Source organism: Nuphar pumila, chromosome 1 (assembly GCF_984573655.1).
Source record: "Nuphar pumila chromosome 1, dmNupPumi1.hap1.1, whole genome shotgun sequence".
NCBI lineage: Eukaryota > Viridiplantae > Streptophyta > Magnoliopsida > Nymphaeales > Nymphaeaceae > Nuphar > Nuphar pumila.
In genome coordinates, this window is record NC_143249.1 from 31,638,821 (window position 1) to 31,710,909 (window position 72,089).

Consider the following 72,089-nt stretch of genomic DNA (forward strand, 5'->3'; position numbering starts at 1 on the left):
ACCCTTGGTATATTGTATAATTATATAAATATTTATTGGGCAATATAATTGTTTTATGTATAATTATATAAAATATAGCCTTGGGAGGAAAAGGTTGGACAAAAGTGATGAATAAACCCCATTAAGTTAAAAGTAAAGACTCCAACAAACTTATCTAGGAACAGAAAAGTATATTTGAATGTATTCTTATTAAGCTATAGTCCTTTAGAGTTCAAGCCTTAGTGGGGACTATCAAACCTAACACGAATTCTTAGAGAGTTAATCTCATGTCCTTATAACTAGTTGCTTGAAGCCAAGGCAGAATAAATGAGAAAAAACTCAGATAAGTCAAGTATCACTATATTATACTAACCTCAGAGGAGAAAAGTCTAAAGTATAGGAATATCAAGTACATGAATCTTGTTAGAAAGGTTTTAAAAAAAGAGAGAAGAGCAAAGAACTTTAACCTTAAGTGAGCAATCAATCATTATTGTTGCAAGCCAATCACTCTAGGATAACTTTTCCACAAAAGCATAAGTTACATTGCATATCATAAAAAACATACATCATACATCATGCATCATAGGATACAAGATTCTAGTCAAAAGAATCCTAAGACTGAGGTGTGTGCAGATAACTCTGTCATTCTGCATCCTGAGCCACTTATTTTAGTCATCCCCGACTTCCCTCGTTGGGTCTGGCTGCCTCACCTCTAATGGGTCCTCCTGAGTTAGGGTGTCTGCGGCATGTGTCACCATGCTATGATGTGTCTTCCCTCTAATAGTCTAGTATCTAGTTGTCCCAAAAGCATCGGAGGTGTATCCATGAGACTAAAAATGGTTTCAGCAACCCACTTGTCTCCAAAATTGTTCTGACCTCATTCGGCAAGACCCAAACAATATTGGCAACCCAGTTCTCATTTTCAAAACTTGTTTGACCTTGTCCGGCGAGACCCAAATGGTCACGACAACCCAGTTGTCTCTAAAATTAGTTCAACCTTGTTTGACGAGACCCAAACATTCTCGACAACCTAGTTTTCATTTCAAAACTGGTCTGACCTCGTTTGGCGAGACCCAAATGGTCTTGACAACCTAGTTGTTCCCATTTTGAAACTAGCCTGGCCTCATTCGACGGACCCAAACGATCTCGACAACCAAATGATTTTCAAAATTGTCCTAACCTTATTCAGCAAGACCCAAATGGTCTTGACAACCAGTTCCTGCATCCAAACAAGTCTAACCTTGTTCGGCGATACCCAAACGGTCAAACAACCCACTTCATATTTCAAAACTGGCCTGACCACTTTTGATGAGACCCAACAGTCTCGACAACCCAATTCCTGCATCAAATCTGCTCTGACCAAGTTTGACAAGACCCAAACGGTCTCGACAACCCAGTTGCTTTTAGATTGGTCTAACATTATTAAGCAAAAACCAATTTATTGGTTTAATCTCAGTCTAAAAAATCTGAAGATGTCTATTTCTTTGTCACAAATCGAACCACATTCAATTAATGATAAAGAGGGGCATCTATAGACACCCAATTTTTCATGATGGCTAAAGTATTAGCATTGTTGAAAAGTATTTTCGCAGGATCTAAGGTAGAAATCCCAAAACCTAGTCATTTCTAACCCTACTTTAGAAAAAAAAACCCAAAAAGTTAGGTATTATCTTTAGAATTTTTAAAAAACAACAAAATATTAAAAACACCCAGAATAAAACAATTTCTCCAATTTTCAAACTTTGCCTGTAACGCTCCAGATTTTTAGAACCAAAACTTGTCAAAACTTTTGACTTATTTTTTTTTTTAATGCAACAAAAAGATGATAGTTGGTCATCATTTTGAAAGCGCCGAGCGGATCATAATTATGTATCCAGCAACATACTCAAGCTTTAAGCAAATCCAAAATATTCTATTTTCAAGTCTTTAATACAAAATTGTACTGCTTAGTAAAGCAATACTATAATAAATATAGTCTATGAACAAGCATAAGTAACAGTCTAGTGGAACTCGTGATGTCGAAGTCGCTCTGCTCTGCACCTCGCACAACAAGTCAACTACCTAGATTCCCCAAAAATGAGGTCAGTACCATTCCGATCTGGTAGAAAAGCATTCCAGTTCCAAACAAGTATAATATATTAAAACACAATGGGCCACTCAAGGGCCGCAGTTTAAAAACATTAATTTCATATCGTAGTTCAAGTCTCTACAATTTAGCATGGTATCGTTCGTAGGTACCCCATGTACCGAAGCATGAGCTCCTCGAGCTCATCTTAACCATGCGAACACAACTTGGGTCTTTTACCCATTCAGTCTAATAGTGTACCGAGACAAGTGCCTTATATAAGGCGATAAATGAATAGCAGTAACGTACATTCATTCATTCATTCATTCATTCATTCATTCATTCATTCATTCATTTGTCAATGAACCTACAACTAATGCATTGTTTCGATAATTACTAGTTCATGCTCTGGTACATAAAGAAACCTACTTTGGCATCAGACAAAATATCTGAGTGTCTTTTATGCTATGTATTTTTGTGCCCAGATGCCTGAATAATCATGTCGAAAGAGGGGTGGCACTCTTGTCGGGAGAACCCAATGTTGTTTTAGATGCATCTTGATATTGTAGCAGTTGGGTCTATTGCTTAAGACCAATGGATATCCCGGCCTTCTAACCTTCAAGTGACGGGAGACCGCTGAACAATTTAGTCTAAAATAATATATATCACTCGAGTGGTACCACCATCGTCTCCATGATGAGCATAAGTCTTGAATGGGTTTGACGGTATAATTCTGATTATAGGAATGTCGAGTGCCTCTCAGCAAACTAATGCATCATGCACAAAGGGCAATATGAATCCAACCTAATTCAGTCAATTCTAAAGCACAAGTTTTTGCTTGTGTGCTCGATGACCATTATTATGTTTGTTTATATGTATAAAGACATCGCTCTTGGCGCCTTCAACCTTCACGAGCGCTTCACCCATTCGGATGGATAACTTACTTTGGCACAATGACACTTACGAGTACCTCTCCTAAAATGATAGATTACAAAAGTGTACATACGATGTGATCATCTTTGATCGATTGCTCGAGCATTTATTAGCTTTTATGAGCACCAGCCTGAAGAGGCGCAACAACTACTCTGACACAACAACGCTTATGAGTATCATGCCTATTTGAGGCAGATTAGACCAAGCCATCCAGGGAGGGGTCCCAAACAACATATGTTCATGCGAAGGCATAGTCATGTCATCTTTGCTCGAGCATCCTTAGCTTGTGCAAGCACTTTATCGATTGAGGCAAAAAATCTAGCATTATAATGCCTTAAACTAAACAAAAATCTTTTAAATTTGTTAGAGGAATGTGCACCATCGTGCATACAATGTCAAGCGTAGTAAGAGCAGACACATGAGTGGACACCGATGCAAGCACTCACAATGGCCTAGATGGCATGAACCAAGGATTGAAACCCGATTTTTGCATATGATGTCGAGCGTAGCAACACGCAGGTTGACACTGGTGGTATTAGCACTATGTCATCTACGAGTGTGTTCTCTTTGCACAAGGGGCTAGACAAGGGCACAAGTGAGCATACGTATGCATGCATGAAGTTAGAAAGAAATACGGGGGTAAACACACTGTACACAAAGCATGAATTTTAACACATTAATAATGATGCCTCCGGTGTACAATCCTACTTTGTTATTCGTAGATGAGGCTGAGTTTGCACATAAGGTTGCTCCTGAGTCATGGTCAGCACATACTCTCATTTAATACGGTCACGATAAGGCCGATGTACTAAAAGTAAAAAAGAGAAGGAAAGAGAGTGGTAGAGGTGGTGCCGACTCGCGACGTGCACCTTTACACACTTGGCTCATGAAAAGAGTGAGAAAAGGAGAGATATGCAAATAATGAGTCAAACCTAGCTTAGATCAGGGTAGGTTTGGGCCTAGTATTGGTTAGGAAAGCTCAGACCTAGGTTCAGTCTAGTCCAACTAAGTTAGAGAGAGAGCTAACCTGTCAAAGTCAAGTCAGTTCAACCCAAGTTGGCTCAATCTAGGTCAAGTAGGTTTGAGCTCACCCCCAAGGGGGGTCAGTCTAGGTCAAGTAGGTGTTGACCCAAGCAAGAAAAACAAGAAGGAAAGAAAAACAAGGAAGGGAGAGATGAGAGAGCAAAAAAAACCATCAATTTCAAAGGGGGTGCCCTCCTCAATTATAGGCTTCTTAAGTGGATCTTAGTTCTGAATATGGGTTGAATTTGATCCAGATCCAAACCCATAAAGCATAAATGTGATGTGACATGAGACTTATCTCAACACAAGACTTAAAAAAGAAGTAACAAAATGATATTTATGTCCTCACAAGATATTTTTGTGGAACCCGCAAAATATTTGTGGGGAACATATGGTTTCAGAGGCAAGCCAATATTTTTTAGATAAAACCAAAATTGGTGATAATCTTCATCTCAGCAAAACTACGGTGAAAAACAAATATTCATTACCTCACATTGAGGATCTATTTGATCAACTAAAGAATGCTAAAGTCTTCTCAAAGATCGACTTGAGATCCGGTTATCATCAGTTGAAAATCAAAGATGAAGACATCCCAAAGTCGGTCTTCCGCACTAGGTACGGCCACTATGAATTTGTCGTGATGCCTTTTGGACTCACGAATGCCTCTGTTGCCTTCATGAACTTGATGAATCAAGTCTTTAGGCCATACTTGGACACTTTTGTCATTGTTTTCATTGACGATATATTGATATACTCGGAGAGTGTGGATGAACATCGAGAGCATCTAAGGACCGTATTGGAGACTCTATGAGAACACCAATTGTATGCCAAATTTTCAAAGTGTGAGTTCTGGCTTGATCAAGTTATGTTCCTTGGACACATTATTTCCAAGGAGGGTGTTTCGGTGGACCCAACAAAGGTGGAGGTTGTAACTAATTGGGATCCACCAAGAAATGTTAGTGAGATCCAGAGTTTTCTTGGGTTGGCAGGATATTATAGACGATTTATTCAAAAATTCTCCAGAATCGCGATGCCAATGATGAAACTCTTAAGAAAAGGTGTGAAGTTCGATTGGAGTGAAAAGTGTGAGGAGAGTTTTCAAACCCTCAAGAGAAAACTGACTACAACCCTTGTGTTGGCATTACCCTCAGAAAGCGGTGGATTTATGATATACACTGACGCTTCAGGTACTGGATTGGGTTGCGTATTAATGCAACATGGCAAGGTCATAGTTTATGCGTCAAGGCAGTTGAAGACACATGAGAGGAATTATCTCACACATGACCTTGAGTTGGCAGCAGTAGTGTTCGCCCTTAAAGTATGGAGGCATTACCTATATGGAGAACAATTCAAAATATTCACAGACCACAAAAGTCTAAAATATTTGTTCTCACAAAAAGAATTAAATATGAGACAAAAGAGGTGGCTCGAATTCATAAAGGATTATGAGTTCACCCTTTCCTACCATCCAGGAAAAGCGAACGTTGTAGCAGATGCCCTCAGTCGAAAGTCGGGTAGTGGGTTGGCCAGTTTAATAAATATAGAATGAAAGTTTATAGAAGACTTTGCAGAATAGAGTTCATTTACAACAAGCTCCGACACAATAAAACTGAATAATCTCGCTATACAACAAGAATTTAAAGAGAAGGTGATAGTGAAGCAAAAGGAAGATCCTCAGTATGAGAAGATAGAGACACTGGATCAACAAGAAGATAATGAATTCAAGCGAAAAGAGGATGGAAGCATATGGATGCGGGAAAGACTATGGGTTCCCAGCGACCCGAAGTTGAGAGAAGAATTACTAGGAGAAGCTCACAAAAGCAAGTACACCATTCATTCGGGAAGTACAACTCCTATAAAACAGGGAAATTACAACAGTATATGTGATAAAGGTAAATGGCCTACGAAACAAAAAAATTACAACAGCATATGTGATAATGATATGATAAAGGTAAACAATATTATTTGTGCTAAGGTTAGCATAAATGTAGCAATAACCCACGATCATTTGACTCCCGATCTTTGAAGATAACGGCAGTTGCTAAAGCACAAATGTTGCAACTGCCCACGATCTTTGAGGATACGGATACGTATGAGTCTAACAAGCTTAACAATGTCAATCGCTATTATGTGCTCCTCCTCCTCCCGAAAGGAGGGTTATGAATCCATTTTGACAGGATAGCTATTTTTTGCATTTATTATGTGGGCTCTATCATATAGTTTTCATAGACATTTTTGTTTCACCCTTTGTAGAAAAGGAGCTCTATTTCCTATGAAAGAGAGCATCTTTCATAGAAAAGGGCATGAAAGAAATACCCCCTAAGAAATTTTAAGTAGGAAAGTGTCAACGACTTTTTAAAGAAACTTTTTAAAGGTTGAGTATGGCATAATTGATCACAAGGAATAATTATCCCTTGCTTAATTGTTATTTAATATTTTATGAATCATTTGCTTTCTTAATTGCCTTATTTGGAAAACTAGTTCAACAACCATTGACAGCACAAAATATAAAAAAAGCACCAAGTTGGATATTCATCCTAGAAATAAAGGTATGCCTTCTGCCACCCTATCTTTGTCCATCTCGGTCCCCTTGTTCACCTCTAGTAAGCAATGAAGTTTGTTGTGCCTATTTTCTCTCTGTTTCTAGCCATTGCCTTTTGCTTGTGTTTTGTGGATGGGGGGAGAGAATTAAGGGAAACCCAAGTGGATGTTGTTCATGTTGAGATTACCAACATGACTAGTACGAGCAACATGGCTAAAGATGGCAAGCAAATTCATCCTAATGAACTTCATTATGGTGGTGAAAAATGGTGGCCATGGCATCACCATGAGCACGAAGAATGCGAGGAAGAAGAGCATCACCATGAGTGCGAAGAATGTGAGGAAGAAGAAGAGCATCACCATGAGTGCGAAGAATGCGAGGAAGAAGAAGAGCATCACCATTGGTTTGATGAGGATGAACATGAGCGTGAGGATGAACATGGTTGGTTCCACCACCATGAGCTTGATGGCCATCAAGAGGATCTGCACAACCAAGTTCCTCCCAAGAAGGTGCCATAGGATCCTCTCCCCATGGAGAGCGTCCCAAAGTCTTGTATTTGCTTTTCTCTTTTTTAGGTGTTTAGGGTCGAGAAGCCACCGCTATGGTTGTAAATCCTATTATGGGCCGAGATGTGTCACATTGACTATGGACGTGACTCGGTGCGTCTGTAGTGTAAAACTCTACAAAATAGGTAGCCCATTTAGTACGTTGCTTTCATGCCTTCTTGGCTGAACTTTTTTTTTTAACCCCTTTTTGTTGGGCTCCGCTAGTCTGGTAGGAGCAGTTAGTGCACGTCACTTTGTATTGAGACGTTGCAAGTTCGAATCCCAATGGTATCATTGTATAACTGATAGGGGCCTGCCTAACCCCAGATTGCCTTTAAAATTGTTGTTGCTTTGGGATATTGTGCATGTTGTTACATCTTTGGTGCTTGTGTTCTTTGTAATAAAAAAGAATCTTTTTTTTCTGAAAGGCAAGCTGGAGTTAGTCTGACCCCTACCAGAACAACAGCCGCCCCAAGGGATTCGATCCTGGGCCTTCAGCTTGACACAGGACCCGGCTTACTACATGGGATACCACCTCAGTGGTGATATAAAAAGAATCTTTGTTTCAACTCTTTTTTTTTTACATCTGCGTCCTAAATGTGATTTTCCTGCTATTTATAGGAATTAGTTGTCATTAATTATTAGCAATACAATGAAATAGAAAATGTTTGTTAAAGATTGAATGAATTTTAAAAAGGTTTCAAGTTCAAAAGTACAAATGAAAAATATGGCATACAAAATGAGTTATAAAACAAGTCTGCAAACAGGGCATACGGGTTTAATTCAGTTTTAACTTTTTTAAATGAGGCCAAAAGATAATCATTTTTGTGAGAATTTTCACCCAAAATCAAGTTAGGGTGTAGGAATTATAGGATTCAAATCCAAGACTTAGTGTGATTCGAACCTGAAATCCAATAAAATTTGAATCCATATTTGTTTTTTCTCATGAAAAGTATGTTTAAATATAATTTTTCATGTCATTCTCAACATTTCCGTCTCAAAGGAACACATTTTTTTGATGATTTTTTTTAAAAGGGCCCTGTTTCATTTTTTTTTTCTTTTTGGGTTTTCAAGTTTTTTATTGAAAAAGATGTGCTTTAAATAGAGTTTTGCTAACTATGGTCTGGACATTTTTGTTTTGATTCTTAACATATATCAAGGCACACAGACTCTACATGGTTAAGAAGAGACTGATTGGTGTAGTCTTTCCAGAGCATCCAAAAAAGAAGCAGCAATTAAATTCTTTGGACCCTCAAGGCAAAATCTTCCTAACAAAGTAAAGACAAAGCTGTACAAAGGTTACAGCTACTAGCATTAGGTTAGCAGCAAAGAGCTTCTTCCCACCTATACATGCATTCTTAACGCAAGTTTCAACTAAAATTCTTCAAACTTCATATTTTTTAATCATGATTGTCATCTTCTTTAATATTCAGCTTTAATATATAACTGATCATTTAGAGATGGTTGAGCAAAGATCCAACTACACATTGATATATAAATCTTAGAGAAAGGATAAATGGGAAGAGTACCTAATCCAAGCTGTAACTCCCCAATACTACCTCCCCAACTTGTTCACTCAAAAATTTGGCCAACAAGCATGAGTTGAGATGACATAGGTGGCTGCTTATTTGACACAACCCAATGACATGACAGCATTGCCAGTGGGTTATGCATTCTATTTCTGTGGGGCCCATGGAATGCTGTCATGCGATCAAGGGTGTCAATGGGTCGGGTTTCCAGACCCTACCTGGACCAAATCCTATAGGGTTCAGGTTTGGTGACAAATAAGTAGACCCGAAGGTCCAATTACTACATGGACCCCGGATATAGTTTGTGAAATTTTAAAACAGACCTGGACTCCACTTGAGTTTCGATCCACAATTTTTCAATGTAAAAAATGATAAAAAAAATATTATTCTACCAGGTATGGTCCAGGTCTGATTCATGTAGTTTTTATTGGATCCGTTCAAAATCTCCGTGGCTACTGTGACCATGTTATGAATAGCCACTAAACTAGGTGAGCTGGGCAGCCATTTAGTTCTTTAGCAAACTTACAAGCCTCCGGGCCAGAATATATTGAGATAATCCACTGGAGGAGTCGACAAAAGCATAAAACTTGTTGATCAGTTCAGCAACGGCCCTGATCTTCCGATATCGAAATCTGATCACAAGAAGTAGGGATGGCAGTGGACCGGGGGAAAGCGGGGCCCCGCCCCGCCTCGCCCCGTTTGGACCGGGGATGGAGGGTATGAAACGGGGATGGAGGCGGGGACGAAGGTTAAAATCCATCCCTGTCCGGGGGTGGAGGCGGGGATGGACTGGCACGTTCCCCCGCCCCGCCCCATCCCCGTCCCGGCCCCGCCCCATCCCCGCCCCCAACCCTTTATATTTTTCTACATGTTTACTAACCCTAACTCCCTTCCCTAATTTCTTAACCCTGGAGCTGCCGAGCCGGGCCATCGCCTCTTCCCCTTCCCCATCCGCATTATCATTGGAGCCGGGCCGTCGTCGACCACCGTTTGCCGTCGTCGACCACCATTTGCCGACACGATCTCTCCCTCTTTCCATCTCTGACGCTGCCTTGTGCCAATGCCGTGAGCCTCCTCTGTGGTGCCATCTCCTCCCTCTTTTCTTTTTCCTTTCCCCGTCTGTAGCTTTGCATCGTCGGAGCAGCGTCGTCGCCGACAAACGGGGACGGGGCGGGGGTGGGGATTAGAATGTTGAGACGGGGCGGGGGTGGAGCTCCAAAGTCTCCCCCCGTCACAGGGGTGGACCGGGAATGAAGGTTACATTTTAGAGACGGGGCGGTAGTGGAGACCTTGTCCCCCGCCCCGCCCCGGTCCACTGCCATCCCTAACAAGAAGGCACTCTCCGGCTAAGAATCAACTTTCCTTTTTCACAAGTACTTTGAGGTTTGTTTGGGAGCTGGTCGTCAGAGTGAGTTTATTTGGGGAGCCATCAATTTCTGGAATCAGCAGCTACAACTAGTGTGTCTGTCGACGGGTTGGGTTTGACTGAGACCCTACTCGTACCAATGCAATAATGGGTCAATAATTTGTCTTTTGAGGAACTTGGCCCTGTTACTGATACTCGTGATCCTTCTGCACAGGCGCAATCCAATTCCAAACCATGTGTGAAAACTGATCAAGAGCCGGAGAAACTACTCATTGTCTCCAGTGAGAGTTCTTCCCTTTCAGAGGAGCTAACAGATTCAGAACAAGGATCCTCGGTTGAGAATGATGCAAGAGAACCAGACCCATCCACAAGCTCTGGCAAAGGGGACTCTTTAATGCAGATTTTGGATAAAATTGATTGAAATTTAGGACTGTAGTAAAAAGAAACACTTACGGGTTCTGGATGAATTGGTTGATTGTTCTCGTGTTAGTAACACGACGGTAGCCTCTAGGGATCATTTTGGAACAATGAACCGAAAGCAAAGGATGGAGCTTGCCAAGAACTACTCTTTTGTTGTAGAAACTGTCACTGATGAAAACTTGAAAAGGAAAAAGTGATGGATGGCACATTGGGAACATTGAAAAAACATCTGATTCGAATTTGAGAAGCCGAAAGCCAATGATATATGTGGATCGAAAGTTCACAAGCATAGTTCTCTCTGTCAGCCATAAGTTTTAACAGATGTTTTTTTGTCTTGGTGAGCTTTTCTCCTTGAACTATTATTCTTGCCATCTTGGTCCCTCTGTATTCAAGTTAGAACAGTGGTGGCAGGTGGAGTTTATCTGCCATCATTCCCGTCAATGGCAAGTTGTGCAAAGCAAAAGTGAGGGAATCTGAAAGATTATGAGAGGTTAATTTCATCGGTGTGGCAGAAATTGGTGATATTTTTAGACGGATTGTGGGGATACACATATTTCATGTCTGCTGTGTTGATGATAATTGCTGAAGATTAATTTTTTGGCACAATAGAAACGAGGGAGACTGACTCAACCTGATAATTGGACTTGTAACCATCATAAACTAATGCAAATTTTTGAAACTTGTCCTTGTTAGCGGCTACAAGTCTCTTGCTCAGAAAATATTCTATCCCTGCTACCTTTTTTCGGTAGTTTTAACTAATTTTTATTGCCATCCAAGGACAGGTAACTTTGAGCTTGTAGAATCAGTGTTGAATTCTTGAGTAGCTAAATTTACATATTGGCACCAATATTGTGTACTTAAGATGATTATAGTGTTTATTACCTGATGAAGCTTTATTTTGTGCAGATAACCAATCTGAGTGATCCTCTTTCTAATTTGATAGTGTTTCTAAAGGAAAAAAATAAATACCTCTTTAAAGCGGAAGCAATCGTTGATGTTCGTCTTGCTCAACGGATGTGTGCCCTCACTTGGAGAGAACAACGAATCCAAGTGCCCTACGATGCACTATCACCACGAAGATGGCTTCGCCTTCTTGTTCTTCTTCTTCTTCTTTTTTCTAAACGTGCACTCACTGTGCACAAGATGAACAGTGATTTGCAACAAAGATTTGCATATGGTTTTTATTGATTTGGAGAAGACATACGATAGAATACCTAGGGACATTCTCTGGTGGACAATGATGAAGAAAGGTGTTTCTCTCACGTACATTAGTATAATTAAGGATATGTATGAAGCAGTAGTAACCAATGTCCGCACTTGTGGAGGGGTGACAACCAATTTTCCTATAACGGTTGGGTTACATCAAGGATCTGTTTTAAGCCCTTTCCTATTTGCTATAGTGATGAATGAGCTTACGAGATCAATTCAATAAAATGTATCGTGGTGTATGTTGTTTGCTGATGATATTGTTTTGATTGATGAGTCTAGAGTTGGGGTTAATGCTAAGTTAGAATTATGGAGACAGACATTTGAAGCAAGAGGTTTTATGTTGAGTAAGAGTAAGACAAAATACATGGAATGTCGGTTTAGTAAGCAACGAAGTAGTGATGGGAGTGTAGTGAAGCTTGGTGAGCAAGAAATACCGGTGGATGATTGTTTCAAATATTTAGGATCTATCATTCAAAAGTATGAAGAAATTGATGAAGATGTAAATCATAGGATAAAGGTTGGGTGGATGAAATGGAAAAGTGCAACTGGAGTGTTGTGCGATCATAGAATGCCATTGCGGTTGAAGGGAAAGTTTTATAGGACGACTATTAGGCCCACTTTACTATATGGTATGGAATGTTGGGCTGCCAAGAGACATCATATTCAAAAAATGAGTGTAGCTGAGATGCGTATGCTGAGATGGATGTGTGCAAATACAATAAAAGATAAGATTCGGAACGAGAAGATACGTAAGAAGGTAGGCATTGCACCCATTGAAAATAAGATGAGAGAGAATCGTTTACGGTGGTTTGGACATATTCGGCGAAGGCCTAATGATGCTCCAGCTAGAAGGATGGAGAAATGAGAAAATATATTAGTTAAAAGAGGTCGGGGTAGGCCTAGGAAGACATGGATGGAGGTGATAGGAAAGGATATGAATGCTTTGAACCTCACTAAGGACATGGCATTGGATAGAAATGATTGGAGGAGAAGGATTCATGTGGAAGACCCAAAATGATTTTCTTTTTTGGTTCATATCGCCGACCCCAATTGTTTTGGGATGAGGGCGTAGTTGTAGTTGTTGTTGTTGTTGTTGTTGTTGTTGTTGTTGCACTCACTGTGCACAAGATCTCTCTATGTGTGTTTCACTGTGCAGACTTTTCTCTCTCACTATCTCTCTCTCCTCCGCGCAAATGAGGAATCAATTGGAGAAGATGGGGAGGTGGGCGGTTTCCAAACCGCCCCCTCCTCAAATGGTGGGCCAGATCTGGACCTCGCCCATTATGGGCGAACTCGGTACCCAACCCAACATTCTCCCACTCGCACATGATGGGAAGAGATCTTAAAAAAAAGAACACCATATGTGTTCAAATGGTGAATAACATCAAGTATTCATATGGGCAAATAGATCATGCAACCCGTGAGCTTAGGGAATAAAGGCATATTATGTACCGGTTAGTGTAACATAATAGCCTAAACCTGTAAAAATAAGATGACACAAGGTATACCTGCACAAGTCATGTAAGAAGCTCATTGTGTCCTAGATCAAATACATTTTCATATTCTAGCATACTGAATCCCTCTGCACATATTTATAGTGCCAAGTTATGCCAAACAAGGTTTTCTATTATGTCACATGTTTAATCATAAACCCAACATCCTCAGAATGTGGTAAAATAAGCTAGTTTTTAACATATGCATAATCTGAAAATGTCAAATGATCTTCCTTTCCAATACTTATTCTTTGAATCAAGATAAGTTATTTTCTCAGACATGTTCTTTTAGACCGGATCAGACATAGCCTTAAGCAACATGCTAAAGTAGCAACACTCATCTTTCTCCTTAAAATAAGGTCAAAAGTCAATAAAGACACCAAAGTATGTGTATATATATATATATATATATATATATATATATATATATATATATATATATATATATATATATCAAGGACTCACACAATGAAGAAGCATGGATCATTCTTCATTTGCTTTTGTGGTCGACTTATAGTTATGGTGCGACATACGTGGTGTGACTCACGCATTATGGCAAGACTATCTCACTCTAGTGAGTGTATGCATACACCATAAATTCTTTTGTCGTACAGATCTATACTAGTTCAGTTCATCTCCGAGAAACTAACTTGAGTCTTTCAGGATGCACATTCTCATACAATGCATATCCAAGTCCTCAGATCTAGTCAACCAGGTTACCCTTGACATTTAGATAGCAAGGTCGATCTCTCCATATAGTTAAATATACACGAGACCTCATCCTAACTCAGTTAGGGCGATGTATCTCATATACGTATATATGGCCGATATCATAACTCATTGTACTCCCACTCTTTTGAGTTATTAACACATGATATCTCCAAAATCCGACATGCTTATTAATTTAGCAAACCTGAATTTTGTTACATCTCATCTCATCTTGCTCACAAGCAGCGTCTGAGACGATAAATCTGTGTGAAGAGATTTATCTCAAACCTGGTAGCATACTCATATAGATGTGCAACATGCTATATAATAATCATAAAAAGAAATATGAATAACATTAGCATATTAAATCTTACAAATACCTATAGATTTTACATGCTTAACATAAGAATCCCTATTAATCGGCTTAGTAAAGGGATCTGCCACCATATCTAGGGTATTAGCATATGCCAAAGAAACCTTATCTCTAGATACAATATCACACATATACTTGCATCTCGTGTCAATATGTTTGGTTCTACAGTGAAACTTGGAATCTTTGGTAAACACAATTGGTGCTTGATTATCACAGAATAAAGTCACTGGCAATTTTACATCAGAAGTGACTCCCAAATGTTTGATTAATCTCCTTAACTAAACGCATTGCTGCATTGCCAACGAGCCTGCAATAAATTCAACTTTCATTATGGACAAGGCTACACACGTTTGCTTCTTGTTACACCAAGATATAGCACCATTGTTCATCAAGAACACATAGCCAGATGTAGACTTACGCTCATCAGGGTCCCCACCCCAATCTGCGTTCGTATAACCTACTACACGCATGTTACCAACATGGTAGCAAAGAACTGAATCTGATGCGCCTTTATGATATTGCATAATCCTCTTGACAACCTTCCAATGCGCTTGTTCTGAATTAGTTTGATATCTACTCACCAACCCTACTGCATAACATATGTTAGGTTATGTGCACATCATTAGGTACATTAGACTGTCTACTGCACTGGAGTAAGGGACTTTGGACATAGCTTATATTTCTTTTGACTCTTTTGGACACACCTTAAAACTTAAATCATTCTATTTTATAATAGGAGTATCTATGGGTTTATAATCTTGCATATGAAATTGTTTTAAGACCTTCTTTATATACGACTCTTGTGAAAAAGAAAGAAGTCTTTTTAAACGATCTCTTTAATCTCTATGCCCAGCATAAAGCATGCTTCACTCATGTCTTTCATTTCAAAATGAATAGACAACCATTCTTTAATGGTTTTCAGAAACTCTAAATGATTACTAACCAATAAAATATTATCCATATATAGAGTTAGAATTATAAATTTTTTATCTTGACGCTTAAGATAAACACAGTGGTCCTTATTAATCATAGCAAAGTCATTGCTCATGATGGTCTCATGAAACCTTAAATACCACTGTCTGGATGACTGCTTCAATCCATAAATGGATCATTTGAGCTTGTATACTTTGAGCTCAAATTCAGTAGTAACAAACCCCTCGAGTTGTTCCATATATATTTCTTCATCCAATTTTTCATTTAGGAATACAATCTTAACATTCATTTGATGTAATTCTAAATTCATATGTGACACTATGGCTAACAAAAGGCGAATAGAGGTCAATTTAACCACAGAAGAGAATATCTCCTCATAGTCTATCCCTACCATATGTGTGTATCCTTTATCAACCAAATGTGTTTTGTATCGCTCGATAGATCCATCGACATTTCTCTTAATATTGAGAACCCATTTGCTCCCAATAGGTTTTCTTCCTTTTGAAATATTAACAAGATCTTAGACCTTATTAGATGCCATAGATTTCATGTCCTCTTCCATTGCCTTGCGCCATTCATCCCTTTTAGAACAAGATAGAGCATCTCTAACACTCTTAGGTACATTATCATCTTGGGGCATGCACAAAGGCTTTTCCTTTGATTTGGAATCTCCGACGAGGAATTCTTTTTCTTGAACTCTTTCGAGTTGTCAGATCTCCATCAAAGTTGATATCTACTTTAGTGTTACTCTCACTATCCAATAGTGGTATAAACACATCTTCTTGTGTCTCTAAAACATGATGATCAATCTCTTTAAACTGATCTGAATTATCCAATTCATAGAATTGGAAATTACGCTCTATCTCTCCTCTTTTAGAACATTTACTCTTAATAAATGTGGCATCTCTCGAATCTATTTCAGAAATACTCCCATATGTATTCTCTCCTAAGAATGCATATCCTTTTGAATGTTCACAGTATCGTATAAAGATACACTTCTTTCTCTTAGGACCTAATTTTTCATGTTGATAGGAAAGATCATGGACATATGCAACAGACCCCCAGGGTCTAAGATAAGCCAAATCTGGCTTTCTGTCTGTCCATAATTCGTAGGGAGTTGAAGAAATAAATTTAGTTGGTACACGATTTAGGCTGCAGTCAACAAACAATCACCCCAAAAAGAAATAGGTAAATTTGTCTGCGTCGTCATGGATCTGACCATCTCTAAGAGGGTCCTATTCCTCCTTTCTGCAATACCATTTTGTTGTGGAGTTCGAGGAGTAGTCAATTGTCTATCTCTCTTTATTATCACATAATTCCTTGAATTGTTCAGATAGATATTCACGTTCATGGTCTGTTCTCAAAGCCTTGATCTTATGATCAAGTTGATTCTCTACCATGTTCATAAATGATCTAAAATAATTCAATGCTTCATATTTATATGAAATTAAATACACATGGCTAAATCGTGTATAATCATCAATGAAAGTAATGAAATAAGAGGCTTCATGCCTTGTTGCTACATTTATTGATCCACATATATCGAAATGAATTAATTGAAGAGGATAAGTGCCTAACTGCCTTTTCAAAAGGCAATCGAGTTGCTTTTCTAGCGAGACAATATTCACATATAGGCATTTCAATCTTCGCATAGGATCCCAAAAGACCCGCTCGTGCGAACATATCTATTCTCTTTTGCCCTATATGTCCAAGTCGAGCATGCCATATAGATACATCCATATTCATATTACTAGCAATTGAAAAAGAGAAAAACATTCATCACTAGCATTCAAACTTTTAAGTTTTGTGTCTAACACATAGAAATCATTCATTAAGAAACCAGAGGCAACTAAAGTTTGTCCATAAAGAATGTCAACATTGACATCTCCAAACACAAGTTTATAGTTTAACATAGACAAAGCAGAAATTGAAATCAAATTTCATCGAATCTCTGGAACATGCAGAACATCATGTAATAATAAAAATCGTCTTTCTCACAAATCCAATTTACAGGTTCTGATCCCTTTGACTTATGCTTTAGTGTTGTTCCCCAAGAGCAACCACTTCGAACCAGATGACATATTCCTGTATTCGACGAAGTTTGTGCGGTCTTTGGCCACATGGTCGGTGGCTCCTGAGTCTAAAATCCATATAGGATTAGATTCAATAATTAGTTCACAACTACAAACATTTGCACATAAATCAGGAGTTATAAGAGAATATATCTTCTTCTGCTCATGACTTTCACGAGCATAGTGACCCAAATTGCCACACTTAAAGCATTTTGCATTCGCCTTATTTTTCTTGCTACCACGCTTCTCAGAGCACTCATAAGGCTTCTTTTCTTGCCCTTTGTCCTGTCCCTTCTTGTCACCCTTCTTGAACTTTCTTGGTCTATAAAATTTTTTCTTAAAAGATTTTGGTATCTTCAAGCTTTCTGCCACATATGACCCCATGTTAGATGGTTGAGTCGCTTCTAGGCGATCATTTTTTAGCTCTACATGACAGGCAATATCATTGAAAGTCTTAATACTTTCGTTATAGGTCATATTAATTTTCATATGCTCCCAACTATGTGGCAGAGAGCGAATCACAGTCTGGACCTGTTGTTTATCTATAAGGATATGTCTTGCACTATTGAGCTCTCTTATCATATTTGCCATCTCCCTGAGATGCTGGCTCATAGTGTGCTGAGAAAACTTTCTGTAGAAATCAAACTTGATGATCAACCTTCTAAGCTTTGTGGTTGATGTTCCCCAAACTTATCTTTAAAGGTCATCCACATCAGTTGAGCAGTCTTATAATGCTCAAATTGGTACATGATGTCATCCTGCATAGAACATAGCATGATGACACGCACAACAATATTCATGTACTTTCATTTCTCATAGGTTTCCATGTCCCTATGAGATTGTACCCCATTACCATTTTCAAGTCGTTCTATAGTATGGTTGAGAGCCTCCAAGGCCTCAGCCTCCTCTAGTGTAAACTGAATCTTTTTATGTCATATATCATAGTTATCACTGTTCAGTTTCTCAATTCATGCTAGGTCCATTATGGATTTGCTTGGCGCAGTCATGTCCTAATAAAGATACAATGTGTAATTATGTTATTCATGCATGTTGTGATCTAATCACTGACATATCTATATGCAGTCATAATCACATGATTAAATAGTATATAATTTCTCTCAGAGCATGGAATCGAAAATTCACTACGTTCACAATCATCTCCCACTTTCCCTAAGATGATTATATTCATCTAAACTGTATTATAATTGTATAAATAAAGTATTAACTCATGGAGTAAGTACTTCAAACTCTTTAAATAATCAATATAATCACATCTCATACATATTAAAATATGTATACATGCATTGAATATGTATAAATGCATAACATAGACATATATACGTGACAAATTATATATACTTCAACACATGTATATATATTGAAACAAAAAATTAAAATAAAATATATATATAATAATAACCCCGGACCGGGTATCCCCGAACTAGCCGAAGGCTCAGCCAAAAAAATGGTTTGCAGCACCAACCGCAGGCCATGAGCCTCTGCCCACATGGACCCTAGCTAAATGCCAATACCCGACCCCAAAAACAAAAACAGGGTCTGCGGCCTTGCCGCAGTGGGTTTGGTCGGAGGTTGGGCCTGCGCTGCAGCAGCCCACTTAGCCGAAAGTCAAGTCTGCGGCCTAGCCGCTGAGCCTGGCAGGAGGTTGGGCCTGGCTTGGGCTCTACAGGAGGTTGAGCCTAACCCGTTTATTAAATGGGTCGGGTTCATGTTAAGGATATGCCAACCCGTTTAATAAACGGGTTAGGCGGGTGGGTCAACCCGCCAACCCGTTTACCCGACCCAACTTGTTTATTACACCGGTTGGCGGGTCGTGTCGAGTTACCCATTTAATAAACGGGTCAGGTTCGTGTCCACAGCCGACCTGTTTAATAAACGGGTCAGGTTTGGGTTGAGGTATGCTGACCCGCCAACCCGACCCGATTGCCACCCTTACGTATCACCTGGATTAAACTAATCCCAGCCATCCATACGCATTTGTTGGACAACTATGTATAGGTAGGACCCTCTGTACTACAGGTTTGAGGATAAGATCATTTTTTGGTGATATTTACATGAACAAACCGCCCTTGGGATCAGAGACCTAGCTCTGCTTGCTGTACTTAAGTCACTGTCTTGACAACACTTGATCTTGATCAAGGGGGATGCCGAAACAGGGTCATGGTCAATGTAAGGGTTAGGGTGTTGGCAACTCAGCCCGGAAAAATTACCGGCTTTGATAGAGAACTTTGACGTTCAATTGAAAATAACTGTCACAAAGATACGTTGACATGAGGACCCTGAAGCAAATTGGACTCGCAAGTTTAAAAACAAATTTGAAAAAATAGGACATGAAGATTTTTTTTAATTTTTAAATCCATAAAAAATTTAAGTTTTGATATTTTAATATTAAAAATAAATTTTGATAAAAATAACACTTACATTCATTAAAAAATATTAAAATATTGGATGTACGTCTCAGTGTCTGTGTCCACGTGTCCGCTCGTATCACGGGGTCACACCACCAAAAATGGCGTGTCCCTGTGACATACGAAAAAAAACCCTGACCGGATCAGATTAGTGGGCCAATTTCTCGGTTTCGGTTGCCAACCAGAACCATTTACAGACCTCCCTAAATGTACATCCTTCCATATTGCCCCCATCTCTCACTTGTTTGAGAGAGAGAGAGAGAGAGAGAGAGGCCAGCCATAAATAGGAGAAGAAATAGAGCGGGAGCGAGGGGTGAGCGACGGGCGCGATCTTGGTGTTTGGAAGGGAAGAAGAAAGAAGAAGAGGATGGCATCGTCTTCGCTTGATCTGACGCCGTTGAAGGACGTCTTGGCCTCCCAATCTTACGATAAGATTGCCGACGTCTGCGACGAGCTGCGCCTCCAGGCAACCACGCTCTCTCTCTCTCTCTCTCTCTCGTGTTTCTTGTTCCTAACTCTAACCGTAGGTTTTGGAATTTTGCTTTCTTTTGCTTTATCTTGCTGCTAGTTTTTGCTTGGAAACGTTGCCCATTGTTTTAGTTTGTAAGTTGATGCTCTTCTCCATCCTGACAGTTTGATTCCCGAAGCTGATCCCTCTTTCACTAGAGTTTCGATGCGAAGTTTCCTAGTGATTTCGTTCCACTCTTTCTTAGGAACAGAAGAAAAAGAAAGAATGAGAAACGAGCAAGGAATGTCTAATGAAAACCCTAGATTATGTATTGGGGTTTCCCTTTGTTTAGTTGTTTAATTGAGGAATCGTTTTCCTGATGATTTTTCATTAGATTCTTTTCTTTATTTGAAAATTTCTTTTCTGGGATTTTTCTTTCCATTTCGCATTTGGGATTTTACGATGGTGTTTCTGATTCATTTAGTGGTGGATCAGGTGGCTTCACAAGGCATCCCGTATGTGGAGGAATGGCCTTATGCGATTCATCTCCTAGGATACATGCTTGTACAGGATATGTAAGTGTGCATTTTTTCTGTCTTCTGTTTTTGCTTGCAATTTTTTTTCTTGCCAATGGTTTTAGTGTTTTGAATTGTTCTTCTTCGTTTTTGGTTGGCTTAATCAGTTGGTGATTCCTTATGCAGGAATAGTGCTAGGTTTCTTTGGAAATGTATTCCAAAGTCGATTAAAGAGAGCCAACCTGAGGTCCTTGCCATCTGGGCCATCGGCCAGCGCCTCTGGACGCATGATTATGCTGGTGTTTATGAATCCCTTCACGGGTTTGATTGGAGCCCTGACGTTCAGGCTCTTGTGGCCACATTGGCAGGCAAGTGATTTGCTTACTGTGAATTGTGCTGATACTTTCCTCTCACTTTTTCTGTATGTCAGAGAAACGATTTCCTATCATGGACCATTTATTTTAAGTTCTCATAAAAAGAGTGCTAATTAGACCCAAGGGGTTTGGCGTAGTGGAATGGGGCCTATGTTGGGATAAACCACCGCAACTGGTGGTGGTTACCCAGATGTGGATAACATCCCCATGGAAGATGCTCCTTCCGATAAACTCACACAGAATCGGGGGGAACATAGCGTTCCCACTGTGTGCCTATAAAAGGGGTATCATGAGCGACCCCCAAATACGGCATATGCTGAAAAATAGAAAGGAAAAAGAGGTTGGTAACCTTACCTTTCATCTGGTATTTTTCCATCCGGTGAGGGAACGGTGATCCTGCTCACCGACTGCATCCAGTGGCCTGCGCTCGTGGAGGGCAGCAGTCTGACTGAGGAGTGAAGCCCTCCCCTGCTTCAGCCACCGCCACCATCACCATCGGATCCGGTTCTCCGATGGCCGCCTCAGGTATGCATTCCACCGCTTTTCTGTTGTTTTCTGTTTGTGCGCAGGCTGAACCCAACAATGGGTTATGGGCCCACGCTTCTGCGGGGTGCTGCGTTTTATGCCCCTCTGATGCAGCGATTTTTTGGCAGTCAGGTCCCTCTCCGGCTACACAGTGTTGGTGTCTCCCCACTTCAAGAAAACAACCCTATAGGGTTTGCGGAGGGAGATGCATCGTTGTGCTGGACGCTTTCTCTGTCGGGTTTCGGGAATACCCGGCATTGGCATTATGCCGGTCGTTTCCCGAAATGCCCAAATCGAATATTTTTTACTGGTCACCGGCGGGTGCTTTCTTTTCTTCTGCGAGGAGCCTTCCAGAATCACTGTAGACTGATGACCATGAAGGAGGCAGCCAGCTCCCGATCGCTGCCCGTTTCGGTTTCCCTATCGCTGCACCGCCTTTTCTTCCGATGGTCGGCCGTAACAGGGTGAAGGCCACCCCCTTTTTTCGTCTGCAACTGATGTCGCCGGCCTCTCGCCGCCGACGACATCTTCGGGCGATGAGGTTTCGAAAGGGGGCAGCGGCGACGATCTTTCAGGAAGAAAGAGAAAATCGAAAAGGGGATTCAGGGTTTCTGAAACCCTAATTCGTAAAACAGGATTTTCTGGTCGGGTCCATATTTGGATCCAGACCCACTCCACCGAACTGATCCATGAGGTTCACTGGATCGGGTCTATGCTTCAGGTGAGGGATCCTGTTTTTCTCTGATATCCAGACCCATGCCGTTTTCGGATCTAGATCGGGTCCATAATTGGATCAAAACTTGACTTACCCGTACTGATCCATAAAGGTTCTTTGGATCTGATCCGGTTCTCAGGTAAGAGACCCAAGACCCTTACGACCCAGACCCGTTTTTGTTTTGGATTCGGGTCAGGTTTATGGAACCTGATTTGGACTCTGGATCTGTATTTGATCCATACTGTTTCACTGGATTGGGTCACTGTTTTAGATCCAGATCTGCAGACTCGTACCAACTAGGGATGGCAGTGGACCGGGGGAAAGTGGGGCCTCGCCCCGTTTGGACCGGGGATGAAGGGTATGAAACGGGGGATGGAGGCGGGGACAAAGGTTAAAATCCATCCCCGTTCGGGGATGGAGGCGGGGATGGACGTACTCTTTTCCCCGCCCCATCCCCGCCATGATCCCCGTTCCGTCCCTGCCACTTTTCCCCGCCTTGCCTCATCCCCGTTTGAACTGGGGATGGAGGACATGAAACAGGGATGAAGGCGGGGGTGGAGGTTAAAATCCATCCCCGCCGGGGATGGAGGTTCTAATCTTGAGGCAAGGCGAGGGTGGAGACCTTGTCCCCCGCCCCGCCCCACTGCCATCCCTAGTACCAACCCATAAAGCTACCAGGTTGGATCTGGATATAGGGTTGCGGATCACAGTAGCCAAGTCCAAATGTCCCTGGATCGGATTCAGAAAAACTGGATCCGGTTCTATCTTTGTCAGATCCAGAACTCGGTTGAACCGGGTTATATGGTTCTGGATCTGGCAAATTTGACAAAACCTGATCCACTGATCTATAACGGTAACAGTGAACCAGTTCAATTGTTTCACTGGGTTTTTGAACCGTTTCAAGCCATTCATGAATCAGTTCTCAATCAACTGGATCCGGTTTAGAGTTTTTGAGACCGGTTTAAACTGTTACAGACCCGGTTCAAGGATTTTATAACCGGTTCATTTGGTTTTAGGACCGGTTTATGGGTCTTTGAATCGGTTCGTGAGGTTTTAGAACCGGTTCCGGGGTTTTAATAACTTGTTCATTCGGTTTTAGGACCGGTTCATGGGTCTTTCGACCGGTTCATTCGGTTTTAGGACCGGTTCAGTGGGTCTTTCGACCGGTTCATTCGGTTTTAGGATTGGTTCAAGGATTTTATCATCGGTTCATGCGGTTTTAGGATCAGTTTAAGGGTCTTTTCACCAGTTCATTATGTTTTTTTATTTGGATTCTCGTTTTATGGGCGTAAACATCAAGTTGCAGCATGTTAAAGTTCATATTTTTGTTAACATGTTCATTTATTTATAATTGTGCATGTATGAATGAATATATTCAATATTGGCATTAAGGATAGTTAGATGATTTAATGTATTCACGTCACCAAAGTGACTGAATACACGTATGTTGTCAAAAAAATTCTAGTACTATCATACAGTTTTAGCCAATATAAACATTGTACTTAGATTCGTGAAATGATAAACGACTCAAAGAAAAATTTATCGTGTTTGGAATTCAAGTAGGGTAAAATGAGGTAAATGTGTCGAGATACATCGCACATGTGTATCCAAAGGTACCTTGTGTTGATGGTCTAACTTTACAAGAACCTTAGTTTTACCAAATATAATTGGTAGGCGAAGTGTTTTTGCGTGTTGAAGCTCTTACCAAAGTAAGGCTTCAATGACCCCTACACTCGCCTGAAAATAAGCATATTAATGGCCTTTATTCATTTGCTCTTTCCATTAAGTTTTGTCTCGTACAAATGCTTTTTGATACATGTTTTTTGTCGTAGTTTTTAATCTTGTGATTTTAGATGGTTTTAGTTGTATTCCCTTTCTAGATGGATTGAACTTTAGCGATTGAAAAGAGAATGTTCTTTTTACATTAGGGTATATGGATTTAGACCTAACCCTAAGGATAAATGAACCCACTGCCCTGACTGATCAAAGCACTGCTGATCAAAAGAGTGCTTTTGAGAAGTGGGAGCGTTCAAATAGACTTAGCCTGTTGCTTCTGCAATTTAAGGTGGCTAAGAATATTCGAAGTGTCATCCCGCAATGCAAGACAGTGAGAGAATTTCTGAGTGCTATTGAAGCACAATTCGTGAGTTCAAATAAGGACAGAGCCAGTACCCTGATGTCAAAACTCATATCTATGAAATATACTGGAAGGGAAAACATTCGCCAACACATTTTGGAGATGATGAACATAACATCTTAGCTGAATGACATGAAGCTGACCATTTCTTATTCTTTCCTAGTGCATTTAGTTTTAGCGTCCTTATCCTTAGAATACAGACCTTTTAAAATCTCTTATTAAAATCTCTTACAACACACATAATGATGAATGGACGTTTAATGAACTTATGTCCAAGTGTGTTGAATAAAAAGAGAGATTGAAAGGAGAGAAGGTGCAAACAACACATATGGCTTCTCATGCACCAAAGAATAATGCATTCATGAGAAATGCTAGGAAGAAGCCAGCTGGGGATAGGACATCCCAAGGCAAGCAATTTGACTCTGCTCCCATAAAGTGCTTCTTTTGCAAGAAAAATGGACACAAGAATGCAAATTGCATAAATTACAAGAAGTGGTTGAAAAAGAAAGGTAATTTGTCATTTGTTTCTCATGAATGTAATTTATTATAAATTCCTAAAAATACCTAGTGGATTGATTCTGGTGCTATTGTTCATATTTTCAACTGTCTACAGTTGTTCGTGAGTAGAAGGGAACCAACAATGCATGAGAAGAGCATCTATTCAGGAAACAAGATGCCTTCGCATGTGAAGGGTGTTGAGACATGCAGGATTACTTTAGATACAGGCGTAGTTTTGGATCTTCATGATGTCTTTTATGTTCCATCATATAGTAAAAACTTAATTTCAATTTCAAGGTTGAATAATTTTGGATATTGTTTTAAATTTGAAAACTCTAAGTTATTCATATACAGACATTCTATTGAAATTGGTTCTGCATTAGTTTATGATGGTTTGTATAAATTGAACGTGAAGATCCAAACTCAGGAGTCTTTGACCTTTAGATACGCATTGGTTGAGAATAAACGTAGCATGATTAATGACAAATCCTACATGCTTTGGCATCGAAGGTTGGGTCATATCTCTGAAAAATGAATAAAGAGACTTGTAAATGAAGGGATCTTGAAATCTCTAGATTTTACTGATAATGACCCGTGTGTTGATTGCATAAAGGCTAAGTATACAAACACATATAAAGAGGGTGCTAAACATAGTAGTGAGCTATTAGAGATAGTTCATACGGATGTATGTGGACTTTTTTCTCCCTATTACACAGGCGAAAAATATTTTGTCACTTTTATTGATGACTATTCACGGTATATGTATCTCTACTTAATTTTTCAAAAATCTAATGTTTTTCCGATGTTAAAGGAATTTAAGAAAGAAGTAGAGAAACAAACCGATAAAGTTATTACAATAGTCAGGTCTGATAGAGGTGATGAATATTATGGTAGGTTTACTGAGATGGGGCAAAGTGAAAGACCATTAGCGCAATTTCTAGAAGAGGAAGGCATTGTGCCTCAGTACACCATGCCTGGTAGTGCCTACCAGAATGGTGTAGCTAAAATGAGAAATGATACGCTTAAAAAAATAGTTAGGGTCATGTTGAATTATTCAACACTTTCCATTAAGTTGTGGGGTGAAGCCTTAAAGAAAGCTGTGCATGTTTTAAATAAGGTACCTACAAAATCTGTACCTAAAACTTCCTACGAGTTGTGGATAGCTAGGAAACCATCACTGTCTTATATGCACGTATGAGGATGTTTAGCAGAAGCTAAGTTGTATAACCCTCACATTAAAGCCTTTGATCTAAGAACAACCAGTGAATATTTTATTGGTTATCCAGAGAGCTCAAAATGATACAGGTTTTATTGACCATCTCATTCACCACAGATTTTTGAAACGGATAAGGCAAAATTCCTAGAAGATGGTTCAGTGAGATTAAGTGCAATTCAAAACCTTGGTTTTGAAGAAGTACAAGATTCAGTTTCATCACCTGTTAAGGAAAATACCGAGAGATACCACATTATTATTCCTAATGATGATGTGGTTGATCACCCGGTTGTTGATGCACAAATCCAAAGTGAACCTATTGTGGATAATGCGGAAGAACACGAACAAGATGATTAGGTTCAATATGAGCTTGAAGAGTGACCTGTTTGGAGATCCACAAGAATTACGAGATCTGTCATATATCCTGATTATATGGTGTACCTTCAGGAGCCTGGTGATTTCATAGATATAGATGATGACCCGTTGACTTTTATGGAAGCTGTTGAAAACAAACAATCTTCGCACTGGATAAAAGCCATGAAAGAAGAGTTGAACTCTATAACTAAGAATCAAGTGTGAGATCTTGTCGAGTTACCTAAGGGAGTAAAACCCGTAGGGTGTAAATGGGTCTTTAAGACCAAGGACTCCAAAGGTAACATAGAGAGACATAAGGCAAAATTGGTTGCTAAAGGATTCACCCAGATGGAGGGCATTGACTATAATGAGACATTTTTCCTGTCTCAACTAAGGAGTCAATGAGGATAATTTTGGCCCTCGTAGCTCATTATGACTTAAAGCTACATCAGATGGGTGTGAAAACAACGTTCCTCAACGGAGATCTGAATTAAGAGGTATACATGGATCAACCTCTTGGTTTCTCTGAAAATGATCGTCTGGTTTGCAAGCTTAAAAAATCAATATATGGACTTAAACATGCCTCCCAACAGTGGTATATCCCAAGTCATTGTGACTTTTGGGTTTACAGAAAACATTATTGATCAATGTATATACACCTTAAGGAAAGTGGGAGTAAGTTCAGTATATTGATGTTGTATGCGGATGACATTTTGCTTGCAACCAACGATATAAAGTTGCTTTTAGAGACAAAACAGTTTATTGCATCACATTTTGACATGAAAGATATGGGTGAGGCTGCTTATATACTTGGCATTGAGATCCGTCGAGAGAGAGCAAAAGGTTTTCTAGGCCTCTCCTAAAGATCCTACATAAATAAGGTGTTAAAGCGATATGGGATGGCGAATTGTTCTCCTAGTTCAACACCCATATCAAAAGGTGACAAGTTGAATCTAAAGGGTTGTCCACAGGACGATGTTGACAAAGCACAAATGAGTGTTTATCCATATGCATCAGTTGTTGGCAGCTTGCAATACGCGCAGACTTGTTCTCGTCCAGATATCTCTTTTGCAGTAGGGGTGCTTGGCAGATTTCAGTATAACCCAGGCATACCCTTTTGGAAAGCTGCCAAGAAAGTCTTGCAGTATTTGCAAGGGACAAAAGACTATATGTTGACGTATCACCTCAAGGTTATTGGTTACTCAAATGCGGACTTAGGAGGATGCCTTGATAGTAGAAAGTCTACTTCTGGGTATGTCTTCTTACTTGCTGGGGGCGCGATTTCTTGGAGGAGTGGGAAGCAGACGACTACTGCTGCTCACACAATTGAGGCAAAATTCATAGCATTGTACGAGACTACCTCGCAGGCCATATGGTTGAAGAACTTCGTATCACAGTTAAAGGTGGTCGATTCCATTGAGAAGCCACTGAAGGTCTAGTGTGATAATGAAGCTGTGGTGTCCTTTTCGAACAACAAAAGTACTACATCATGCAAGCATATGGAGTTAAAGTATTTTGTCCTTAAAGAAAGGACATAGAATCATCTAGTGCATATTGTCAATATTGGTACAAAAGAGATGATTGTTGATCTTCTTACTAAAGAGCTAGCACCGGGATTATATTCTGAACATGTATTGAGGATGGACTTGTTAAACTCTTTTTGACATATGCATATGAATAAAGTGATCACATTCAGTTCATTGATTCTCGTTATTACTTGTTTGTTGTTAATCTCATAAGGATTAGAGATTCAACTAAGGATCTATAGAATAGATTATAAATGCCAATCTATTCATCAAGTCATTCCCATAAAGTTTTCTGGTTAAGGGTTTATCATCGGAACAAATGGGAGAATGTTGGGATAAACCACCGCAAGTGGTGGTGGTTACCCACGATGTGGATAACATCCCCACGGAAGATGCTCCTTTCGATAAATTTGCACAGAATCAAGGGGAACGGTTACGCAAAGCGTTCCCACTCTGTGCCTATAAAAGGGGTATCATGAGCGACCCCCAAATACGGCATATACATAAGAAATACAGTGAAAAATAGAAAGGAAAAAGAGGTTGGTAACCTTACCTTTCATCCGGTATTTTTTCATCCGGTGAGAGAATGGTGATCCTGCTCACCGACTGCATCCAGTGGCCTGCCCTTGTGGAGGGCAGCAGTTCGACCAAGGAGTGAAGCCCTCCCCTGCTCCAGCCACCGCCACCATCACCATCGGATCCGGTTCTCCGATCGCCGCCTCAGGTATGCTCTCCACCGCTTTCCAACTGTTTTCTGTTTGTGCGCAGGCTGAACCCAACAACCTAGGCTTCTTGACGAGCAGTCTAGGTTCAAATCCCATGGGTGTCACCCCCTGCGTAAGCCGAAGCTTGGAAACTCCCTGGACCCGAGGGGTAAGCCTCTGAGTTTTACGTTGACAGGTCAGTGACCGTGCAGACTGAGCCTGAGCGACTAGGTCTTTGTGCCTGGGGTGGTTTCTCCGAGTAAAATATCAAAAAAATGTAAAGAAAAAAAGAGTGCTAATTGAGTTGTACATTAGTAATGTGAGAGTTATTTTGCACCTCTATGGGTGCTGTAGTGAGTTGAGTTCTAATTGTTTTGTTGCTTGGTCATGTGCCACTTCTTTCATGTAATTCTTATTCTTGTAATAATTTTGTGCTTTGGTGGCAGGTTGATTCTTAATTTATTAATTTTGTCTTCTCATTGTAATATTTTTTGTCATGATGTGATGCCATTGTGTCTTCATGAAAATTTAGCTATTTCTTTACACATTTTAATATATTTCATGTAGTTCTGCATCTTTTTACATGGTTTTCCCCTACCTTAATAATGATTGTTTGCTAGTTTCAGTATTTTGCCCTTGGAATCTTGCTTAGGACATGATTATCATGCATACAAGCTTCAGTTGTTTCTTTGTATAACAACTTCAAGGTATTTGCTGTTTATCTTTGAATGAAATTTGACTTAATGTCAGGACATATGAAACCTTAAAAGATGTTCTACCCCATTTAGTTACTATGATTCCCAAATGACAAATGCTAATAAAGGCTATCATATGATTTTTGCTATATTTGCATTGGTATTTCAATTTGGACAAGGTACTTCCCCATGTTTGAGAGACTAGATGCTTGTACTTTGCGGAATTTTAAGTAAGAGATCTTGATTTAAATCACTTCAGCTTCAACTGGGAGTAGAAGCGGTTGACTTTTCAAATAACAGTTATTTTTATGTTCGAAAACTAATATCATTGATATTGTCATCTGAACTTTTGTTTATTTTTCCTTCCCCTATGTGTATTGCTTGTTGAAACTTGGGAATTGAAGCCCAAGCTTGCTCCCATACCCACGTATATCACACTTTATATGCAACAAAGCTGTACTTTTGCTGTGTCTTTCTCATGCTTTCTCTGTCTCCATGGAGTGTGTTCATGATTGTGCTGACAGATATGGGCATATGGTTATGTGAATTTATTGATGCTTGTGGACTTTATTCTTCCTCTTTAGAATATCACCTTGAAATATTTATTTATTTTTGCTAGTGGAGAATCTGTCCAAGAGGGTGCTGGGCTGTGAGAACTTGGTTTTCCTAATTTCAGTGTAGTGTTACCCATAATCTTGCCCACTTGATGAAGTTCTTGCAAATCTGCTGGAGGGGAATCTTGATGTTTCATTCGTGAAATAAAATTTTATATTTTCTTGAATAAATTCAATATGAATGAACATTAATCAATAATATTTTGTTCTCTTCTAAGCTTGATCAACAATCTTCTCTTCCAAAATGAAAGAAACCTATGTAAAATGGGTAGTTCTATCAGGGTCTCGTACCAGTGTCATATTCGTGTGTGTCCTACAGTCCTACCCGTACTGGTAGTTGGGTACAAGTCAACTGGATGTCAGACTTAATTCAGTCCATTTTATTCATCATATGATGTAATCAACGTGTAGTCTAGCTTACCATCAAAACTCAAAAGTATTTAATGTTAATTATATATTTATCAATAATTATTTGTTAGTTAACAAGATACCTTTGTCATGATTTAAGCTCTTGATTTGTAATGGAGATAGACTATGAACTAAAATTTTCAACATCTTGTAAAATGCAGCATCACTAATGTGTTTATATATATATATATATATATATATATATATATATATATATATATATATATATATATATATAGTCAAAAGCCACGATTAGGCATCGACTTGTCCGCTTAGTCGGCCTAGGCGTAACTAAAACACCTAGGCTTTGCAATTCCTAGGTGGGTACCTTAAAAGGTACCAATTTTGACAACTAGTCACCATGTAAGGCACCTAGTCGGCGACTAAGCTAGACACGGGGGCAGTTTAGTTATTTATTATTATTATATATTTTGTTATTTTTTTATATATATAATTATATACATGTGCATGTGTTTGTGTGATTTGTTTTATGAAATGATGAAAACATGCTTTTCTCTCTCTCTCTCTCTCTATATATATATATATATATATATACATGTGTGTCTATGTCACATGGGTGCGGGGATTCGGCACTTCCAAAAAACCTGGGTGCGGCAGGGGCAAAAAAAAAAAAAAAAAAAAAAAAAAAAAATATATATATATATATATATATATATATATATATATATATATATATATATATATATATATATATATATATATAAGGGGGTCCGGGGGTTCCCTCGACGCGTTTTTTTTCAAATTTCATTTTATGTACAGCTGCACGATAGCGCACCCATCTCGTCAGGAGAACAGTGAATACTAATAGCCAGCAAGGCTACCACCATCATTATCATTTATTATGGAGAGAGAAAATCCTTTACGAAAAAGAAGGATCAGCAAGGCTACCACCATCATTATCATTTATTATGGAGATAGAAAATCCTTTATGAAAAAGAAGGATCAGCAAGGCTACCACCATCATTATCATTTATTATGGAGAGAGAAAATCCTTTACGAAAAAGAAGGATCATGATTGAAAAGGCAGGAGCAGCAGCAGCTGTCAGCAGAATTTTTTTAAAAAAAATTCCGCAGCCCATTTCATAGGGCAATTTTTTTTAAAAAAAGAAAAATCCAAAAAAAAAATTGACCTAAATGATCCTGGGTGCGGTCAACGCACCCAGGATCGGGTTGACCGCACCCGCGTCGAGTCGCGTCGACGCGGGTGCGGCACCCTGCTAGCCGAATCCATGTGACATAGATGTGTGTGTGTTACTTTTGGGATTTTTTCTGTGGAACATTGAAAGCATGCACAATTAATTTTAATTGATTATGTTTTTTTATATATGTGTGTGTTACTTTGTTTTTGATGAATTTTTTTATAAAAGCCTAAAAGCATATTTCGTTGATTATACTAAATATGTTATGAATAATTGAATATATATATATATATATATATATATATATATATATATATATATATATATATATATATATATATATAGAGAGAGAGAGAGAGAGAGAGAGAGAGAGAGAGTCACTAGAATATGAGAACTAGAAATATGGGCATTTCCAACACTTTTTTTGCAAATCCAACTGTGGATGTGCTTGGCATGGTGAATTTGCTACGAATCAACTATTGGATCATGTATTTTCGATAAAAAAAATGTGATTTTTCAATGCTTGAATATTTATGAACGTTATGAGCCATTGATTTTAAAGCCTTAAAAAATCTCGTTTATGCATCAAAATCTGATTATTCAAGAACGGGTTCTTATAAAACCAAACATGTAGATCTCATCTGTACCGTTAGATTCAAGAGAAAATAACAAAAAATCCATGAAAATTACGATTCACACATTAGTTCTCATATTTCCAATTCTCATATTCTAGTGACTATATATATAGTAGAGCGTAGGCACTTGAACATTAGGTGTTTGTGATACGTGCTTAATGGGTTTTTCTGCTTGTGCGGTATTTTTTTCGCAAATGTATTGATCAAGGTCGATTTACGAGGAATCCACACCTGGATCATGTGTTTTCGATGAAAAAATGATATTTGGAGCCTCAAAAATTTACAAAGATTTTGGACTGGTGATTTTTCGAACCTTATAAAAACCCACCCATGTGTCAGAATCGAACACTTCAACAGCTGATCCCTATAAAATAAAGTACATAGATCACATCTTTACGGTCAGAATTTAAAAATAAAACGAAAAAACCTGAAAAACCCATCAAGCACCTACGCTCTACTCTCTCTCTCTCTCTATATATATATATGTGTGTGTGCGTGTGTGTGTGTACAATTATATATATGTATAATAATAGATTTTGTGAAAACATGTGTAATTTTATACTTGTGTGATGAAAACATCTTATTAGTAAAAGAATTAAACATATTTTTATGTATATTTTCTAAACTTTTTTATATTCTAATTGGGGGACCGACTAGTCCCGCCTAGTCCTCGATTAGTCTTTTTAGGAGTCTACCGACTAGGCACTTCCTACTGCTTTTGACTATATATATATATATATATATATATATATATATATAGAGAGAGAGAGAGAGAGAGAGAGAGAGAGAGAGAGAGAGAGAGACCACATACCCATCGTTTTAGAATTTTTCGTGTCGTACATTTTGTGCTTGTGTTGTACCCCCATACCCACATCCATACATACGTGGCATGGGGAAAAAATCATTGTCAAATCCACCATTGGGTCAACGTTGAATTGTATATTTGAATGTTGACAGTTGAGTTTTGAAGATGTTGAGAATGGCATTGTAGAAAGACTTTAGAACATCCTTACATATGATGAAAAGTTGATGTGAAGACAATGATGACTGAAAGTTGAGATTTTGAAGATGTTGGTGTCAGTCATGGCAAGGCGCAAAGAAGAGGAAGAGAATGTTTTTGTTGTCTCTGAAAACAACATAAACATTTAATTTTTAGAAGAGAGTTATGTTGCTATAATAAGAATAACCAAAATCTAGGTGGCAAATTAGTCATCATGTGATCTTATTCTGGGGATGTCTATACCAGTCATCATCATGTATATTGCAATTGACATGAACATAAAGGTAACCATCACGTGGATGTTGCATGATTTGAACTGTGAACAGCTACTGAAAGTGTGTTAGCTGAAGAAATCGTTAATGTCAATGTCATAGTTCCATCTAGTACAGTTTGATAATTTCTCTTCAGTCAGGAAGTTCAATGGAAAAAAAAAGGGTCAAAGTAGGATTGGGCATCTAATTGGACGGTGAATGGTGCAACTAGTAAATGAGATCAAGCCGTAATAGTCCAGTTCTTTCAGATGGTTTGAATGACAGCACACAATTACAAGTGGAAAAAAATGTTTGGAAGAAGAAAAACAAGCTCAATCTTTTTTTAATACATTAAAGGGATCCTGGGTGCATCACGAGTGACAGAAACTTAGATTCATATTGTTATCATGGAATAAGTGGTAAACTCTACTTTAAGCTGTTTCTAGCATAATACATGTGCGGTTTTATTTTCAGAAATTGGCTTGCTAGATAAAGAAATGCAAGGTTGATACTAGGTAAGAAATGATCCCCATTTTCTGTTACTTGCCAAATGATAGGGTGATTATAAAGAGCACACACGCCTTCTTATATATTATGCATCAGCACTGTTGAATGCTCAAAAATGTTATGTTCTGGATGTGTCCAGATATTTGTGTTGTATGAGTCGTGTCCTTGTTTGTGGACTGTAAGTCACAATTGTTGGGAAAGTAAAGACTTTATGTAATGTGAAGAACTTTTTGTTCAATATAGTATAGTGAGATCTTAGGGTTTTAATCCACCCTATGTTTGCATTTTGACAACACTGATGCTGGTGTCGTGTCAGCTGTCTAATTTCTATAGACTTCTTACTCATGCAGATCAGGTAATTAGTGTTTATCTTCACCAATTTTGTTGTATATCAAGATATTCAACAAGATGGTGAAAGCTCGCGGATGCTTACATTTTTAGTTTTGAAAATTATAATGGCTATGGTGCCTAACATCACAATTTGCCAATACCTTTCTGAATTTTACTATCCAAATGATTAGCATCAAAATATGGCCTTGGGATTCCTGGATGTTTTGTTAGGCCTTGTGACACATTCTTTATTTTCATGGGCCTGCAGAATGTCGCTCATCATTGATCACCTCTTTTCTACTTGATAAGAGATACTCTCTAATTGCAAGCAACTTATTACGGTCATATTCCTTTTGTAGTTTTTTGGAAGCAGCCAACTAATGTTATTGTTGCCAACTAATGTTATCATTACTTTTAACCATTTTAGTCCTAAGATAATAATTTGCCGTTGCTGTCAAGTCTAAGCTTGTGGAGGTAGAAAAGATGATTTAGCCTCTATCTTTAGTTCATTTAGTTTGTATATGGTAGGTCTATTTATAAAGTTCTCCTTATCTTTTTAATGTAACTTCTTACCCATGGCTAGCTGCATGTACTGTTTCCTTTATTCTGGTATATATCGCTTCTGCATATGCATATGCTCTATACCAAGTTGCAAATTCGAAACCTAGCATGAAGTAATTATTAGTGGACGTGTTATAATGGTATTCATTCTTCATTTTCCTTCCTATTCTTTTCTGTCTTTTGACAGTTACGGTTCTTTGAACCTGTGCAGAGAGATATAGAAGCAGAACTTTTCAGCTACTCTTGAATGCTTATTCTACCTTAAGCGTTGCCGATACATCTCGGTTTCTTGGGTTGAGTGAAGAAGACGCCACAAAATGTACGTGCTTGTTTCTGTCTTGCTCTTTTATTGTCGACTGTCAACGGTCTGTGATTAGATGCATGTATCTTGGATTTTTTTTCAGATGGATTTTAGTTCTCTTGCCCTTTTCTCATTGTCTAACATTTGCAAGGACTCCAAGTTGTTCATGGACCTGGAGATGCTGCATCTCCCAGGTCCTCTGTAACTTGTCATGCATCCTCATTGCTGCAACATGTTCTATGCAGATGCATTAAAGCATGGGTGGACCATCGACCCACCCTTGCAAATGCTTACGGTGAATAAGACACCTGTGGTCAGCGAACAGAAACTAGATCCTGGTAAGCTGCAGAGTTTGACGGAGTATGTTTTCCACCTGGAGCACTGACACCATCTTGTTTTAATTGGGGCAAAAGGATTTTGTTTATTTTCGGGGTTGATCGCTGTATTTGGACTGATGGATTCAGTGGGGTAGTGATTCTGTTGCAATTACTGTTCCAGGTTTTATCATTTCACTAAACGTGGCGTTGGAAGGGGATAATAGATTACGATTTATACATTAGTAAAATTGGTGTCACCATCAAACTGCATTTCTGTTGCAAGATTGCGATGTGTTCCTGTTACAGTAGATATTGTGTGTCAGCCTTGGAAAAATGGTTTCATATGATGCCATCAAATCTTATTGCGTGCAAGTCCTTGCTGATCAAAGCCGAGTCGTATAACTGGTGTTTGCTTTCCGTTGGTTGCGACACGATTCACACGAGTTTACTCTTGGCAATGCGAGTTAAGAATGCTCTCTTTGTGAGGTTGGTGGAGCTAGGTGTCGAAAGGAGTGTGGTTCTGAAATTGTTGAGGAATCTTTTTGTCAACTCCGCTTTCGCGTTGTCGAATGATATAGAGAAGGGCTCGGATTTGAATCATAGTCACAAGTTAAGATATCAGCAACTTAACATTTGCGACTCCAATTCATGTGCCTATTCTCATATACTTTTATTTGCCTCTCTCTCTCTCTCTCGTGCAACGCCCGAGCACATTACTAGTAGCCTATATATCGTCAATCTATCAGCAACTTAAAAATCAGTAAATTCGAGGCACTAAATTAACTTCACTAATTGTAACCATCAGTTAATATTAAAAAAACACACACGCAAAAAAGAAGTGTGCATATTTAGACCCATGTGAACTTTAGATTAACAAATATAACTGCAAAACTAAGCCAATTATAAGGCAACCTTCATTGTATTCAAGTCCTCACAAAAATTATGTGCAGCTGCCCTGCAAATCTCCATTCTTTTTTTTCTCAAAAATTGAAATTTGTTGCATATGAAATGAGTACAAAATTATGACATATTCAACCATATTATCTTTCTAGTATACACAGCAAAATATGTTGACAAGCAACATATATAGAAGAGATCATCCGTACCTGCAAAACCATTAGTCAAGTTCTTGTATCTGCTTATGAATGAAAAATAGAAACCACCAAAATATTGGAAACACAAACAACCAAGGAATTAAAGGAATAAGGGTTTAAAGAGAAAGTGATGGCATGAGAAGATATTTAAAAAATAAATAGGGTGTAACCTACAAACACTTGCACAAAATGAATAAGACGAGACTTTCTCGATTCCTCCAACCACGACCCACCCATAAAGTGAGAGGAAAAACAAAGAACAGGAAAACAGGAAATATATAATAGAGAAAATAAAAAAGAAAGTTTACTTTCTATAAAAAAAACAGGTGAGAATATTAATAAATCGAGGAATCATGAACTTCCCAAATGGATTTTTCATCGATCAGTTCCTTAATCCACTATATTTGGAAAATGAAATCTAAAAAAAAACAGGAAAATGTTGTGAACGTATTGTGATATATCACGGTACCTAGTTTTTTGTTGTTTTTATAAGAAATTTGTAGGCTTTAAACCAAACGGCAATATTTCTTTTTCTTTTTTTTTTGACAGAGAAAGCTGGGGTTAAGCGGACCCCTACCAGTTATACAACCATACCATTGAGATTCAAACTTGCAACGTCCCAACACAAGGTGACGTGCACTAACCCAGACTAGCGGTTCAGTCTTGTAAACGGCAATATTTCGCTCTTATAAAAAAAAAGACTCCGTTCTGGGTGCCAATAGACAACAACTGTGAGGAATTTGACCGAACCACATTCAATATCTTTGACCTGAATACTGACAACTTAATTGCAATAGTTGAGCTTCCATTGGGGAATGAATGGTTTGTAAGCCTATGACCCATTTTTTTCTTGCTAGTTAGGGCCTATCCGCTTGTCTGGCAGGTGCAGTTAGTGCACGTCACCTTGTGTTGGGACGATGCAAGTTCGAATTCCAATGGTATAGTTGTATAACTGCTAAGGGTCAGACTAACCCCAACTTTCTCTGTCGAAAAAAAAAAGACACCCAAGCGGAGTTGCATTTCTGGTGGAGTTTAAAAGGCCAGCACTTTGACTTGGATCAACCCTTATGAAACTTGATCATCTCAAAATGAAGCCTGTTAGGACTTAGAGCAAATTCTTGTGAGCTAGCACCCAGTTCTTGGCTTGCATGTATTCTCTCAATTCATGTATCAAGAGCAGAGCCCATTGTCTATTTCATAGTTACCAGAAGCGCTCTTAGGATGGGAAAGCATACTTCCAAAGCGGGAATTACCAGGAATAATCCTAAGAAAACTTGTTTCCATGTAATGGAAAGAACGCTGCACCCTCACTTCTGAACTTGCTGTTGAGTTGTAGCTTGAATGGGTCCAAGTGGGACCCACATGTGCCCACTTGTCTTTTTTGGATTCTTCTTCTCAACTATTAGTAACCCACATGAGATCCATTATCAACCCAAAAAGAAAATATAGATTCCTTAGGCTTTAAAAGGAGAGAATACAAAGAGAGGGTGTGTGAGAGAGAGAATCTGTACGTAGAGAGGAAGGTCTTTGTTACATGCATTGATCATTTTGGTGGGTTGAACGAAACGTGTGGTTGTTCTTATTTTTTGCTTTATTTATTCTCTCTTATAACGGTAATTGATTATATTAATAAACGCTTTCAGTACTTTCCTTGTAGACTTAGATAGTTTTGTCAAACCACATAAAAATATTTTTGTCTTGTTGTTAGTTGCTTATTTATTAGTTCTTATTGTGATTGTTTGTATTTCTTAGTTACATCAATATGAGATCTGACCTGATGTGATTCTGAGTATGGAGTCTAAAATCACAAGTGTCATCAGAGCAATTGGTTGCAGAGAATATCATATATAATCTTAAAGATGATGAATATTAAGTTTGAGGTAAAGAATTTTGATGGCAAAAAAAACTTTGCATTATGGCAAAAAAGGGTTAATGATAGGTTGATTCAATAGGGTATGTACAAAGCATTATTCTGTGAGCCAAGCAAATCGGTGGCATCAACTGATGATAAGAGAACATTCAATGAGACAACAAGGATTGAGAGGATTTATGTAAAACCTGTAAAAATTTTCGTGAAATATCTAACAAATCAAAAGAAGGTTTTAGTCCAAATTTTGAATTATCAATGGTTCATAACTGAATAGTCACTTGAAATATCAATTTGAGTGAAATTAAAGGTTTTAAAAAATTTTAAACTTGAAATTTAAGTTCATAACTCGAAATCAATGTAGATTTGAACTTTTGAATTTAGATCTTAGAAAGATCTGAACTCCATTATCTAAGTTAAGTGGATCTAGTAACTGAATCTGGATCATTGAAGGATCAGAAATCCATTAGAAAATATAATTGAGTTTAGTATTTGGATCTGGATCTCAAGAGAATCCAAAATTCCCTTTGGATTTAGATAAGGTATGGGTTAGATCCAAATAGAATTCAATCCAATAAAAGATATAATTTTTTATTTTAATTAAATATTTTAAGATTTAATGTTAGATATTAAATATCACTTAAGAGCTAACAAACTATCTTAATTATTTTTCTTAAAATTAATTTTAAGCTATATAGTAGATAAACTAAGTTAAACAGTAAAATAATTAACAAAAAAAAAGAGAGAAGAGTGGCCACACCTTAACTTTATAAGGACCTACATTTTTTGGTACAATGATTAGGAAAGAGGAAACGGTACGGGTCGACCCTCCATCTTCTCTTAAATTAAAAAGAAAGAAGAAGAAAAAAGAGGTAATAAAGGCATTTAATATATACAGAGAGAGAGGGGCATTTAAGGAGTCAATTTAATGACTTACGGAAAGAATAATACCCCATACGTGATGGCTCTCTCTCTCTCTCTCAGTAACATTTAATGCCTCCGTCTCTTTTCATAGCCCCCCTACCTCTTCAATAAAAACATAATAAAAAAGTATATAAAACCATAAAGCCACTTGAATACCTTGGAAAAAAAAAGAAAGAGACACCGTATGAGTAAACGTAGTGTCTCTCTTTAACTTTTTACATTTAATAAGGTTATGTAAAGAGAGCTTCACACACGATATTCCCCTCTTCTCTAAGTAATTAAAAAAAATGGAAAATAATATAAGTATAAAGTCAATTAAATGACTTGGAAGGAGAAGAGACCATTGGTGATGGGATCTTTCCCTCCCATCTCATTTAATGGAATCCCTATAAGTAGGGAGTCCCATACTAAAGTGGGGCATTCTTTTTCATCTCACTTCTCTCTAACTCTCATTTCTCTCACATCTCTCACTATCTCAATAGCTCTCTTCTCTTCTCTTCTCTCTTTCACCCACGTACCATACAAGGGAGATTTCCTTTGACAGAGCTCGGTACACAAGTCCAAGGTTCGACCAAGACCACATCATCTTTGCTTCGATTAACACTAGAGGTAGGGTTTCTTATCAATGTGCATGAGTGATGGGCCAGCATGTAGGATCATGCTGGACCACACTTCTATATGCATATTGATCCACCGTCCTTGGTGAGATCGATGGCATGTTAAGTGCGACAAAACTGCGCTACTATACCTGTGGTTTGAATTGAATAAAAGAAAATTAATTATACCATAAAAGTGTTAGTAGGATAGAATCAAAATATATGAAGTGTAAAGATACCTTAAATCGTGTGATGGGTTTGAAAAAAACATCAATAGTATGGTTAATGCTGTTGATAAAATAGATATATGTTGATGCTGCTGAGACTTAATAGTTATTTCATAAATGTTGTTGCAACCGTTGATACAAGGTCATTTCTATTTTGTATGACAAAGGCTAGGTTTGATCAAAGATTTGCTAAATATACTTTATATATATTTTTTGATCTCGTTCTTGAGAAATATAAGGAAGAAGGGAGGTGTCATTGTTTGACTTATTATTTTTGTCATACGTTGGTTTCTATCTTAACTTAAAAGGCTGGAATGGACACACTTGAAGGGAATGAATGGAAGGTTTTTTTTCTTTCTCTTTGTTGTCCAGTCTATTGACACATACGCTATGTGGTATTAGTGGATTCCCAGTGAACCCGTCTGACCTAATGAAAATAAAAAAGAAAATTAAACGGTAGAACTGATGGGAACTACTGACCCCAAACCGGCTGCCTTAGGATGGGCAAGTGCTGCACCTACGAGGTGTACAACAGGCTGGGACTGCCGTCCCCAGCCCACCTAGCTCGAACTTAGCAGCCAACCGAGTGCGCCACCCTTGATGGTGCGTTGTAACTCAGATGACAACAGTTTGGCTGCAGCTGAAAAAAAAAATTATATATATATATATATATATATATATATATATATATATAAGTCAAACACAAATGCTCATTTCATGTAGGTGAGGATTTCATGTTGGATCCTCAAGATTTGATGGTATTCATGTTCTAATTGTTTGTTCTTTTCTTTATAACTCAAAAAAAAATTATATATATATATATATATATATATATATATATGTGGTAACTTTGTTTATTTCATGCTTTATGGCCATCATGTTATGGGAAAATATGTACATGAGTATATTTTTTTGCATAAGTTGCAATTTTCATCGCGTATGCATAAAAAGATTAAGGTATCTTTAATGAACTTTACAGAATACATGAGATATTAATTGTATTTATTATTTCTCATGAAAGTATGGTATGCTTCACATATGAATGTCATGACCATGGTTCCGAATATAAACTGCATATTGTTATGTGCATGGTTCATGATTGTGCGAAGGCTCGAAAGTTGAGCATAAGGTTTGCAGAACCTTTTGGGTGCCACACGAGCACTCACGAAGAATTGTATGTGTTGCCTAAAACTGAGCAGAAAGTGGAATAAAACCAATGGGGTACGAAGCGTATACCGAAGTTATTCAATTAAATAACTACATACACATAAACCTAAGTAAATGCCTAGCTGGTTTAGATGTACTGGGGCAAGTAAATACACCATGAGCTCACTTGTTGGGTGATCCGAATATACCAAAAACAAATTTAACATTCTCGATTACACTTCTGCTGTAGTCTGCATTTTGTCATTTAATGTTGATAAGATTGTGTACCTTAAAGTGATACTTGAGTTCTCGAAACCCTAATTTACCCAAAGAGAGGCTGGTACAATTAATCTGAATAAATTATATTAAAAAGAAATGAATACTCATCTAGTGCCAGGCTACCTTAGAGAGAGTAAATGGTACAAAATTTGTGAGTTGTTGTTGTTGAAACATACAACATCTGTTATTATGCTACAAGCGGCAATAGCTCGATGATCCTTAATTTGCCCACAAAGTTATGGGACACAGACTACTCAATCTTTGTTTTGGGCAAGTAGGTCCTTTAAACTTCTATAGAAGTCGGATGCATCCCGTTTGTCTCAACCTTTATGGGTTTTCTCTCAGTCATTATGCCTGCTTTTTAGGAATCCGATTCAGATAGTCATTCGAGTATTAAAGCATTCATGCATAATAAACTCCCAGATGGTCGCATTTGTCTCGACATATTCGAACTACGCGTACCTGCAAGGGGTTAATCAAGTAAAATATAAATTTTAACTATATAACTTTACATTTCTATAATTAGTTTTTATGCATATGATAATTATGTTGATGCACTGTTATTGGTTCAGATTCTGAGGCATGTTCTATATTTAATTTCCAAGTATTTGTGATTACTCAATGAATAATTTTATGATATTGCATATGTGCATGTTGTATTGTTACTTCTGAGATGTTTTGAGATTAATTTCACTTGTTTTGAATAAATGAGTTGTTAAATTTCAACATGCTCTTGTATGCTTGGCACCTTACTTGCATACCTTGGAAAGATATTCTTCTATGAGACTTGAGAAGTCTGACTCCTAATATTAACATTTTTATAGATCAAGATGAATGATCAACATGAGTTGTTGCGGGAGGCTTGACTGGAGTTGCAAAGATCACATCTTTTCTTGCCGATTTGAGATTTTGTCTTGATGATTCTAAACATTTAATTACTTTTATTTTAAGGGATGTGGTATCTCTTTAAATTTTAGTTGATTAGTATTTATGTTAGTGTTTTTGTCAAATAGGAGTTTATCTGTAATTGCCCAAGATTTTTCAACTTCACTTTCAATGTTTCTACTTTAAAAAAAATGGATAAATTTTAGTGTATTACAATTTAAATTTTAGAGCATCGAGCACAATTCGGTCATGCCTTCCTGAAATAACGTATAATGTGATTGAGTGCAAAAGAATTGTATGAAAATATGATGAAGTCTCTAACAAACAAAGTTTAATGAAAGTAGCCACTTTATAACTTGAAGATGAAGAAAAATAGTAGCGTGTGGGAGCATCTTAATGTATTCAACAAGATCATGTGTCAACTCTTGAAATTGGATGTGGTACTTGAAAAAGATGATAAATTTTTAATTTTCTTAAAATCATTATCTTTGAGGTATGCAAATTTGAAGACTACTCTTTTGTATGAAAAAGAGAATATCAAGTTTGATGATGTAACATCATTGCTCTCTAATGAGATGTTTGAGAAGACTAGTCCCCATATTCGACAAGATGAGGACTTATGGAGAATAGTGCTCATTGTAAGGTAGCAAAAGTTGGTATGGTTAAGATAAGAATGTTTGATTGTGAGATTTAAACTCTAGACGATGTCAAATATGTGTTAGAATTAAAAAAAAATGTTTTTTTAGTGTATTGGATTTTAAGGGTTGTTTCATCAATGCAAAGAATAAAACCCTAGTGGTTAAGAGGCATGCACAAGTGCTAATGAAGGGAAAGAGGTTTGAAAACCTGTATCGACTAATTGAGAATGTTATAGTCAGGGTTGCTACAATACCTTCTTTAAAAGGCAATGCAGAGAAATCTGGCTTGTTTGGGTTGGAGAAAAAAATGTGGCTCATTGTGATATTGATATCATTAAAAGCTATACAGTAAAGGAAAAAAAATAAAAGTTCAAAGTGAAAAAACTTTATTACAGGTACAGTAGAAAGTTGAGAAGAAAAGAATGGGTGTTGGTTCTGCATCAAGATCTTCGCAAGTTCTGTTATGGGATAGCTCATTGCAGAAGCTAATTCAATTTCATAGAAAGATTATTCGGTTTCATGGGTAATGCGAACATGATGATGATGTGATAGTGTACACTTTGTCAGTTGAATATGCAAGTTCATGCATAAAAAATATGACTTTTGCATGAGAAAAAGGCAAATAAGTGAATATTGCAGAGTTAAGGGTTGACCTCAACTTGGTTTCTATAATGATCTAGATTCTTGCACTTGAGAAAAATGAAGTGTTAGAGATAGTTGGTTGAAAAATATTCAAGCCATAGTGGAGAATGTTGAGTTGTAGCTTAAATGAGTCCAACTGGGACCTACTTGTGCCACATAAGAGTCTTTTTTGAACTATTCTTTTCAACTATTAGTAACCTACATGAGATGGGTATTATGAACCTAAAAAGAAAACATGAGTTTCCTTAAGCTTTAAAAGGAGAGAATAGAAAGAGAGGGTCCCTTAGCCTTTGTGGGGGTTGAGAAGAAGATAGTGGGTTTTTGCTCTCTTGAGTGGTTCTCTAGTGTTAGGTTTTTTTTTTTTTAGATGAGCGTGAGAGAGAATTAAGGTGCTGACTTCTTCTTGGTGACGGAGAGGAAAGTTTTGGTTAACACAATAATTCTTTTGGTGGGTTGAACAATAGGTGTTTTTTTTTTATTTGTGGCTTTATTTATTCTTTCTTCTATTGATAATTCATTATATTAATAAAAGGATGTGAATGTGACATGTAAAATCTTCTTGCGTTGTGATTATTTGTTTCTTTGTTGATTTTTATTGTGCCTGTTTTCTAATCACATCAATATTCTAACCTAGTGTGATCCTAGCATGGACCTTAAAATCATAATACCTTGTCCCGTTTGGACCGGGATAGAGGACTTGAAACAAAGAATAAATAAGTGTTGGAGGTTAAAATCAAAACTTGTGCGGGGATGGAGGTGCGGATAAACTTACTCTTGCCTTCGTCCTGCCTGTCCTCCATGCCCGTTAAGAAAATTACTATCATACATTTATATATATTATAAATATATATAACCCTAACATAAAACCCTTTCTTAATCTCTTCTATGCTTCCTATAACAAGCTGTGAGATCTTTCATTTCTATCGTCTCCTTCTAATAGCGAAAGTACAGGAGAAATGAGGCTCCGCCCTGCCTAAAATGGAGAATGGATCGGGGATGAAGGTTAAAACCAAAACCCGTGCGAGGATGAGGGCAGAGATTGTGGGCAAAATTTTGAGACGGGGTGGGTGCGGAGACCTTGTCCCATGCCATTGGCCCACTGCCATCATTAGAGCCCCCACCCACCCCATGTTCAATGTCATTGACTATACTCCCAATGCCGAACTTCCATCCCCAACACACCTCCATCATCGACGCAGTGTGACACCTACTAGACTTTCATCATTGTTGCTTCTATCTCTGATTTACGGCACCTCCTCCATTTGTCTTGGACCTGCACTGCCGAACATCAGAGCTCTACACCATCTGGTAAAGACCTGTATTGGCTCTTTGTGCAGGCTTATGTGTAGAAGGGTATGCATACTACTTGCCCCAATAAATGCTGCAATGAGACTGCTAACAAGAAACAAGCGCGAGGATAGAGTGGGCATGTTGACATCCACATTACTTGGTTCATTCTCATAGTTTTTGCTATTTTTGAGAGATCATGGCAGTCTTAAAATTTTCTTTTACATTTTCATACTTTTATTTTATTTTCTTATATTCTGAATGTATTCTATTGTGTTCTTAGCTGAGCTTCTACTGGTATGTTTATTCTTTTTTTCGAGTCCTTTCTTTTGTTTGTGGTATGTTTATTCTTTTATGTATTCTCTCCAAAAAATTGGTCGTCCTATTTTTGACCCTTGAAAAGATTGACTTTTGCTTAAGGTTTTTCATTGGCTCTAATGGTAATGCTTGATGTGGATGATAGTGAGCTACCTTGGTTGGTGTATATCTTGTGAAATGTGACCTGGCTTTGATCATTATGTACAACAATACATCGCACTAAAAACCAAAATTTTCACATGGGCTTGGTTATAGACTATAAGCACATATCTGGATCATATGTACATCAATCCTGAGGTTTTCATGTACTTGCACATTTCTTATTTTGTATTGTCAAATTCAAAATGCTTTGTGTGCTCAAGTTACAGTTCTAGAAATGATGGCAATTATTGATGGATATTCCTATGGTTGTGTTTTATAGAATGGTGGTGGTCGTGCAATTGTCATGGTTGATCTCATTGTGTAGCTGACCTATAAGAACATCCTGCCTGGCATAGAGACCTCTGCTGGTATGCCTTAGATATGCATTTTTTATTCTTAAGCCTTCTTCTATGCCTGGTCTTAATAATCTTATTGCCAAATTAGGGTTTGTGAAAATATACTCTTGTTCGACGTGAGGGGTGAGGTGATATAGTGGAAGTGAAGATTGAAGTCTATTGGTGTGGCCTTGGAGCAGTTCCCTAGTAAACCTTCTAATGATCCACAGTTCATGAAAATGACAACACCTTTTTAAATAGGATCCAAGTTGCAATTCTAAATTCTCAAAAATCAAAATGTGGGGATGTATGTGTACATGGAGAAGTTAATAAAAAAATTTGCACAAACATCAACAGACAACTGATATCAATATGTTGATAATAGAAGTCCATTTGCATCTCAATTAGGGTCATTAATGCCAAATTCGACCATTTCAGGTCCCAACCTTGTTGTTCTTGATGCCATTCGAGTGCATGTTGATCATTGGCCGACTATATCTGGCTATTTTGGCAATTTCCTATGGATTATTTGGCCATAAAATCTCACTAGTGGAAATGAAAATATTTTGCTTATTCAACAATTCTTTCTAAATGACAACAAATCTGGTTTTTTGAGTTAAATTTGTAAACTCTAACTTTTTGCTGGTTAAAAAAATATTTTTCGTGACCAAGTTACAAGATAGCTTAATAGAATCCCAAAGCATCACAACCATATTGGGCAAACATGCTGATCAGAATGGGGCAACCTCGTATTTTGTTTTGGAATTAATCATTTGACTTTGTGAATCAGATATGTTTGGTCTTTTCTTTCAATAAATTATAAATAAATTTTTTTAAAAAATTACATTTGAATATTAAACTTTACTAATATAGTAAAAATGATTTACAAACTTAAATGCATACACAACGATACAATGAATCAATTTAACAGTATAATGACATTAGTAAATTACATCACCTTTGGGAGGAAGAACGGTGGATATAACATCATGCTATTTTGACCTTAGCATAAAACTTGAAATTTGAGCAGAAGTGAGTCAATTGACGGACTAAGTTGAGCGATTCACTGTCATGTTGTATGGACTTTGGCACAATAATAACTGAACATAATCATGTTTCATTTCCTGATCCAACTCAGTTGGGTTGTGTGTGACTTGGTGGATCATCAATCTTTGAGGAAGAATCTGAATAAATTGGTCATCAATACCATATTGGAATTGGATCCATAGGTGATTATACACATATGCAGTGCAAGCATCATATCAGTACAAGTATGCAGATTTATGTTCAACAACATACGTATGTGCATATTCATGTTTAACAACACATGTATAGGTAGATAAAAATTCTAATCTTCCTTAATATGTAGGTTCATGTTTATTTGCGTGTATTCAAATCATACTCACACTGTTTACTAAGATCAATAGGTAACTTGTATAACAGAAAATGGTTTACCAACATAACAATCATGTGTCTTTCAACCAATAATTTAATATGTAGGCTCAACGAGGTATTATATGATTATATCAAACAACCAATATGTTGTCACCATACTTCATCATAGTAGATGTCTAATGAATCAAAATGATGATTTATATAATAGCTAAAATTCTATCATAACTATTTGACCACGCTCAACAGGCTCAACTAAACTAAATATAAAATTTCTCAACTATATACGATGGATAATAGATTTGTCATATATGCGTGAAATCTGATTTGATTCATACATCAAACTTATTTTGAGTAGCAATTATGAAATTAAGGATCATACGATCAACAAGCACATATATATATATATATATATATATATATATATATTATAAACAAAATGAGTGAACTTAGCTATGAAATAAACATAGAACTATACTATGTGTTAAATCAGCTTCATAGATTTAATCACCCTTCAAACGTATATGTACAATTTGAAAAATGACTCACACCAATGTGATTCTGGTTGGTGTCCCTTTCTATTGAAGTCGAACAAAACCACATCCAATCCCAAACATCATTGATTAACAAGTATATGTATCGAATTTATATGGTTATACATCGATCGATGTCCGAGAACACATAACATGCTGCATAATTATATAGATCGGGGTACCTACATCGACTATGGCTAAAACCACAACTATTTCATGTAGCTAGATGTATGCATTTTTCATACCTACAGAGGGTGATGCAACATACTTATGCTACAGGGCACCGACACATGCATATGGATACGATACCCCTTACCTTGTTCGGAGATTCGAGCTAGCGATGTCAAAGCTTTCTCCTTCGGTTGAAGCACTACGTCAAAACAAGGAAGAAGAAGGTCTCACAACCAACAATGGAGGTGTAGGGACTATATATATATATATATATATATATATATATATATATATATATATATATATATATATATATATATATATATATAGAGAGAGAGAGAGAGAGAGAGAGAGAGAGAGAGAGAGAGAGAGAGAGAGAGACGGTGGCGTGATTCAAGGGCTTCTCCCCTACTTTATCTCCACCTAAGTACCTTCTCTTCAAATAATTTGAACTCATGGGACGGCTCCCATTCCCCATGATTTTGGTAGGTTCTATTCCACTTTCAATAACGCCCCTATCTTCTTTGAATAAAAATTTTCTAACTTCTTTTTTTTTTTTGTGGTACCCCTCCATCCCTTTTTGGTGGGATTTCCCTAAAAATGTGGAAAATAAAAAGAGTTGCAACTCTCCACATGTTTTTCGTTGGAGATGACTAAAATGTAGGAGTTCTTTGGCCCCATGTTCTACTTTTTTCAAAAAGTAAAAAGTGATTTAGTTTGTGTAAAAAGAAACTAGGTGCACGATGGGTTTCAAATTGAGGTTCATTCCCACAGGGGCAACGAACCCGATCACTGCACCAATTCACATTTTGTTGCAAGTGGTGTGATTTATATTTTCTTTAAACTCGTCTAGGCCTATTTTCGTTTTTTATGTCAAAAAGAAAAACACGTTTCTTCATAACACGCGTGTGTGCACGCAATGTCAACCCTAAGAGGTAATGAGTCTCACCATTACACCACTCTCTCTTTCGTTGCTTGTTTTTGTGGAATTAATTTATATAAGCCTTTGTTTGACATTTCTCTTCTTGTCGGTTTTCCTGTTTTCAAGTGGTTTTTCTCCAATTCTTCTTATCTTCACATTAAATTTTATTTATTACATTTTGGATCTCACACATGAGTAATGAAATATTCAAATTTTGTTGAGATTCTCTTGCAAATCGGGTTGGATTTCCGGTCTTCCTGAAATCTGAATCTAATTTACTGAACCTATGTGATCCAGTTCGGGTTCCAGATCCATTTGGATCAAGCCCTATCCTATTATCGTATTTATTTTAAAGAATTTTTATTTCGATAATTACCAAAAAATTTCTGGTTTTACATAGTTTATTTTAAAATTCCACTTTCACTTTAACATTTTAACCTTGTTTTTAAACTTCTACTTAGGATTTTAAAAACCAAATGTGGGCCCACATTAGGTCATGCCACATTTGAGAATTTTCAAAGTTCAATTAGGATTAATTAGTTAGAGTTTTGATAGGTTGAAACTCTCCAAGGAAAATTGCCCTTTTTGTTTTGGATTTTTTTTGAAATTCTTTAAAACAAATCTTGCTCTTAATTAAGAGTTTTGAAAAATTATAAATAGGGCCCTCTAGGGGAGGTCAACCCATCTAATCTCTCTCACCTCTTTCTCAACCCTCTCTCTCCCCTGCAACCTCCATTGCAGAAATCCCAAGGTGAGTCTCCTTTCTATTTTATTTTTTTATTGCTTTTGATTATTTTTTTAGTAGATTAGCCATTGGTGCCCCCCTATGCGTGGGATTTTTGCATTCTTTTCATTCAAAAACCATAAATATGATTCAAGAATATGATCTAATACTTTTTTAATATGCTTTATATTTTTTTATCCGTTAAAAATGCTTATATCATATTTATTTTATTAAATGCTAAAAAAAAGACTCGAGATTCGACCTTTCTATAGGTCAAATCCCTCTTTTAATGGCTAAATCAAATTCGACCCATGTTCTAGTAATTTGTTCACTTTTTTTTATGTTGTGTTTATGTTATTTTCATCATCTACATGTTCAAGAATGATCAAGAGCCTTTGATCTTATATTTTTATGATTTTTACATGCATAAATCGGAATATATCATGATTAGAGTTTTATTTTTGAGATATCCAATTCTAGCCGTCTGATAATTATGCTATTTTGCCTCTTTATATTCATTATTTAAATCTGATTTTTTATGATAGAATCATGCATATGTCCACGATTTTCAATAAAAAAATTATATTTTTTTGAGGTCTGTAACCTTATTTTCAAAAATCAAAGTCGAAACTTATTTCCTATATTGTTTAAACACTGTGTAAATCGAGGTGCTACTTGCTGAGGTCATATCTCCTTCATCAGGGATTATTTTTTAAATCTGTAAAAAGTGTTGTGCTTGTTAGAGTTTTTAGTTTATCTTGTAAAAACTTTATAAATTTCTATGACCGTTTGCTATTTTTATTTGACCTGACATTAGCACCTATGTTTCTTGAACTGACACACACAGTTTAGTCCCAGGTTCATCTTGTCGGAGCAATTTCTTCCTAACTGGAGGTCGTATCAATGATTCGTAAAAAGTCACTGATCTGTTTGCATGTCTACTTTTTGTGGTATGATTTTTATAAATTTTTGCTCCTGATTTCTATTTTCTCGAAGCCTGATACCAGAGTCTGTGTTTCTTGAACCTTTAGTCGTAGTTCATAGGCAAGGTCAATTTGCGTGGGTCATATCTCCTAAACTGAAGATCTTTTTCCCGATCCATAAAAAGCCATGTCTTCATATGCATGTCTACTATCTTTTGTGAAATTTTTATAATTTTTTATTTTGTTTTGCTACCTTTCTTTAAACCTAAAACCAGATTTATCTTTATTATATTGTTATGCATAGGCTAAAACGAGGTACATATTGCTAGAGTCGTATCTTCCAAACCGGAGATCGTATTACCGATCTATAAAAAGGGTTATTTTTATTAATCTGTCTAGTTTCTTTTTGTTAATTTTTTATTACAGTTGATTATCTATTTCTAGTCTAACACTGTGATAGGTATAAAAACACAAGTAAAATAGCATATTTTTCATCTTTTTATTTAATATTTATATCCAAATAATCCCCAAAAAATAATTTTTAATTGCATCTTATTCTTAGGGTTATTATAAGTGTTATTGCTTATTTTTATGAATTTTAAACTATATTTGATGTCTTATTTAGTTATTTTATAAAAGCAGGATGCTTGCGAAGTTCCGATTCAACCGAAACATGGGTAAATTTTGTTTTTTTTTGCATATTTCATTCTTTTTATAATTTTTGAGTTTGATCATGTTCAAAATCATATTAGGGTGCTCTTCACTCGATTTGACATTGTTTGAAAGTTGTTTGGTCATCAGATTAAGCCTATTAAAAAAATCTTTTCTAAAAGTCCTATTTTACAATAAATGTCAATTTCAAGTATAGTTTGGTCATTTTTCTCTAAATTCTAAAATTTTAAGTTATTTATTTTTATTATTATTTTAGTTATGCATCATCCATTATGTTATTTAATGAGTTTTATTTAGGAAAGCATGGTAAAAGGCTTATATCTAGATAAATCTATCAATTTCCAGATATTATTGGATAAATCTTGAAAAGTTGACATATCTCGACTAACAAGTTTGTTAATTTTGTAGGGAAACTCAAGATTATATATATTTTTTTTCAGTTTATTATTGATATAATTATAATATTAGAATAAGAATTTTCTTTTCTGCTTAACTTAAGACGCATTTGCATATAGTTTACTTTTGATATATAACTGTTATTGTTTGATCTTTCATGCACATATTTTAAATTTATAATGGTCAACATGAATGACACGTGCACTCACTTCTAAGGAGTTGATATACTCTGTGTAATTTGTATTTATGACCATAATCAAAATACAAAATAAAACTCAGATTTATCATCTTCTTTTAAGTTACATACAACCTACACTCTTAAGCTATCTTTAGAAATTATTGCATATTTTCAAAAGCTTTTTCAAGTATTTTTCTTTTTAGAATCAAATGAGATATATTCAAAATATATTTGTGGCCATAGTCATGGATATATGGTGAATTTATTTCATCTAAATTTTATAAGGCATATAAAAACTCTTGCATACAAAATTGATTTATAAAAGAAAGGAGATTTCTCAAAGCCTTTTCGAATTTTTCTTTTCCCAAATATGATTTTATAAAACCACATTTCATTCATCAAATAGGTTAGTCAGCATCATTTTCTAAGCCTTCTTTTCCTCAAAATTGATTTTTCAGGTCTGGCTCACAATTTCCAAGTTTTCTTTCCTTCATAATTTTTTTTTTTTAAGTTTGACTCACGATTTTTCAAGTTCTCCTTTCTTCAAAAGTATTTTCCAAGTTTGAAAAATGATTTTTCAATCATCTCTTTTTTCCAAATATTTTTAAATATTCGAAGCATACATTATATTTTCAATTTGCATTTTTTCTAAGTCATAGCACATGCCTGCTTTTTTGTGCATTTTAGGAATAAAATAACGATTTAGACAGTTGAGCAAAACAAAGCACATGATTGATTCTTGGTTCGATTATCCCTGATTATGACGTCAGGAATGGTTGAATCTCGTACCGACAGGTGAGTCTCATTCTACGATTTTTTTTTGCATTTTAAAAATGATAAGTTATTTTCAAAATCTTTTTAAAAGGTTGGTTTGATTTGTAAAAGTAAAATTTTGCAATGATAACACCAGCATCTAGACCTGGGCTTGAATTAAATCGGTTCAGCTTGAGTTTTTGAATTAGAGGTCCTCAAGCCAAGCACTAGGGTTACCCAACTGCGTTGCACCTGTACTGATAACACCCAATTAGAAAACGACGGTCAAGACCCGACCTTCTTTTGCCGAATGCAATATATACCGGGGCACATTAGCCTGTATGCGCACACGTTTGATAACCAATGCTATTATATACCCTAAGCAGAACCCGAGGTCCAAATTGCATATGTATACGCCGACCCGAACCCCGCGTAGCATCTGAGGTTACGTCAATCGAAGATATGTGCCCCTTTTGGCCCGCAAGCTCCATGACGAGCCACCGTAAGCCCTAGTATCTCTGCTTAACTGCGTTTAGGTTTTTTGACTCGATAGGCACGTGTAGCAGCAACATAAAAGGCTTGTGGGTAAAATCGACATGTTATATTTTGGTTGCTTGCCCATCTGACACAGTCCTTTAAAAAAAAGCCCGGAATCTGGAGCGTCAAATTCAAACAAGTTGATCCGACAGTGCACGTGGAACGAACTCCTCTTGAGGCCACGTGTCCTCCACCCGCACCCTCTTCTGTGGTCCACCCAACCCAACGGTTAACCGTCCGATTCAAATTCAAAATTCGAACAGGAAACCAACACCCAACGTTCAAATCCGAAAGTGGGCGCCTAATTTCGAATCAACTCTCTCTCCCATGCATATTTTATCAAAAAAAAAAAAGCGATCTCCCATCCGTCCATCTCTCCTCTTTTCGTCTAAAGACTTGATAAAATTGTTCTGTAAACTCACTGTATTTCTTTTCAATACTCGACCTGCTCTCTCTCTCTCCGTCTAAAGACTTGATAAAATTGTTCTGTAAACTCACTGTATTTCTTTCCAATACTCGATTTGCTCTCTCTCTCTCTCTCTCCACTAATTTTTCTTACAGTCCTTGGATCCGGAGGTGATGGATTACCATAGTCTGACACGGAGAGAGCTTCAGGATCTCTGCAAGAAGCATAATCTCCCTGCAAATGTCACCAACTTGAAGATGGCTGATAGTCTGACTGCACTTCTTAAGGTATTTCTGCCAAATCCTTGAATTATTATCTGTTTCTCATCTTTTACCTTTCTTTGAGGGGGGATGTTTGTGAAGATTTAGATTCAGAAAGAGAATAATTTTTGTTTCCTACAAAATTTGGGCAGGTACCGGAAAAAGTTGAAACAAAAACTGTTTCAAGTTTGAAGGGTTCTGGTGGTGGTAATGGTGGAGTTGTAGCAGGCACTAAAGTGGTGAAGACGGTTAGGTTTCTAGATCAAGAGAAGCCTAATGATGGAGACTTGGAGAAAGCCTCAGAGGTACTCCACCGACCAGAGAAGAAGAGGGTATCCGAGAACGGCCCAAGAACAAGAGGCAAATCTCTTGTTGGTACACAGAGATCCAATTCAAATGCTCAAGATTGTGAAGAAATGGAGGAGGTTCAAGAAAACCATGAGACTTTCAGAAGAGTGACGAGGTCCCATGCTTCAAAAACTGTGGATGCAGGGACTGATTTTCAACCAGCATCTACGGTTGAGAAAGAAGCCAGGAAAAGAAGGAAAACCAAAAAGGAAAGAACCCACGCTGAAGAAATTACTAAAGTCAATGAGGCACCACCTCCGGTTGTCACCTTATTGAGCAGCACTAAAGAAGATGAAGTGAAGGCAGACAAAGGAGCTTCTGTAAAGAAGATGGATGCCCCTGATGTTGCTTGTAAAGTGCCCATCGTACGATCTCTGAGGAGCCGTCAGGTTTTAATACAGGATGAAGAGAATAGGTGCAAGGTTTCAACTCAGGAAGTCCAAAAAGTAAATGAGCAGCTGCAAAATGGTGAACCTCTACGGAGAACTAGGAAAATGGCGAAGGGGAAACCTGCAGATGAGATGGACGTTGATGTAAAAGACATATTTCCAAAACCATGTGTACAGATGAGATCAAACAGTGCAAAAGAGAAAGCTGCAGCAGAGTTCACAGATGAAAATGCAGTTACTGGAAACATAGTGAATACCACTGCCAGTGGAGAAACAAAGGCAGACGTTCTTAGTGAATTTGGGGGAAATACTATTCGCAACACATCAGTTCGAACAAGATCCCAGGAAAAAATTGAAGGAAATGCTGTAGAGGAAGTGAACTGTGAGAATAAAGAGAATGAACAGATTTTGTCTGAAAAAACTTCAAAAAGATCCAGGCGAGCAGCAGCTAAGAAGAATGAATCAGTTTCTATTTCTGAGAGTGAGACTAGAAAATCAGAAACTGGCAGTGTGCTTCAAAAAGGTGAAGAGGTAGACAGAGCTCCAAGACAGCTAAGGCATCATGCTTCACAAAAGCAAGCTCATGTTTCCACAGATGAAGCCAGAGACGGACACAAACAGCAAATAGACCATGAGGACAAATTCACAAAGCGATCAAAAGCTCCAAAGTCAAAAAAACCTTGGCAGGTGAAATGCAGGAAAGTTTCTGAAACACAAGCTGATCAATTAACATCTGAGTGTGAGGGAGATGCAGAGGATAACACAGATCAAGTAGTAGCCACCGAACCTCCCGTTCTCCATGGATTGCAGTTGGACACGGCCATAGTAGGAGAAGTCTTGGGCAGTTCAATCTTGCCTGCTGATGAACAGATAGAGCAGAAGTTTTCGGAGAAGAAATCTCGAAAACTTGACCACAAAAAACATGCCTATAGACAGAAAGCTAAACGATGTGCTTTACAAGAGGACCAGAGCTTGGAAATGCTGGAAAAGATCAAAGAAAACAGTGAAGCTGAAAATATTGCTGCTGATTGTGATCTTCAGCTCATGGAGGTATGTTCATCCTTGTCTGATACAAACCAGAAAATGTTTGTTGTAGATGCTGATAGTAAATCGAAGGATGCAAAAGGAACTATGGAGCTCATGAAGGAGAAGTCAGAATCTGAGATTGCCCCTGAGCATGTAAACCTGTCCCTTGAGCAGAGAGATCGAGAAGGAGGTACACACAATGATATTCAGGATGGGAATCATGCGACTGATGCTTATTTGGCAGACAAAGAGCTTGTACAGACAAAAGACGATGAACAATTGAGTGATCAGTGTCTAGAAGGTTTTTGTGGACAAGCTGACCGACCGGAGATTGAGTTTAATCCTTCTGAGAATGAAAGAGACGCCCCTCTCCATAAACCGGTTGGTGCTTGCACCATCCCTACAACCTCCAACTGTAAGTGAAATATTTTATTTTACTTTTTCTTCTCTTTTTTCTTTCAAAAAATTTCCTCTACAAATCTAATGTCATGAGAAATGAGGAATTCTTGTTAGCTTGTTTTGGAGATATCTGTCCTTCAAATAGCTGACTAGAATCATTGCAGACAAAGAGAAGATTCTTGCTATTCCTCATTTAGACGAGGAAATTGTTGAAGATACTGGGAAGGTGGATATAGATGAAGTGGCTCCTGAGGTTGTGACTGAGGCAACGGAATTTCCTAAAGCTGTTTCAGTAGAACATAATGGTCAGGAATCTTGTTTCACAGAACTTGGGAAGACCGATATGGAGTTTTTCTATGAGATTGTTCTGGCTGATGAAAGTGCATCTGATTGTGGTCATTCTTGCTCAAATGAAAATTCACCCGCTGATGTACATAGTGAACTGTGTAAGTATCCTTGTTCTTTTTTGCATTTTCCTTTCATGGTAAATTTGTAGAATTTGAATGGAACTGCTAAAAGTTCTACTCACCTGTCAATTTCTAAATGTATTAAATATAGAGGCTTGACTGTAATCATTGCAAGCAAAACTGTTTCTCACCTTGTTGATCTTCAATATCAAATGGATACGGCAGTTGATGAATCAAGTAACAAGGAAGACTTGGATGGTGCGATTACTGAGTTTATGAAGGAAGTAACAGAAACAACTAAAGCTGTTCTGGATGTTCCAGAAAAACTCATAGGTGACAGGGATTTAAATGAAGATATAGGTCTGCAAGAAACTTCAGTAACAAATGTGCAGTTTTTTCCTGAGAATAGTACAAACGAAGGGTTGATAGAAACTAAAGATACTGTACTCGATTGTGCGTTTTCTTGCATGACACCCATGTCATCTGCCAAAGAACAAAGTGAAACAGGTAAATTCTAAAGTCATGAGAAATGAGGAATTCTTGTTAGCTTGTTTTGGAGATATCTGTCCTTCAAATAGCTGACTAGAATCATTGCAGACAAAGAGAAGATTCTTGCTATTCCTCATTTAGACGAGGAAATTGTTGAAGATACTGGGAAGGTGGATATAGATGAAGTGGCTCCTGAGGTTGTGACTGAGGCAACGGAATTTCCTAAAGCTGTTTCAGTAGAACATAATGGTCAGGAATCTTGTTTCACAGAACTTGGGAAGACCGATATGGAGTTTTTCTATGAGATTGTTCTGGCTGATGAAAGTGCATCTGATTGTGGTCATTCTTGCTCAAATGAAAATTCACCCGCTGATGTACATTGTGAACTGTGTAAGTATCCTTGTTCTTTTTTGCATTTTCCTTTCATGGTAAATTTGTAGAATTTGAATGGAACTGCTAAAAGTTCTACTCACCTGTCAATTTCTAAATGTATTAAATATAGAGGCTTGACTGTAATCATTGCAAGCAAAACTGTTTCTCACCTTGTTGATCTTCAATATCAAATGGATACGGCAGTTGATGAATCAAGTAACAAGGAGGACTTGGATGGTGCGATTACTGAGTTTATGAAGGAAGTAACAGAAACAACTAAAGCTGTTCTGGATGTTCCAGAAAAACTCATAGGTGACAGGGATTTAAATGAAGATATAGGTCTGCAAGAAACTTCAGTAACAAATGTGCAGTTTTTTCCTGAGAATAGTACAAACGAAGGGTTGATAGAAACTAAAGATACTGTACTCGATTGTGCGTTTTCTTGCATGACACCCATGTCAGCTGCCAAAGAACAAAGTGAAACAGGTAAATTCCTATATTGGCTCCCTTTTTGTTTGTATTATATTAACTACTTTCTAATTCAGAAAGGGTTTTCCTTTTTGATGGCTGAGTGGAATTTATGTAGGAAAATTCATGTCGAGCGGTTGTGTATCAGACGAGCTCAAAAACAAGGATCCTAGAGAAGGCACAGTCCCCAGAGGCATTACCAAACTGCCTCTGGAGTTCAGCCTAAAGGCTAATGCAGCAGCAGAATCAAAAGAGAGCAATGAAGATATGACTGGCTCCAAGGCTTTACTTGACATAACTGCTTCACCATCCTGTGGTGGACAAAATGAACTGGGTAAGTAATCTCATCCTTTTGATCTTATTCTTGATCATAAACTGCAGCACTGTTGGTGACTTGTTTGTTTAAGAATACGTATTCTGTAAATAGCTGACTGAAGTTCTTGCAGGCAAATCAGTGACCACACTTATTGGTACCAACATGGATTTACTGACGGGCAGTGATCCAGAAGATGATGACGCAGACTGCTTAGATGAAATAGTCTCTGAGGATGTAGAAGATGAAAGAGACTTCCCTACAACTTTCTCGGAAGAAACTGCATGTCATGGCCTTACAGAAGATGGCCGATTAAGAGAGACATCTGAAATTAAAGCACACAACTCGAGCGAACTCTTTGCATCATTGATGGGCAGTGATCCAGATAAAGCTTATGATGCAAACTGGTCAGATGAAATAGTCTCTGAGGATGTAGAAGATGAAAGAGACTTCCCCACAACTATCTCAGAAGAAACTGCATGTCATGGCCTTATAGAAGATAGAGGATTGAGAGAGACATCTGAAATTAAAGCACATAACTCAAGTGAACTTGTATCATTGACAGGCAGTGATCCAGAAAAAGCTGATGATGCACACTGCACAGATGGAATAGTTTTTGGGGATGTAGAAGACGAAAGAGACTTCCTTACAACTTTCTCGGAAGAAACTGCATGTCATGGCCTTACAGAAGATAGAGGACTGAGAAAGGCATCTGAAATTAAAGCATACAACTCAAGTGAACTCTCTGCGTCATTGAGGGGCAGTGATCCATATAAAGCTGATGATGCAAACTGCTCAGATGAAATAGTCTCTGAGGATGTAGAAGATGAAAGAGACTTCCCTAAAAGTTTCTCAGAAGAAACTGCATGTCATGTCCTTACAGAAGATAGAGGATTGACAGAGAAATCTGGAATTAAAGCAGACAACTCAAGTGAACTCTTTCTATCATTGACGGTCAGTGATCCAGATAAAGCTGATGATGCAAACTGCATGAATGAAATAGTCTCTGTGGATTTTGAAGATGAAAGAGACTTGCCTACAACTTTCTCAGAAGAAACTGCATGTTATAGCCTTAGCGAATATAGAGGATTGAGAGAGACATCTGAAAATAAAGAACATGGAGACTCTGCATCAGAAAGTGAATATGATGCTTCCTGCATCATCACAACCATGCTTGCTAGTGAACCGGGTAAGAGCTTCTTCTTGTGAACTGAGCTAAATGATACTTTATGCAAGCTTGTTCTTTGTTTAATTTAGAGTTTTGGCTTACATGTCTGAAATTAATTGCAGGCAAAACAAGTTGTAGCCATCTGGACAAAGCTACAGGTAGCCAAGCGGAGGAGAAGCATTTCCTGTGTGAGAACATCAAAGATGAATATGAAGGTCCGTATGATGAACAGATTTCTGATAAGGCTCACTCCAATAGAGAATAGAAAAGAGTAGTCGTGGAAAATATTGCCTACACTCTATAGGTACCACAGTAGCTAAAACCCATAGGTGCATGTTTTATTTGATCAGTTTGACCCCACAGGTGTTCAACATGGTCCATTTTCTAAGGAATGCACTTTTGGTCGAGTGGTTGGATGTAAAAACATGATTTTCTCAATCATGAAAATTTGACACCTTATAGACTATTGAATTATATGAAGCCCTTAACAATCTGCTTACACAATGCGATTGGACAATCTAAAACATTTTTGACTGAACTCTATATATAGGCACTTCTATATTAATTATCGAGAATCTTAATTTTTTTTGCTTCAGTAACCTCTATTTGCTGTTTATTTTCCCATTTGCAATCCATTGAAGGCAGGTTTCGGAATTTTCATGGCGTACTAATCTTTGTTCTTTTGGGCGTTATGAATGTGCAGGAACAGTGCAAGAAATGGATCAGTTTATCTCTGCAGCTTGTCCACTAAGCAGTCAAGCTGGTTCTCCTGAAAGTTTTCATATACTAGAATTGACTTCTGAAACCTCTAAAGTTTCTAGCTTCAAGAAACAGGAGGAAGGAAATTATCTCATCAAAGGTTTGGCCTGTGAAATAGTTGATACTGGGATGTGTCATGAGTTTGGAGGAGGTGCCATGAACGCTGCAGAGAATAATCTCCGTCAGGGGTGCAAGGTTGGGCCTTTTGGGGGACATCACATGATGGAACAAAGTGCTAATCCTGTTTCAAAAGAGTGTGAACCTATTGTGAGTGAAGAGAGTTCAGTGATGAACAAACTGGAAGAGAGATTTATGGCTGAGGAGAGAAGTACAAAAGAAAATGGCCAAGAAGATTTGGACTATCACAAGGATAACAAATATTCAATCTCTAATGACCTTGCTCAAAGCATTTTGGGTGAGAGTCTGCGCCAAGCAAATGAGCTCATCATGGGTCCTTCGGTGTTGCCAACTTCAGACAGTGTTGAAGATGTTACTGAATCTGTTCCACCTGCTGAGGCTGTTCCGGAAGAGCATCAGAATGAGAATGGGTACACTTCTGAGGAGCACACTCATGAAGTTTCAGAAGTTAAAAAGTCTACGGGCTCTTCTTCAGATAATGAAGAAATCAAAATTTATGATTTCTTTGACATGAGCTGGGATGAACACTTGGCAGATGAAATTAATGGAGCCAATGTCGAAAAAAATTCTGGTTGTATCAACTACTTAGATGAAGTTGATGATGGAGGTGAAACTCTTACACTTTATCAGGAAGTTGCAGACACCGAACAAGATGTTGAAACAGTACAGGAAGAGTCTGATCAGGAGCATGATAAAAAGCCATCCATCCAGAGAGAAATCAGAACAGCTGATCTTGATAATCATGCGTACAGAGGTCCTCAGTGCACTTCAGAAGCACATGATGCTGAACGTGATGGTGTCGCAGAGGATGATTATATCAGTATATCCATCTCCGAAACCAGCTGTGAAAAGGAATACAGAAACTGTGAAGAGGCCAAAAAAGTCGGTCAAGAAAGGATCAATTCCACAACCCAGAACGGGACTCTAGAGGCTCAACCGGATACTGAAAAGATTGCTCTAGAGGGAGCCGAATATTGCAATCTGATGAAAGAAATTTGTGAATCTGTTCCTGAAGCCATTGACAATAACAATTCCATTGCCCTATGTGCAGTTATGGCAGATGATGGGAATGCCGTACCCATTATAGAGGAGGTTAACATGGATGAAAGCAATGGCTGCACCCTAGTACAAAAAATTATGCAAGTTCAAGAACATCAAGAATGTGCCGATGGAATTTCTCAATGTTGCAGACAGAAGCTCGATCTTGCAATCAGCGAAGAGCTTGAAGAAGTTGAGAGTGCTCAAAGTGCTCCCAGAGTGCCAGGGCTCGATGATCATACGGTTGAAAGTGTCAAACAAGTCAACCAGTTTGCTCTTGAAGAGCACAATCAGCACGATTCTATAGGAGCTCAGGATAAGAATGAAACTCCCAAGAGCACTTCACAGAATCTCAGCCCTGAAGATGCAATTCTAATCCATGAAGAAAACATAAAAAAGACAGGCAATGGACACCATGAGGATTGCATAAACATAAGCAAGATCGAGCTCACAGTAAGTGCTGATGAAGAGGGCACTGAAGAAGCAGTACAGCTGAACAGGACCATCATGGCTAGTTTAGAAGTTGTTGATGATCAGAGAAAGGCAGTAGATTTCTCAAAGGACATTGAGGATATTGGCAATGATCAAAAGTATGAAGAACCACCTAAGTCACAGCAGTTCTATCAGTTGAGGGATGATGGCACCACAATATGCATGGCTGATGCAGCATTGATTCAAGGTCAGTGCAGAAATTCGATATATGGAAATTTTTTGCACTATTATTCTACAATTTCTTTGAATTCACAACACCAAATAGCATCTGTTATTTCAATAATGGTACAATTTTTTTTCTTTTCATTAGGCCCCGGCCGTTATTTTGTTTTTTCTATATCAAATAAATGCCTAAATGCCTAGTTTGCGGTTTGGTCCTACATACTTTTAGTTCTAAACTTTTGGTAGTACTCTTTTGGAAATCATTGAACAGCTTTCTCAAAATAATCAGAATCTTTTGGGCACTCTTCAGAAACTTTCCATGTAATTCCAGCACATGTTCCTCGGTCGAATATTATGATTTGTTAATATGAAGTCTGAAAATCTAAATACAATTTTTTCAACCGGAAAAGGGCGCCAAGAAAACTTTATTTTGTTCCTTCCGAGTATGCAATTTAAGTAATCATATTGTTGTTATGCAATGTATGTACCTAATTTTCGGAGACGATCTTTACGTGCTTGCTACTTCAGCAGAGAATGATCCGGAAGCTGACAGCAAGGAGGATCGCCTCGACATGGAAACAGTAAATCATGCCAACGCAGTAGAACGTACCGAAAAGATGGAGCAGAGAGAAGATAATGATGATGCCCATCGACTGAGCTATCTATCTAAATTATTCGAAGAAGGAATACAAGATGAAGAAATAGCTCAATTCGATGCCCTAGAGACCGATTCGGGAGGATCACCATTCGGAACAGACAACATCGATGAGATCTGCAATCTATTGATGATCTCCCTGAAGATCTCGGCACCTCTCCCAGAGACCTCTCTGGATCCGGCCGGAGATGCTATTTCTCCGGTGAGATCAGCAGACGAAGGGACCGCAGACGGCACCGAAGCACCAGCTGCGGATTCAGCGGAAAACGAACCAGAAACTACGGTTTCGGTACGTCCGCCGGTACCTTACCCCGAGTTCTCTCTGTCTCCTGCCGGAGACGCTATTTCTCCGGTGAGACCAGACGGCAATAAAACACTAGCTGCGGATCCGGCACCAACTGAACCAGAAACTACGGTTCCTGTCGGGAATTCGACTTCGCCTGCCGTTCCGACGGTGAAGAAGTCGACGATCGGCGCAGAAAGGCTGATTTCGCCGGCGAGGTGGAGGAGCGACGAGGGGTGGAAGGAGAACACGCCGAGTCTGAGGATGAGGTCGAAGAGTCGGGTGAAAGGGAAGAACGAGACGGCGACCCAAGGCAAGGGAGGGAGGCGTGCCCTGCAAGCCATCATCCCTTCCAATAATGTCGACGGTTTCCATGAGCGTCTGGAATAGTTTGTTTGGTTTGTCTTTTTTTTTTAAACATTTCATCTTTGCTCAAGCCTGGGTTTTATTTATAGGCTTTGTGTTGTAATTTAGCTTTTCTCAGGTGTAGCCAAACACAAGAAAGTGCAAATTGCGTGATTGTGATTCTAACTTTAGAAATGAATTTGCCTTGAATCTTTTGAAAGTTCTTACAACAATGACTTGGTGACCAACATTCACAGTTCTTGGATTCTTAGCTGTGATGCTCATCCCTCTGGTGTGACTAAAGAAAAGTGTTCATTCTTAAAAGATAGAAAATTTAACATTGATATGACTTTGTTATGCTAGAGAAAAATTAAATTCTTTTTTCTTTCCATGTTTGCTAAAAAAAATGTTCCTTTTTTAAGGATCCCACACTTTTATTTGGCATTTCAAATACCAAAAAATAACACAATATATATAAATATTTAATTTTCGAAAAATAAACATACTGTACAGCAAAAATGGCATGCGTCTTTAAATGCCTTCAAAATTATCAAATTTGTCTGTGGTTCAAAATTGTAAATAATGTTATTTTTATGACCTTTTTAGCTCTCACACCTATCATTTTTTGTGCGAATTTTCTCCATAAGCGAAATTTGTTTGTCTCTATCGAAAACTCTAACCTCGCAAATATCTGAGTTACTGTGCATTAAAAAATTATCAATTTTGCATAAAATAAGTGCGAGCGAACTTTTTTTTAAACTAGAACCGATAAACATCGCAAATACTTACATTACTTTGTATAAAAAATTCTTAAATTTGCATAAAATTAGGAATATTTTTCAACTCAAACCAACAAACATCACAAATACTTGAGTTGCCTCACATAAAAAATATAATAACAATGCATACAAAATCTATATATTTTTTTAACTCTAATTGACAAACATCACAAGTATTTGAGTTACCTCATATAAAAATTTGTAATAATGTCGTATAAAAATTATTTTTTTTTAACTCGAACCAACAAACCTCACAAATACTTGAGTTGCCTCATACAAAAAATGTAATAACATCGCATAAAATATGTGCGAACAAATTTTTTTTAAACTTGAACCTCTAAATATCGCAAATACCTGAGTTACTTCGCATAAAAAATTTCTAAATTTTCATAAAAAATCTGCAAATTTCTTTTTTAAAGTTGAACTGAAAAATTACACAAATACCAGAGTTACTTTGCATAAAAAATAAAATATCGCATAAAAAATATGCAAATGTCCTTTAAAATTTATAACATGCACCCTTTTTCTGCATTTGAGATGCTGATACAAAGTCTAGATTAGGGTTATTTTTGACCCGATACCAACATCTCAAAATTTTTGCATCTTTTTAAGAACAAAATCTAGGTTTCTTTGTGGTCGCCAACCTGTGATCCCCAAAATCCCCTTCACACAATTTTTTAGTTTTTCTTATCTCTGGCGGCTTTTCCTGTAATTTCAATGAGCCTGTGACATTCTTCCTCTAATGTAGTGGCAAACTTCAATGCATGGATTTTCATAATACGTGACAAACCCTTTAATCCTCTTATTGAAAAGCTTTGTCTCATGTTGATGAAACGAATGAATGCTGGGCAGAATATGTCAGGAATTGTTGTGGTACCCAACATAAAAGAAAAGCTCGAGAAATTTAAGAAAGATGCACAAAGGGTGCGTGTACAAGTAGTGCATTGCCTCGAGCACCGATATGAAGTTCGCGATCGAGATTTTGGTTGTATTGTTAATCAAGAGTGCAATTGTAGAGAGTGGCAAGTTAGCGAGATTATGGGCAAACATGTGATCACATGCATTTTTGTATGAAGGCAACCAAGCAGATGAATATTGCGATAAGCTATACACTATTGATTCATATTGCACTGTATATAATAGCTATCCATTCATGTCGATGGCGGATAATGTGTCACATGTCGCTCCTCCGAACCTTATTTTTCTCTTACCACCAAACGTGGGTCCTAAACTAAGGTGCCCTAAGAAGAAGAGATGGATAACAAACAAGGATATTATGCCATACAAGTGTAGTATATGTGGTGAGCTTCCCCACAACAGGCAAAAACACATTAAATTGTACGTTTATTCTTTAGTTTATTGTGCCATCTGTATGCGTTAGTTTTTTCTTTAATGAATTTTGTTTCTCTGCATTTATGTAGTCTTTATTAATGAATAACTCTAATGTCTTATATGTTGTATGCATATCTTAGGTAGTTCACAATGAGTACAAGAACAACACAAGGGAAAGGCATACGTGGCGAATGTCAACCTTATAAAGCCCCATCCCCAATGCCAGCTGTTATACCCGAGGTACATGATGTGCAAGCGACAGGCAGGGGAAAAAATAATTTGATTTTGACGAAGAAACTTAGATTACAAGTGATGTAAGCGTAAAGGTTGCATTTTGTTTATTTTTTTGTATGTGTACTCATTTGAATATAACATGCATGCACCACATATGTAGTATTTAGCAAGATTCATAGAAAAACTTAAAGAAAAACACAATCGCCTCATGAGAAAAAGAGAAAACCAGCCAAAGATGATTACCTTACTCTTTATTTCTTTGTGGGTAAGCACAATCTTTTGTTGTCATTGTATTACTACTAAAAATAAAAAAACTAACATGTATGCATTGACTGATCACATCAATTGCTCACAACTCCCAGGCATAAAGAGGGGGCAATTACATGCTTGGACGACGAATCCTTGCCTTACATTTGGTTTGAAGTTGACAAGGTAGCAATTTATAACATTGTTGCATAATTTTCAAACTTAAATTCTTGGTGCCTATGTTATATTTTAATCTCAATTTATTTTGCAGCTTTTATTTCCTACCAACTGCAACAACAATCATTGGGTTCTTTGGCAAATGGATCTCAAAGTGAACGAGTTTATATTGTACAATTTACTTTGCACTACAACGTGGGTAGTTGATAACGTCATCAACACAGTAATTTATTGTTACCTAGTTAATAATAATGAAATTGCTTTCTCGTACTCAATAGGTTTAACAAGTTTAATATTTTGTTGTACTTTCTCATACTATTTTACCGATTGAATGATCACAATTGCGGATGATATCCCTTAACAAGATAACGAGTAAGTACTTTGCTTATATGTTTGTTAATTCATTTAACTTTTTTTACATATTGTTAACTTGGCTTATGATTGTTAAAGGAAAAACTGTGGTCGTTTTATGATCGCTTATGTGTCACTTTGAACAAAGTGCATAGGAGAATTTTACACAAGTATGTGTTTAAATGTTTTTGTTTGTGATGAGCATCGAAAGGATGGTAGTTGTTTTATAATGAACATAAACCCTTTTGTAAGGCTGATATCACGAAGGACAAAAAATAAATGATCGCTTACTATAAGTAAGTTAGGAAATTCGAGTTGACAAAAGTAGCCGAAATGAAAAAGGCAGCGACGAAAGTAGAAAAGGTAGCAAAAACCATAATAGCGTAGCCAGTAGGATCAAACATTACTGCACTATATGAAACCACAGTAGCGTAGCCAGCGGAAAAGGTAGAGCTATTGACATCGCTAAAATAACACGCTCTGCTGGTGACAAAGGTAGTGCGAATGAAAGCTCTATGGTAGGCAAAGGCAAAGAAAGTGCAAATCGAAGCTTCGATAGTAAGATTCACACAAAAGGGAGCAACAATGTTCGAAACAAAAAAGAAAAAGAAAAAGAAAAAGAAAAAGAAAAAGAAAAAGTTGATGATTGAGGAGGAGAATAATGACAAACTATGAGACAAATTTGATAATATTTTTAGATGGAGACATTGAGATAAAGTAAATAGTGAATGTATGGATGTTATTTAATTTCTAGATGATATTTTAAATTTAAATTTGATAGATTTTATGATATTTTTTAAGTTCTTGTAATTTTTTTTTAAACTCGAACCTCAAAAACTCGCAAATACTTGAGTTACTTTGCATAAAAAATACATAAATACACAGAAAAAAATTGCAATTTTTTTTTTAAACTTGAACTGACAAACTACCTAAATACTTGAGTTGCTTCACATAAAAAATGTAATAATTTCGTATAAAAATTTGCAAAGTTTATTTTAAACTTGAAACGACAAACTTCGTAAATATCTGAATTACTTCTTATAAAAAATATAATAACTTCTCATAAAAAATCTATAAATTTTTCTTTAAACTCAAACCTCATAAATACTTTAGTTACTTTGCATAAGAAATGTAATAACTTTGCATAAATAAATTGCAAATTTTCTTTTAAACTAAAACCTCAAAATCTCTCAAATACTTGAGTTACTTCGCATAAAAAATATAATAATTTTGCATAATAAATCTACAAACTTTTTTTTTAAACTTGAACCGACAAACTACACAAATACCTGAGTTACTTCACATAAAAAGTGTAATAGCTTCACATAAAAGATCTACAATTTTTGTTAAACTCGAATCTTAAAACCTCGTAAATACTTTAGTTACTTTGCATAAAAAATTAAGTAACTTTGCATAAAAAAACTATAATTTTTTTTCACTCGAACCTCAAAACCTCATAAATAGTTGAGTTACTTGCATAAAAAATGTAATAACTTCGCATAATAAATCTTCAAACTTTCTTTTAAACTCGAACCAACAAACTGCACAAATACCTAAGTTACTTTGCATAAAAAATGTAATAAGTTTGCATAAAAAATCTATGAATTTTCTTTTAAACTCGAACATAAAAACCTTGCAAATACTTGAGTTACTTCGCATAAAAAATATAATAACTTTGCATAATAAATATATGAACCTTTATTTAAACTTGAACCAACAAACTGTGCAAATACCTGAGATACTTCACATAAAAAATATAATAACTTTGCATAACAAATCTACAATTTTTTTTTAAACTCGTATCTTAAAACCTTGTAAATACCGGAGTTACCTCAAATAAAACATATAATAACTTTGCATGAACAAATTGTAAAAGTTTTTTAAAACTCAATCCTCAAAACCTCACAAATACTTGAGTTACTCTATTTAAAAAATATAATAACTTTGAATAATAAATCTGCAAACTTTTTTTTAAACCCGAACAGATAAACTACTCAAATACCTAAGTTACTTCACATAAAAATATATGATTTTTTTTTTAAACTTGAACCTCAAAACCTCACAAATACTTGAGTTACTTCGCATAAAAAATGTAAAAACATCGCATAAACAAACTATAAATTGTTTTTTAAACTCTAACCTCAAAATGATAGGTGTGAGGGCTAAAAGCTTGGTATACAAACTAGTTAAATCGTTAAACATAAAATCAATTACAACTTCATTTCAATGATTTATAAAACAATTAAAAACATAAATCACTACCCTAGATCCCTTAGTCATTCTTATAGCTGCTTGTTCACCTTATCCTAGTTTTCTATGATCACAATTTGATGTTGTATAATGGCGGAGATATTATAGCAAGTGTTTTCTTAAGTACATTGATTTCAGCCTCCTTTGCAATAAGTGTATCCTTTAGTGGCCTAATCTCTGCCAGCACAAGAGTCAACTAAGTATCCACTCCATTTGCATTTTTTCTGCTCCTCTATTTTCTTCTCCTCCTCCTCCTCCTTAGATCTCCTTTCAAAGGGACAGTCTGCATCATGATGAGATGGTATAGGATCGTCATCACCGACAACTACCATAGAGGACAAGCAAATGTCTTGTCAATCCTCACACCCGTCTGCAAGTTCCAATTGGAATAGGGTGGGGTAATTCTTTGACTTATCCTTGATTGTCATCAGGATAATTTTGCTAACTACGCCAGGGCGATTAGTTCATTGTTAAAACCAAATTGCCAGACTACTTAGTTGGTCATTTAGCACTCCACTTCATTCATGTTGTACAACCAAATGTCCTTCCTTCCCATAGCCTTTACTTGCACAATGACATCTCTGTTCTCCTCCTCCTCACCCACATCTTCATAGGAGCATCACTTTACCTACGTAAGTTTTATTCATGGTTAGTCTTATATTGCATTACTTCAAAACACATATGACATGTTAATAAAAAAACATACTTACATCTGCCCTATTCAACTTTTGTAATTTTTTGAAGTACTGGTCACAACCCATATAATGATAAGACTTCCTTCTATGAGGTCAAGTGCTCATTGCAGTGATATACACTGAGCAATCGATCCGTTGAGATTGTGTCATATGCATGCTCATGAAAAATATTGTTGCACAACTAGACTCATAAGGGTCGAAGAGCCAGAGTTTTATGTCAACCCGAAAGAGGTGAGGTGCTCGTGATGGTCGCAGATGCCGAGAGTAGAGTCAAGCATGCATATGAATAAAACTTAAGGTCACAGGACCCCACAGTTTTGACCATGTTGGGGAATATTAAATGGGGTCGGGTATATATTTCCTCAGTGTGGGATGCACTGGTTTGCCCGAATGACATATGAATATCTGATAAGTAATGGTTAGACCGATGAACCTCTTCAGGATTATTGCTCACTTCATTGATATTTTGTGTCTACATTGCAAGACGTGGAAATTCATGGACAACCTGACCTCTCAGTTGTCTTCCAACAGATATATGCTCTCATAACCAAACCTACATGTACTCATACAAGGATTAACACATAACAACACAGTAAATTACATAAAAAATTATAAAACATGACCAACATTTGTAAATTATATAAAAAATATTTTAGCTTAAGTCAACAATTTAAGTACCACTACAAGAATTTTGTGGATTAGCGACAGACGCTATCCGACGCTAATCCATCATAATTCTGTCGCTAAACTGTTTAGCGATGGATTGGCAATGGCGTAGCGATGGATAGCGTCCGTCATAATTTTCTGGTCACTAATTAGCGACAAAACTGATCTGTCACTACTTCCATCACTAATTCACGACAGATTAGCGAATGTCATGATATGTCGCTAATTCATCGCTAAATAAGGATTGATTTGATTTTATGACATATACATATTCGTCACTAAAATTTAATGACAAATACGTATCTGTATCTAATATCCATCACAAATTTAGCGATGGATTATATTCTGTTACAAAACATTGACTGATTTAATTTTTGAGATAGATAAATATTCATCCCTAATCCGTCGCTAAATTGGTGGCAGATATTAGCGAGGGATAATATCCGTCACAAATTTAAAAAAAAATGTTTGAAATATAAATATCGAGAAAAATTTTCTTGTTATACAATTTATATAACCTGTGTATAAAAAACAAAGTACACATAAAAAATATATAGTGAAACAAATTTAACAACCCAGTATAATCCTCGCCAAGTTCTAATTAGTTACAAGTGAACATATACAAAGAGTTTCGTTTGAAACAACAAGTACGTGAAACAAATTCAACACATGAATTTAATCCTCGCAAAGATTTGTAGCATCATCCTCTTCATTGTCTCGATCTGCCCCTTCATCCATGTCTCCATCAGCTCCTCTACGCTGATCATCTCCAGCATCCTACAAGAGAACCAAAATGTTAGTATTGGTAAACAAAATATAATGAAATAAATTATATGCAATGCACCTAATCTAATGCAATCAAAATAACATAGCTGAATGACACATAGACTAACTATAAAGTGAAGGACATTAACAAAATTCAATGGTTGTCAAAAAAATTTCATAGTGATTCAATCATGCATATATGTGTTATAAGGCAATAAAAAAAATTTCATAGTGATTCAATCATGCATATATGTGTTCTATGGTTGTAAAAAAAAAATTATAGTGATTCAATCATGCATATATGTGTTCTAAGGCAGTCAAAAAAATTTCATACTGATTCAATCAATTATATATTTGTTCTAAGTCAGACAACAAAAATTCATAGTGATTCAATCATGCATATATGTGTTCTAAGGCTGTCAAGAAAAGTAAAGTTCATAGTGATTCGATCATGCATATATGTGTTTTAAGGTTGTCAAAAAAATTACATAGTGATTCAATCATGCATATATGTGTTTCAAGGTTGTCAAAAAAAATCATAGTGATTCAATCATGCATATATTTGTTCTAAGGGTATCATAACAATTTTATAGTGATTCAATCATGCATATATGTGTTCAAAAGGTATCAAATTTTTTTATAGTGATTCAATCATGCATATATGTGTTCTAAGGTTGTCATAAAAATTTCATAGTGATTTAATCATGCATATATGTGTTCTTAGGTTGTCAAATAAAATTCATAGTGATTCAATCATGCATATATGTGTTCTAAGGCTGTCATAAAAATTGTATAGTGATTCAATCATGCATATATATCTTCTAAAGGTGTCAAAAAAATTTCATAGTGATGAAATCATACTTATATGTGTTCTAAGGTTGTCAAAAAACTTTCATAGCGATTCAATCATGCATATATGTGTTATAAGGCAGTCAAAAAATTTCATAGTGATGAAATCATTCTTATATGTGTTCTAAGGTTGTCAAAAAACTTTCATAGTGATTCATTCATACATATATGTGTTATAAGGCAGTCAAAAAATTTCATAGTGATTCAATCATGCATATATGTGTTACAAGGCAGTCAAAAAAATTCATAGTGATGAAATCATACTTATATGTATTCTAAGGTTGTCAAAAAACTTTCATAGTGATTCAATCATGCATATATGTGTTATAATGCAGTCCAAAATTTCATAGTGATAAAATCATGCTTATATGTGTTCTAAGGCTGTCAAAAAATTTTTATAGTGATGAAATCATGCTTATATGTGTTCTAAGGTTGTCAAAAAACTTTCATAGTTATTCAATCATGCTTATATATGTTCTAAGGTTGTCAAAAAACTTTCATAGTGATTCAATCATTCATATATGTGTTCTAAGGTTGTCAAAAAACTTTCATAGTGATTCAATATTGCATATATGTGTTATAAGGCAGTTAAAAAATTTCATAGTGATGAAATCATGCTTATATGTGTTCTAAGGTTGTCAAAAAAAAGTCATAGTGATGAAATCATGCTTATATGTGTTCTAAGGCTGTCATAAATTTTTTATGGTGATTCAATCATGCATATATGTGTTGTATGGTTGTAAAAAAAAATCATAGTGATTCAATCATGCATATGTGTGTTCTAAGGCTGTCATAAAATTATATAGTGATTCAATCTTGCATATATGTGTTCTAAAGGTGTCAA

General features: G+C 37.0%; 1 protein-coding gene across 1 annotated transcript; it reads left to right on the forward strand.

Moving 5' to 3' along the window:
• Window positions 1-19,877: 19,877 nt before the first annotated feature.
• Window positions 19,878-35,669, forward strand: LOC149848580 (COP9 signalosome complex subunit 8-like). Its single transcript, XM_089996227.1, has 5 exons — window positions 19,878-20,082; window positions 20,560-20,639; window positions 20,766-20,951; window positions 35,002-35,105; window positions 35,333-35,669. Exons 1-5 carry the CDS (start codon window positions 19,984-19,986, stop codon window positions 35,470-35,472), a joined length of 609 nt encoding a protein of 202 aa, XP_089852353.1. The 5' UTR covers window positions 19,878-19,983; the 3' UTR covers window positions 35,473-35,669.
• The last annotated feature ends 36,420 nt before the right edge of the window (window positions 35,670-72,089 follow it).

Excerpts from the sequence above, each read along its gene's own strand:
- LOC149848580 (XM_089996227.1), top strand. The coding sequence starts at position 19,984 with ATGGCATCGTCTTCGCTTGATCTGACGCCGTTGAAGGACGTCTTGGCC. Across the intron at positions 20,640-20,765 it reads TACATGCTTGTACAGGATAT|GAATAGTGCTAGGTTTCTTT; the intron begins GTAAGTGTGCAT and ends TTCCTTATGCAG. Across the intron at positions 35,106-35,332 it reads TGAAGAAGACGCCACAAAAT|ATGCATTAAAGCATGGGTGG; the intron begins GTACGTGCTTGT and ends TGTTCTATGCAG.